The sequence below is a fragment of the Neopsephotus bourkii genome, unplaced genomic scaffold, assembly GCF_033783945.1.
Source record: "Neopsephotus bourkii isolate Nb327-2 ecotype Australia unplaced genomic scaffold, CSIRO-AGI_Nbou_v1 NB_1515, whole genome shotgun sequence".
Taxonomy (NCBI): domain Eukaryota; kingdom Metazoa; phylum Chordata; class Aves; order Psittaciformes; family Psittacidae; genus Neopsephotus; species Neopsephotus bourkii.
In genome coordinates, this window is record NW_026901991.1 from 2,450 (window position 1) to 72,763 (window position 70,314).

The 70,314-nt window shown below is 49.4% G+C and overlaps 3 protein-coding genes, 1 long non-coding RNA gene and 1 pseudogene across 5 annotated transcripts in view; 3 read left to right on the top strand and 2 right to left on the bottom strand.

Moving 5' to 3' along the window:
• Positions 1-6,857, top strand: part of LOC133221185 (uncharacterized) — a 7,779-nt gene extending 922 nt beyond the window's left edge. Inside the window, 4 exon segments of the mRNA XM_061369893.1 lie at positions 319-478; positions 1,031-1,609; positions 2,129-2,228; positions 6,667-6,857. Of these exon segments, the coding sequence (XP_061225877.1) occupies positions 320-478; positions 1,031-1,609; positions 2,129-2,228; positions 6,667-6,857 (1,029 nt within the window). The 5' untranslated portion in view covers position 319.
• A 6,823-nt stretch (positions 6,858-13,680) lies between these two features.
• LOC133221187 (CMP-N-acetylneuraminate-beta-galactosamide-alpha-2,3-sialyltransferase 2-like) lies at positions 13,681-18,873 on the top strand. The gene is given in 6 exon segments (XM_061369895.1): positions 13,681-14,929; positions 15,040-15,233; positions 15,611-15,790; positions 15,971-16,016; positions 16,173-16,292; positions 16,615-18,873. Coding segments are annotated over 6 exon segments (1,047 nt in total). The 5' UTR covers positions 13,681-14,596; the 3' UTR covers positions 16,789-18,873.
• A 4,181-nt stretch (positions 18,874-23,054) lies between these two features.
• On the bottom strand, positions 23,055-56,999 carry LOC133221188 (E3 ubiquitin-protein ligase ZNRF1-like). Of its 2 annotated transcripts, none has more exons than XM_061369897.1 (5): positions 56,366-56,999; positions 24,979-25,074; positions 24,353-24,458; positions 24,157-24,247; positions 23,055-23,522 (listed from the first exon to the last, which is right to left on the bottom strand). In XM_061369897.1, exons 1-4 carry the CDS (start codon positions 56,793-56,795, stop codon positions 24,190-24,192), a joined length of 690 nt encoding a protein of 229 aa, XP_061225881.1. In that variant the 5' UTR covers positions 56,796-56,999; the 3' UTR covers positions 23,055-23,522; positions 24,157-24,189. The 2 variants fall into 2 exon arrangements, with proteins under 2 accessions (XP_061225881.1, XP_061225880.1); XM_061369896.1 differs by having other exon boundaries at positions 23,055-23,770.
• Positions 57,000-64,028: 7,029 nt separating this feature from the next.
• Positions 64,029-64,147, bottom strand: LOC133221191 (5S ribosomal RNA; annotated as a pseudogene).
• Positions 64,148-66,037: 1,890 nt separating this feature from the next.
• On the top strand, positions 66,038-66,862 carry LOC133221186 (uncharacterized). The gene is made up of 2 exons (XR_009727923.1): positions 66,038-66,083; positions 66,524-66,862. It is a non-coding gene; the product is annotated as an uncharacterized LOC133221186 (long non-coding RNA).
• Positions 66,863-70,314: the final 3,452 nt, after the last annotated feature.

Consider the following 70,314-nt stretch of genomic DNA (forward strand, 5'->3'; position numbering starts at 1 on the left):
TGTGGTGCGAGTTTTGTCATGCTTAGTGTTTGTGAGAGTCTCTTGTCTCTGCTCAGTCAGCTGCAAGGTTTTGGGTGCAAACTGTTTGACACTCCGTCTGAGGGGGGTATGCGGTGGTGCTAGTCCTTAACGTAAAAAGCTTTGAGACTGGCTGGTTTCTCAGGAGCAATGATCAACGCTCCCAGTGGTCCAGCAGCTGTTTGTGGTGTTCATGAGAAGTCCCCTGCAAGTGGTTTCTCCTGGGACTGCTCCTTCCCTTCATGCTTCCACTGATGTCGTTCACCCTTCCTCTGGCTTTACAGTGACACGTCTTCACAGGATGGAGATAGAGCACCTGCAGAGGCTGCGTGAGGCCAACCAGGACCTTCTGCAAAGGCTCAGAATGAAGCAGGAAGAGATCAGAAAAAGGCTCCCCAGCAAGGCATCTCTTGATAAGAGAACAGCTCCTGAAAGCTCTGTCCCCTTGCCCACAAGAAGGGTATGTGTTGTGTCTGTGCTAGAAGGGCTGGGAAGCAAATGGACCTTGTCTGAAAGACAGCAGCTCTGCCTATGGAGTGATGCACTAAAGGAGACAGATGGACACAGAGGAGCTGGTAGAAAGTAGGATGTGGAACATGGAGACAGAAAAGTAGCTGTTTGTTGCTTATCCTGTGATCTCCACCATGTTCTTGCAAAGGGGTCAGAGATCAGTTCCTGCCCAAGGAATGTAGGTTTCTTAACCTAAGATAGGAATGAACTTTGTGGAACGTACACTTTTTGTATCTTCTAAGCATGAAGGCTGAAAGTTAGTGTTCCTCAAATTGGGAAGAGCTGCGTTTCTCTGGAAGTGGATCCCTTCCTTATCTTCTCCAGGCGCTTAAATAATGTCTCATGAATAATACATAGATTTGCTTTTTTCCCCACAGGAATATAAAGGGGTGAGCAGACTAGAAAGAGAGGTTGATTTTCTGTTTATTGGGTGAAGTGTCCTAGCAAAAGGTGTGTGTAATCTGAATGGTGCCATGTGGTGTGAGAGTCTCTCTCCTTACAGAAGACAAATCCAACCGATGCTGTGGAGCCTACATCTGACCCTGCAGTGTTGGTGTCTGTGGAACCTGGAGCTTACGCAGCCAGAGCAGCCCTCTGTTGAGCTCTTAAACACAGCAGCAGTGACAAGGGGGTACAGCAACAAGAAGAGAAGATGCAGGAAGCAGTAGGTTTGGATTCCAGCTTTCCTGGGAAAGAGAAGAATGTTGTGCCAGTGACTGCAGTCGTTACCTGTGGCAGAGAAACCTCTGAAGTGGAGAGGGGTGGCCATGCTCAAGGAAGTGCAGAGGAAGAATCCTTCCCTCTGGGACATGGAGAGAACAGAAGCCAGTCCACTCTGCTAGATGGCTTCCATGAGAAGGAGCAGCTTGAGGGTGCTCCGGCCTCTTCACTGAGCAGCAGCCAAGGTGAAGAGACCAGCAAGCAACATGTGGTTGTTAGAGAGCCCGTAGTTCATAAATCAGTCTTGCTGACATCTCAGTCCCAAGAGCCAAAGGTAAATGGGGTTTTTGCTTGTTGTCATCGATCAATAGAAGGATGGGGGAGAAAGGCTCAGAAGAACATTGCTTGCTCTGTTCTCCCCGTGCAATTTGGAAGTTGGGGTCAGAGCTGTTCCCAGCCTTAGCAGCTGGGGGCTTGTGGCAGTTTGTTCAGGCCCTACTTTCCTTAGCCCTTGAAATGAAGACTTCAGCACTTTGCTGTGAGACTCCTTGTCCTCTGTGTATGTGATTCACCTCTCAGGGAGAGCAGCCTGGTGTGCTGCTGCTGCCACATAGCTTGTTTGCATAGGTGTGGAGGGTAGGTTATTGCTGTGATCTTCCTCCAGGGCAACGGAGGTGGCCTGATTTTTGGGGATGTATGATGCAGGGAGCATTTTGTTTAAAGCCCTGGCCTATTCTGCCTTTCCCTGGGCAAGTCCCCTGCCTCCTCTTTCTGCTTTGTGACTGGAGAAAACAAAGGGCTGCTGAGCAAGTTACTGGTAGAGGCATAGATAGACTCCAGCCACAAACTCAGCCACAGCTGTCCCATTTGAACAGTTGTCTCCTAAGCTGTATCTTTGAATGTCTGCTAATTGCCTTATGGATTGTTTTCTTCCCAAAAGGAAGCTGGCTGCATCACTTGTGAGTCTGACCCTGAAGAATACACCATACCTGTGAGCACCTGGTCCGTGCGTCCTTTCCTGGGCTACGACTGGATTGCAGGTGAGTCCTAAACATGAAGTGAAGCTCCCATTATGTTGTAGTAATGTGACAACTTCAAACCCAGTTTACGGCCCCTTAAAGTTGAGGTGTGACAGAACTGCAGCCCTAGAGCCCACGTAGAAGGTCTCAGCAGAGGAGCTGCAGTTTTGTCAGATGCCATTCCTTGTCCAGTGCATCCCTGGAATGGTGATGCGGCAGTGGAATGGGAAGCCAGGCAGCAAACGTCAAATCTAAGTGAGGTCAGAGGGGATACCAAGTAGCAGTAACGAATGAACGCAATAAGGGACCCAAATCATGCAGTAAATCTCTGGCTTGACACGATGGCATGTCTTTCTTAGTATTCATTTTGGTGCTTCAGACCTTTGCTTTGTCTGTTTTGTGTGAGGTTTGCTTTGGAGCTTCTCTGTGTGTGGTAAATCCTTGACCTTTTCCCTTTCCTTGGCCCTCTCAGGACTCTTATGATCTGGTCGCAATTACAGAGACATGGTGGGACAGCTCACATGACTGGAATATAGTCATGGAGGGCTATGTCCTTTTCAGGAAAGACAGGCCAGCCAGGCGGGGTGGTGGGGTTGCTCTTTATGTGCGACAGAAGCTACAGTGCGTTGAGTTCTGTCCGGGGACAGATGATGAGCGAGTTCAGAGTCTGTGGGTGAGAATTAAGGGGCAGGCTGGCAGGGGCGATACTGTTGTGGGGGTCTGTTACAGGCCACCGGATCAGGGTGAGGAAGTTGACGAGGCCTTCTACAGGCAGCTGACAGCGGCCTCACGGTCACAGGCCGTGGTCGTCGTGGGGGATTTTAACTTCGCTGATGTTTGCTGGAAGGACTACTCGGCAACCCAGCCGCAGTCCAGGAGGTTCCTCCAGTGTATGGATGATAACTTCCTCATGCAAATGGTGGATGAGCCAACCAGGAGAAGTGCGCTGCTGGATCTCATCCTCACTAACAAGGAGGGTCTGGTTGAAGGAGTGAAGGTTGAGGGCTGCCTTGGTTGCAGCGACCACGAGATGGTAGAATTCAGGATCTTGTGTGGTAGGGTCAGTAGAATAGCAAGTAGAATTGCAACCCTGGACTTTAGCAGGGCAAACTTTGGCCTCTTCAAGCGATTGCTAGGGGAAATCCCGTGGGCTAGGCTGCTTGAAGGGAAAGGGGCCCAAGATAGTTGGTTGACGTTCAAGGACTGCTTTTTCCGAGCTCAAGATCGGAGCATCCCGACACGTAGGAAGTCGAGGAAGAGGGTCAGGAGACCTGCGTGGTTAAATAGGGAATTGCTCGGTATGCTCAAGTGGAAGAGGAGAGTTTACAGGTCATGGAAAGAAGGGCTGGCCACTTGGGAAGAATATAAGGCTGCTGCTAGAGGATGTAGGAAAGCTGCTAGGATGACTAAGGCCTCCTTGGAATTAAAGCTGGTGAGAGGGGTCAAGGACAGCAGAAAGAGCTTTTTCAAATACATGGCAGATAAAACTAACACCAGAGGTAATGTAGGCCCGCTGATGAACGGGATGGGTGCCCTGGTGACAGAAGATACAGAGATGGCAGAGTTACTGAATGCCTTCTTTGTCTCTGTCTACTCTGCTGGAGGCAGTCCTGAAGAGCCCTGTACCGCTGAGACCCCGGATGAAGATAGGTCAACGGAGCGGTCTGCCTTAGTTGATGAGGAATGGGTTAAGGAAATTTCTGGAGGGTCTGGTTGAAGGAGTGAAGGTTGAGGGCTGCCTTGGTTGCAGCGACCACGAGATGGTAGAATTCAGGATGTTGTGTGGTAGGGTCAGTAGAATAGCAAGTAGAATCGCAACCCTGGACTTTAGCAGGGCAAACTTTGGCCTCTTCAAGCAATTGCTAGGGGAAATCCCATGGGGTAGGCTGCTTGAAGGGAAAGGGGCCCAAGATAGTTGGTTGACGTTCAAGGACTGCTTTTTCCGAGCTCAAGATCGGAGCATCCCGACACGTAGGAAGTCAAGGAAGTGAGTCAGGAGACCTGCGTGGCTAAATAGGGAATTGCTCGGTATGCTCAAGTGGAAGAGGAGAGTTTACAGGTCATGGAAGGAAGGGCTGGCCACTTGGGAAGAATATAAGGCTGCTGCTAGAGGATGTAGGAAAGCTGCTAGGATGACTAAGGCCTCCTTGGAATTAAAGCTGGCGAGAGGGGTCAAGGACAGCAGAAAGAGCTTTTTCAAATACATGGCAGGTAAAACTAACACCAGAGGCAATGTAGGCCCGCTGATGAACGGGGCGGGTGCCCTGGTGACAGAAGATACAGAGATGGCAGAGTTACTGAATGCCTTCTTTGTCTCTGTCTACTCTGCCGGAGGCAGTCCTGAAGAGCCCTGTACCGCTGAGACCTCGGATGAGGATAGGTCAACAGAGCGGTCTGCCTTAGTCGATGAGGAATGGGTTAAAGACCAGTTGAGCAATCTGGACATCCATAAATCCATGGGTCCAGATGGGATGCACCCGCGGGTGCTGAGGGAACTGGCGGAGGTCATTGCTAGACCGCTCTCCATCATCTTTACCAAATCTTGGGAAACGGGAGAGGTGCCTGAGGACTGGAGGAAAGCAAATGTCACTCCCGTCTTCAAAAAGGGCAAGAAGGAGGACCCGGGTAACTATAGACCGGTTAGCCTCACCTCCATTCCTGGGAAAGTGATGGAACACCTTATCCTTGGGGCCATCTTAAGGCATATCAAGGATAAGAGGGTTATGAGGGGCAGTCAACATGGCTTCACCAAGGGGAAGTCGTGCTTGACCAATCTCGTAGCCTTTTATGAGGAAATAACACGGTGGATGGATGATGGCAGAGCGGTGGATGTGGTCTACCTTGACTTCAGCAAAGCGTTTGACACGGTCTCCCACAGCATCCTTGCGGCTAAATTGAGGAAGTGTGGTCTGGATGATCGGGTAGTGAGGTGGACTGTGAACTGGCTGAAGGAGAGAAGCCAGAGAGTTGTAGTCTATGGGCCGGAGTCTAGTTGGAGGCCTGTATCTAGTGGAGTGCCTCAAGGGTCGGTACTGGGACCAGTATTATTTAATATATTCATCAACGATTTAGATGAGGGAATTGAGTGTACTATCAGCAAGTTTGCTGATGACACTAAGCTGGGAGGGGTGGCTGACACGCCAGAAGGCTGTGCTGCCATCCAGAGACCTGGACAGGCTGGAGAGCTGGGAGGGGAATAACTTGATGAAATATAACAAGGGAAAGTGTAGAGTCCTGCATCTGGGCAGGAACAACCCCAGGTTCCAGTATAGATTGGGGAACGACCTGTTAGAGAGCAGTGTAGGGGAGAGGGACCTGGGGGTCCTGGTGGACGACAGGATGACCATGAGCCGACACTGTGCCCTTGTGGCCAAGAAGGCCAATGGCATCCTGGGGTGTATTAGAAGGGGGGTGGTTAGTAGGTCGAGAGAGGTTCTCCTTCCCCTCTACTCAGCCCTGGTGAGACCCCATCTGGAATATTGTGTCCAGTTCTGGGCCCCTCAGTTTAAGAAGGACAGGGACCTGCTGGAGAGAGTCCAGTGCAGGGCAACTAAGATGATGAAGGGAGTGGAGCATCTCCCTTATGAGGAGAGGCTGAGGGAGCTGGGTCTCTATAGTTTGGAGAAGAGGAGACTGAGGGGTGACCTTATTAGTGTATATAAATATATAAAGGGGGAGTGTCACGAGGATGGAGCCAGGCTCTTCTCAGTGGCAAACAATGAAAGGACAAGGGGCAATGGGTACAAACTGGAACACAAGAGGTTCCACTTAAACCTGAGAAGAAATTTCTTCTCAGTGAGGGTGACGGAACACTGGGACAGGCTGCCCAGGGAGGTTGTGGAATCTCCTTTGGAGACATTCAAAGCCCACCTGGACACGTTCCTGTGTAACCTCCTCTAGGTGTTCCTGCTCCGGCAGGGGGATTGGACTGGATGAGCTTTTGAGGTCCCTTCCAATCTCTAACATACTGTGATACTGTGAGGTCTCCCCGCAGCCTTCTCTTCTCCAGGCTGAACAGCCCCAACTTTCTCAGCCTGTCTCCATACAGGAGGTGCTCCAGTCCCTGATCATCCTCGTGGCCTCCTCTGGACTTGTTCCAACAGATCCATGTCCTTTTTATGTTGAGGACACCAGAATTGTACACAATACTCCAAGTGAGGTCTCACGAGAGCAGAATAAAGGGGCAGGATCACCTCCTTCGACCTGCTGGTCACGCTCCTTTTGATGCAGCCCAGGATACGGTTGCTTTCTGGGCTGCAAGCGCACACTGAAGCCGACTCATGTTCATTTTCTCATCAACCAGCACCCCCAAGTCCTTCTCCGCAGGGGAGATGCCAGGGACTTGCGATGCTCCAAGCTGTACACCGGGACAGACACCTAAGATGCCTGAGGGCCGGGTGGGCTGGCCTCCTACAAGTCCCACAAGCCCCGCCTGGCGGCCGGGGATTACATCTCCCAGGCTTGCGCGGTGCGGCACAGCCCGGCCCTGGCCGCTCCCGCACGACGCGGAGGGCGCGGCGCGGCGCGGAGGGCGACGACAGTAGCAGCAGCAGCAGCAGCAGCGGCGGAAGGGCCCGGGTGCGCGGCGGCGGGGTTGTGCCGGAGCCGTGCCGGAGCCGAGCCAGGTACCGCAGCAGAAAGCGGGCCTAGGGCGGGGAGATCGCGGGGTATGCCCTGGGAAAGGTTACCGGAAGCTGCTCCAGTACTGGGTGAGTACGCACTGGGATCAGGCCCGGGGAGGATGCGCTGATCCTGGATGTTGGTCCAGGCCCTACCGTGCTGGCTCCTGGCAGGATGCGCTGTCCACAGTCCCCGGTTGCTGCCCCTGGAGGATGCTCAGCCCTAGAAGAGGGTTTCGGGAGTGGGGGTGCTCCCCGGGGAGCTGCCGTCTCCAGCCGGAGTGCTTCGAGGGGCCCAAACACCAGGGGGACACCGGGGACAGAGCTAGGGTGTCCACAGAGGGGACCGGAGGGGTAGGAGAGAGCTGGCTGGGGGTGCCTCCAGTCCCCAGCAGTGCCAATGTGAACTCGAGGTCCCTCAGCAGGAGAGTGACACATAGCTGTATGACACACTTCGCCTGGGTAATGGCAGCCAGGATTTCACAAACACAGCACGAGGGGCTCTGGGGACAGGCTAGGAAACTCATTGAGCAGGGACATGTCTTACCAGCCTTCAACCAGACAGGGTTATGGGGTGTCTTCCTGGCCAAGGCATGGCTGTCAGGGTGCTGGAGTCCAGCTTTCAGGGCCTGGTGATGCAAGGGGTCCCCACACATGCTGGGGACTAGGGTGCTGCTGAGAAGGTGAGGTTCTGCTGGGGCTCCAGTTGTAAAGGTCATTGCAAAGCTCACAAATATTCCCTCAGAGTGAGGGTTCCCCATCCCAGCAGGAGTATTTTGGGGTCTGAGGATGTTGCTTGGGCGGTGGGAAGCTTGGAAGGCATAAAGGGTCATGTTACCTCCTGCAAACAAGGGAAAAACATAGCTGGATGAAACCAAATAACTAGACCTCTAAAACTTGCTGAGCTTCCCTTTGGGAAAACACATAGGTTCCATGCTTGCTGGCAGAAGCAGTTTTGCCCACTGTTATCTGAGGATCCCCTGTTTCCAGTACAGTAGCACTAGCCACATCCCAGCCATCCTGGGGTGGTGAGTTCCAATGGGAAGTTGCTCAGCGCTTTGGCCTTGGTTTGCCTTTTGGTTCCCCTTTTATTATTGCCAGATGTTGTGTCCACAGCAGTGATGCTTGAGGTGGGAAGAGGAAGCTACCACCCCCTGCAACCTGCCATGCACTGATTTGGAGAAAACTCATATCAGTAACCACCAGGTGATTCTGGAAAATCTTACTTTGTAATTTTCGTTCTCTCTATAGTTGCTAACAAACCCAAGGTTCTTGAGGTTATTTATTTACAACCCTATTCTCCAATCAACCCCATTCTTCAATCCACCCTATTCTTCAATCAACCCCACTCTTCAATTCACCCTTTTTCTTGTCCTATTGCAAATTCTCTTGCAACTGAGTTATTTTATTTTTATTTGAAGTTTCCTGAAGTATTCCCCTGTTTCTATTTGATGCTTAATTTTGTTTCTCTTCCATTTGTCAGAGTTCATCATGGTTTGTTTGCAACACCAAAAGGAGCATTGGACCGTTATGCATGTAATTACAACCATTCCTATTTTTACAAATACAGTAAAAGCCAACTGTCTCAACCAGGAGAGACTGGGGATCCATGATGTTAATTTTTCTCAAATTTCCTCAAATCCCCATGAGGTGTTGTCCTGTGCCACCTCATGAAATATTTTAACTTGTATCCACATTTCCTTTAGATCAGTCGTGATTCTTCCACTTTGATCTATATAGGAACAACAGCTATCATTGATTACATAACAAGCTTCTCCTTGGGATGCTAACAGTGTATCTAATGCCATTCTGTTTTGGAGCACTACTTTAGACAGGCTGGTTATTTCTTCTTGTAATGCTAGAATAGCATCAGCAGTTCGATTTCCCATTTCCTCAATTGCAGCCGAGATATTTACAATTGCTTTTTCTAAGTCACTAACACCTAGAGATGGAATACGCCATCTAACAAAGCTATGGAAAGCAGTGTTTTGTTTTGCTATGGGATCATATCCTCATTTGATTCTTTTAATAAGACTCCGAACCCAGTTTCCAGAGGGATGAATGTCAATTACTGTAAAGTTTGGAACCACTACTCCTACTGTGCATGCTCCTTTCCAGTTAGGAGGCAAAGCCTTATAGGCATTTTCTCCACATAACCAATATCACCCTTTCCCTTCAGGAATATTCCAATAACCAGTTAAATGTTTTTGAAGGTAAAGCTGCATGGACCAGCTGCAATATGTGTAATTTCCAACTGACATGTTGCCTTAATTAAGAGTTTTTTTAGTGGTTACACATTTAACTTCTGACATATTTGAGTCTTGTATCCTTAAAACCTGTAAATTTGTATGGTCCTTGGATCTCTCCATAATCTATTCCAATTTGTATTAAAGGGGATAGGGAGGCCAATTAAAGGAATATCCAGTCTTTCTCCTGATTTAGGTAGCTGAGTACAGATCCAACAATCACTCTTGTTTAAGACATGAGTAACATTTTGTATCAATCTCAGATACAGATTTTGATTCCATGCTTCTACACCTATTATTATACAAGTCCAAATTATGATTGACGTAGTCTCATATGTGTGGGTCCTGAAGACACAACGCGCCATACTTTTTCTCTGTTCTGATGTGTTTCTGGTTCTGGCGCCTTCTTGATTCTTGAATAATGTATCCAAGCAGGCTGTTCCTTTATCTTCACTGCTGTAAAGGTAGTCAGTAATACCTGGTATGGTCCATTCCACTTCTCTTCTAGGGGATCACCTGCAAAATTCTTAATAAAAACCCAGTCTCCTGGCTTAAAAGGATGAATAGGATAATCTAAACCTCTGGCCCTTGTCCCTAACACTCTGCCATTTATTTCTTCTAACTGTTTTCCCAAGTTTACCAAGAATTGTTGAAGGTATCCTTCTCTTACTTCTTGAAGGCTCTCTCCTTTAAATTAAGATTGATATGGCCTTCCATATAAAATCTTCAATGGGCTAATTCCCTCCTTTGACCGAGGTTTTGTTCTGATTCTCAATAAGGCCAATGGTAATGCTTGATACCAATACAACTTAGTCTCTTGACAAATCTTCCCAAGCTGTTGTTTAATTAAGTGATTCAGTTTTTCCACTTGCCCACTGGCCTGAGGCCTGTATGGAACATGGAATTGCCAATCTATTTCCAATTTCTTGCTGATTTCTTGTAATAATTTTGCACTGAAATGTGTACCCGGTCAGAGGACATAGTTGCTGGTACCCCCAAACGAGGTATTATTTCACTTAACAGCACCTTAATCACTTGTTTTGCATTATTTGTCCGGCAAGGAAATGCTTCTGGCCACCCTGAAAAAGTATCTGTCAATACCAGCAAATATCAATAACCTCCTTTTCTAGGTAATTCAGAAAAATCTATTTGCCACTGTTGTCCCAGATAATTCACTTTTCCAATTGTCCCTACCTGATTCCTGTTTTCAGTCTTAGGGTTATTTTTCAGACATAGTTGACATTGTTTTGTCACTAATTGCACTATGGTACAGAAATTGCTTCCTATGATCTGTTTGTTTAAATGTCTATACAAAGCATTACTTCCCCAGTCTGTTTTGTTATTTTCTTCTTGTATCAACTTCGATAATTGATTATAGAGAATCACTACTTGCCCATCAGGTATTTTTATCCAACCCTTTTAATTTTCCTGTCCTTCCAAGTCTTCAGGTAGTTTCATATCTTCTTTAGAGTACCTAGGTTTATTTTGCTCAATTACCAGTTTACTGTCAGGAATTAAGGACATCACCTCAACTCTTTCTGTTTCTGCTGCCCGTTTAGCCTCATGATCAGCCAAATTATTTCCGATCTCTTGATCAGTTACCTCTTGGATGTCCTTTACAATGTATGATAGCCCCTTCATTGGGTAACTGTACAGCTTCTAACAATCATAGAATTTCTGCTGCATGTTTAATTTGTCTTCCATGGGTATTTAAAAAGTCCTCATTCTTTCCAAATTGCTCCACGTGCATGAACTACACCAAAGGCATATTTGGAATCAGTCCATATGTTTTATCTGCTTGTCCTTTGCCAACTCCAAGGGTCTAGTCAGGGCTATTATTTCTGCCTTTTGTGCTGAGGTGTTAGAGGGTAAAGGTTTAGCTTCTGTTACCTTTGAAATTGTAGTTATGGCATCGTTTACCATCTTTAACAAAGCTGCTGCCACTGGTGAACCAGGAATCTGCACCCTCCAGAAGCTCCTCCTTCAGATCTGGTCAGCTCAAATACACTGTCTCTATAGTGGCCAAGACCATTTTAAGACCCTAAACCATCTTGTCCGTGAACTGCTCTTTGCTGATGATGCCGCCCTTGTTGCCCACACAGAAGCAGCTCTGCAGCGTTTAACAACTTGCTTTGCGGAGGCGGCTGAGGTTTTTGGGCTGGAAGTCAGCTTGAAGAAGACAGTAGTCCTCTACCAACCTGCACCGCAAGAAGATTATCGTCATCCCCATATTACCATCGGTGAGTCAGACCTTAAGACAGTTCAGCAGTTCAGCTATCTGGGAAGCATCATTTCCTTGGATGCCACAATCGACAAAGAGATAGACAGCAGAATAGCAAAGGCATATAGAGCCTTTGGAAAACTCCATAAAAGAGTCTGGTGTAATAAACACCTGAGGAAAAGTACAAAGATCAGTGTCTACAGAGCCATTGTATTGTCTACTCTTTTCTATGGGTCTGAATCATGGGTCATCTACCGTCATCACCTGCGACTCCTGGAACGCTTTCATCAGCGCTGCCTCCGTACAATTGTAAACATCCATTGGACTGACTATGTGTCTAATGTCACTGTCCTCGAACAGGCAGGGGTCACCAGCATCGAGGCCATATTGCTGAAATTGCAGCTGCGCTGGGCAGGGCACGTCTCTAGAATGAAGGATCACCGCCTCCCCAAGATCGTGTTTTATGGTGAACTTGCCACCGGTAGCCGCAAGAGAGGTGCCCCAAAGAAGAGATATAAGGACTCCCTGAAACAATACCTTAGCCTTGGCCATATTGACTACCATCAGTGGTCCACCTTGGCCTCCAATCGGGAGACTTGGAGGCACACCATACATAATGCCGCTGACTCCTTTGAGAGCTCACGAAGAACTAGTCTCGAGGAGAAAAGACAACGCAGGAAGAATCGCGCCCCACCTGTTCCACCCAAGGAGACCTTCTGCTGTGCTTTTTGTAGCCGGATTTGCCTATCCCACATTGGCCTTCTTAGTCATCAGCGCGCTTGTAGTAAGCGTGGGTAAAAGCCCTTCCCAAATCTTCATTTGCAAAGTCAAGCCATGATGATGATGATGATGGGGCTACAGAACTGATGGACAGGGGTAGAGCAGCTGATGTCCTCTACCTGGACTTGTGTAAAGCGTTCGATACTGTCCCACACGACATTCTTGTCTCTAAATTGGAGAGACATCAATTTGATGAATGGACCACTCGGTGGGTAAAGAGCTGGCTGGATGGCTGCACACAAAGAGTTGTGGTCAATGGCTCAATGTCCGGCTGGAGACCTGTAATGAGTGGTGTCCCTCAGGGATCAGTGTTGGGACCGGTCTTGTTCAACATCTTTGTTGCTGACATGGACAGTGGGATTGAGTGCGCCCTCAGCAAGTTTGCCGATGACACCAAGCTGTGTGGTTCGGTTGATCCGCTGGAGGGAAGGAATGCCATCCAGAGGGACCTTGACACGCTTGTGAGGTCCCTGGCTGATGCCAACCTCATGAAGTTGAACCATGCCAAGTGCAAGGTCCTACACCTGGGTCGGGGCAATCCCAGACACAGCTACAGGCTGGGCAGAGAAGAGATTCAGAGCAGCCTGCGGAGAAGGACTTGGGGGTGCTGGTCGATGAGAAAATGAACATGAGCCGGCTTCAGTGTGCGCTTGCAGCCCAGAAAGCAACCGTATCCTGGGCTGCATCAAAAGGAGCGTGACCAGCAGGTCGGAGGAGGTGATCCTGCCCCTTTATTCTGCTCTCGTGAGACCTCACTTGGAGTATTGTGTACAGTTCTGGTGTCCTCAACATAAAAAGGACATGGATCTGTTGGAACAAGTCCAGAGGAGGCCACGAGGATGCTCAGGGGCTGGAGCACCTCCTGTATGGAGACAGGCTGAGAAAGCTGGGGCTGTTCAGCCTGGAGAAGAGAAGGCTGTGTGGAGACCTCATAGCAGCCTTCCAGTATCTGAAGGGGGCCTATAGGGATGCTGGGGAGGCACTCTTCATTAGGGACTGTAGTGATAGGGCAAGGGGTAATGGGTTAAAACTGAAACGGGGGAAGTTTAGATGGGGTGTAAGGAGGGAATTCTTCCCTGTGAGGGTGGTGAGGCACTGGAATGGGTGCCCAGGGAGGTTGTGACTGCTCCATCCCTGGCAGTGTTCAAGGCCAGGTTGGACAGAGCCTTGGGTGCCCTGGTTTAGTGTGAGGTGTCCCTGCCCATGGCAGGGGGTTGGAACTTGATGATCTTAAGGTCCTTTCTAACCCGAACTATTCTAGGATTCTATCTTAAGGTCCTTTCCAACCCTATCTGTTCTATGATTCTATGATCTTCCATAGGATAGTTTTTAATAGGAAAGAGGCAGCCTGGTGCCTGATATTTCATAATTAGTGCTGCTGGCTTCTGCACTGGCTTAATTTGTGCCAGGGCTGAGCTATGGAGATTATGCTGCCATGGGAGGATCTTGCCCTGGCATCTTCCTCTCCTTTTTGGGGTGATGGACCCTACCCCATCTCAGCAGCTGTCTTAAAAGGGGATTTTCAGCTACTTGCGGGGTATTTTTGCCTGAGGAGGAGGGTTTGGCTTTGATCCCCCCAGATCCTCACCCCCCTCCCCAGGTGCAGATGCCAGCACCTCTACCCCAGCTATTTTTACCCGTCGGGCTCACAAGCCTTCAACAGTGACCTTCCCTGAGGGATTCTGCCACATGGAGGGGGGGCAACAGCCACCAGCTGTAGCCCTGGTGGGGCACCCATGGGGTTGTGACATGGCTGTTTCTTGTTGGTGGCAGCAGCCAGTGAAGAGGGTTTTGGAGGGGCTGCTTGTGTCTTGGTAGAGGAGGAGGATTGAGCCTGAGAAAGGAGCCACTTGTTCGGCTCCAGAGGCAAGTTCATGGTTCAGCCTTTATTTGGCAGAGAGGGCACAGCCTGGGAGCTCCCCCGGTGCTGTCAGTGTGGAGCATCACAGGTTGCTTTGCACCCTTTGGAGATGGGTTGGGTGGCATTTTGCAAAGCTCAACAGGGAATTAACAAACTGTTCAGCCCCTCAGCACCCTCCTGCTTGGTGCATCCTCCAGCTCTGTCATGTGCATCACCATCCCTTCCTTCCCACTCCAGGCCGGTCTTGTAGTGGCCATGTTCCTGAGTCAGTGGTGGAGGGCAGCATGCCAGCAGGTCAGCTAAACCCCAGGGACAACGAGCACTGTCACAGCTGAAAGCCAGCCAGGACCAGGACCTGGAGTCACCGCCAAGGCATGGTGCTGCAGCTGAGGCTGGTGTGCCAAGCGTACCAGACTCCATGCCCAGCAGCACATCCTTTCACTGCGGCCAGACCATGTGGATGGAAAGCTGCAGCCCGACAAGTAGGAGCCCAGCATGGTGGCTGTTAGGGGGTCCACATCTCCCCCCCATGTCACCACTGCAGTGAGCTGAAGCTCTGTGTCCTGCAGGGAGCCTCACTGGCCAGCTGACACCATCCTGCACCCTATGCCCCGTTCCTATGCCAGAGTGGGTGCCCTCCCTGGCTCAGCCATCTGCCAACCATGAAGTACTCATTGCGCTTCTGCTTCCTCTCAATTGCCTTCCTGCTCATCTTCATCATGTCCCTCCTTTTCACCTACCCCCACCACAGCACTACCTACCTGGACCCTGGTGGGCTGGGTGGCATCCACCAGGTGAAGCTGGTGCCTGGCTACACTGGCATGCAGCAGCTCAGCAAGGGGAGCCCATATCTCCAGGGCTGCACCTGCCACCGCTGCTCAGCCGACAAGGCTGGGGCTGCTGACTGGTTTGATGGGCGCTACGATGGCACCGTATCCCCAGTGTGGACCAAGGACAACATGGACCTGCCACCTGATGTCCAGAGGTGGTGGATGGTGAGCAAGGGGATGGGCCCCCTCATGGGTCTTCCACACCTCGGGCACAGGGGGGCACAGCTTTGTCCTCCACTGGCTGATGACACCCCACCCTCCTCCACCCCTTGCAGATGCTGCAGCCGTAGTTCAAGTCCCACAACACACACAAGGTCCTGAGCAAGCTCTTCCAGATCGTGCCAGGCGATGATCCCTACCGGTCCCGTGACCCACGTCACTGCCGCCGCTGTGCTGTGGTTGGCAACTCAGGCAACCTGCGAGGCTCTGGTTATGGGCCGGAGATTGACAGGCACGACTTCATCATGCGGTAAGGACAGGGGACCCACTCAGCCCCACAGCCAGCACGGAGGCACAGGGTGATGCTGGCAACACCAGGGGGTGTTGAGCTCCCATTGGTCACTGCAGAAGCATCTCCAAGTCTGGAGGTGCCAGGGGCTTGTCCCTGCTCCAGCTGCTCAGTCAAGAAGCCCATCATGGGTTCTGCTGGGTGCTGGAATGGGTCCAGCCCTGCCACCTCCCCTGGGCTGAACTGGGGGACCACCAGCTCATCCCAGCACCCTGAGCATCAGCAGGCTGGGAAACTGCCCCTTGGCAGCATTCAGCAGGTCACAGGGGACACCTGTGTCATCTGCAAGGGATGGGGTGTCTGGGAGGGGAGTGTCACCTTCCCCACTCTCTCCCCAGGATGAACCAGGCCCCTACAGTGGGTTTTGAGGGTGATGTGGGTGGTCGGACCACGCACCACTTCATGTACCCCGAGAGTGCCAAGAACCTGCCTGCCAATGTCAGCTTTGTGCTGGTGCCCTTCAAAACCCTGGACCTACTCTGGATTGCCAGTGCCCTCTCCACCGGCCAGATCAGGCTGTAAGTACACGGCTGGCATCAGCAGCACTGGACTGGTCACTCACCTACCACAGGGGCATATCCCCTGGGTTACTCCCTCAGTTCCTTCTTCCCAGAGCATCCCAATGGCTGGCAGCTGAGCCTGGGATTGGACGATATGGGACCCCCGGTTGCTCACCTGCCTCTCCACTTTCTTCCCAGCACATACGCACCTGTGAAGCCTTTTCTGGGGGTGGACAAAGAAAAGGTAAGGAAGGCTCACCCCTACTGCTGAGATAAGCACCTGTTTGGCCATGGCCCCTGTCACCCCATCACCTCCTGGAGTCTTGGTGCTACTTCTTGGGGTGCTAATGCTGAAAGGAGTGTGGATGGCTATAGCACTAACCCCAGTGTGTTCTCCCAGGTGCAGATCTACAACCCTGCCTTCTTCAAGTACATCCACGATCGCTGGACAGAACACCATGGGCACTACCCCTCTACTGGCATGCTGGTGCTCTTCTTTGCCCTCCATGTCTGTGATGAGGTGGGTGATAGCTCCTTGGGGTCCTCCTCTGGGCTGCTGGGTCCTGGCTGGCACAGGCTGTAGTTGCTGGGACCCTGAACCTTGTGGGGTTAAGGAGGAAGGTAGCTTCTTTGGGACCAACCACAGCAGTTTCACTTGCTCCAGTTGCCTGACAACTGGATGGGCAACCTGCCTGACAATGGTGATGGGCACCCTTGAGTAGTGCAAAGGCCAGAGGAATGTATGGTGTGAAATCCCAGCAGGGTAGCAGATGCTCAACCAAGGGGGGTCCCCAGCCTGTTGTGGGAGTAGGGCTGGCTTACCCCCCTCCTCACTGATGCAGGTGAACGTCTTCGGGTTTGGCGCCGACAGCCGGGGCAACTGGCACCACTACTGGGAAAACAACCGCTACGCCGGGGAGTTCAGGAAGACGGGAGTGCATGACGCCGACTTCGAGGCACACATCATTGACATGCTGGCCAAAACCAGCAAGATTGAGTTGTACCGGGGGAACTGAGCCTGCCCCAGTTCTTGGATCTCCCCAGGGCACCAGCTGGGCACCACAGCCCTGTGCCACCAAGGGAGCCAGCCCAGCCATGCTGGGTGCCTCCAGCAGCCAGTCAGGTTCAGAGCTAAAGGAGACTTTTTGTTTTTTTTAATTATTATTATTAAGAAACCTGGATAAAAAGGATTTGTAAACACAATCAGTGACTGATGGAAGCGGTGGCCAGCTCGCATCTCTTTACAGTCAAAGCAAATGCTGCTCTTTTTAAAACAAGAACCCTCTACCCCAACCACCAAAGCCGGGTGACTTTAGGGAACACGAGCATCACATCTGGGCTGAGGGAGACCTGGTGGCTGAGCAGCTTCGCCAGTGGAACCAGCTGCTTCTTTCTTCCTTTATTTTGATATGGGCTTTTTTACCCACCTGGGGCAGCTGCTGCCATCACTTCCCTGGGGAAGGCTCCTTCCCAATATAGAAGTACATCCTGGTGTAGCTTCATCACATAGACCCATCATGGGGAGCTGGTGGCCGTAGGAAGCTCACCATCACTGATGCTCTGCTGTGGGCTGGTGGCTGCTGGCATGGCCAGGCTGAGAGATGGAGAGGAATCCCAGCTTTGGGGCTGGGCATCCCTACTCCTCTACCCAGGGAGATGGAGAAGGGAAGTGCCTCCCCAGAAATGGAATCAAAACCACATTATTTGGGTCAAACAGGCAGATGGGCTGTTTTTTTGTTGTTGTTTTTTATTAGGAGATGCTGGAAAGACCAAGAGAAAGGAAACCATGGAAAAAGTCTCCCAGAGAGGGACCCTCAGCGTACATGGTCGGTGACAATGCTGGGTGCTTTGGCACAGTGGTGGCACAAGCACCAGGGTGCCAGGAATGGGACAGGGGCTGCAGGACCAGAGCCCTAGTTGCAATAGTTTGGGGAACAATCACCATGGGTTTTTTTTGGGCTTGGAGATATTTTTTTACCCTTTTGTATGGGGCTTTCCTGCAGCAGCCTCTTACCTGTTTCTCTGCTTTGGTTTGGTCATTTTTCAGGGTTTTCTTTTTTTTCTGAGGTTTCTTTCTGCAGTTGTGAAACACAAGGGTTTGGGTCACCTGGAGCAGGCACTGAGCATCCCCTGGGCTGGCGAAGTTCATCTTTTCTGTGCACAGGGCTTTAAACCTCTGAGTTTCATGGTGGGTTTTGGTGGAAGCAGTGCCACCCCAGCATGAGCTGCATGACTTGCAACTGCTGCGGCCAGCCTCAAACCCCACCCTGGGACACAGAGGCAGATTGCAGCAAGCCCAGGTCTCCACCTTCCTGGGTTGGTTTCCCCTTTTTTTTTAGTGGAAGAAAACTAAAACCCACAAAACCACAAGCAACAATGAATGCCTTGACCATCTCCTGTTGGCTGCACCAGGCTGTGCCCACTCCTGTACCAGCAGAGGGGACTTGGCTGATTTATCTAGCAGTCAGACCCACTTCCCTCCTCAAGCACGGCTGGCTCTCAGCTGGGAAGTGCTGCAGGGGGACACGGACACATCCAGGTCACCATTTGGCTGGAGAGGCCAAATCCAGCTTGATGAGTCTGACCAGGGCCAGGCAGGCCAATCACAGGGTGAGCAGAGGTGCTGGGTACCAAACCCACTGGCAGCACAGTGATGGTGTCTGGTGTGCCTGTGGCTCCTTGCTATCCTGACAGAATTTTGGGGGGGTGATTTCCTTCCCCTTCCCCCTTTTTAAACAGTTATTGTTATGTAAGCTGTCCCAATAGGACTTGAGTCTTCTGTTTTTCTGGCAGAGCAGCCACTAACCAGGTGCAGGAGGAGGATGGTGCACAGCCAGCAGGAAGCTGTCGTGATGAACACCACTATACTGTACATAGAGGAGATGTCAGGCAGAGGCTATGGGCAGGGAAGAAGGGCCAAGGCTTTGTCTTCATCACATGGTGCCTGATGGAGCACCCATCACCTCCCACCCCACCGGGAGCGTGAGAGACACCAGTGCTCTGAGCTAGGGCTGGGAGCAGGCAGTTGCCTTCACCTGTAGCTTCTGTGTACATGGAGATTTCTGCACACAACTGTCTTAAAACAACTTTAAAAAAAACACCCAAACAATAAAAAACCATGCATCAGAACTTCTCTGTGTTTTCCTTCTAGTAGCCCTGCCTGCTAACATAGAATCATAGAATCAACTAGGTTGGAAAAACCTTTAAGATCCGGGAGTCCTCAAAATCTGAAACACTGAAGTGGGTTTTCTTCCCTCTGTTGCTTTCCTTTCCAGACACTCCATCCTCTAAAGGCAAGAAGACAGAACAGCTTTGTGAGGACTGTCTCTAAAGGCAAGAAGACAGAACAGCTTTGTGAGGACTGTCACATTTACAGAGCACCCTGTGCTCTCTCCAGGCCACCACATTGCTTTGCTTTTACCAGGGTAATGGGCTAGAGGTGGACAGTGGGACTGAGGATGCACCAGCCCACAAACACCAACCAGAGCAGCTAGAAGCAACCTGCAATGACACCTCCAACAGATCCCTCAAGAGGAGGCAAGACACCAATTTAGAAATGTATTTTAGTTCAAGACACACTACATTTCAATCATAAAATGGTTTGGTTTGGATTGGAAGGCACCTTAAAGCTCATCCAGTTCCAGCCCCCTGTCATGGGCAGGGACACCTTCCACTTCAGGATGTGAGGGAAAGGGAGCAGGAGGGTCAGTGGGTCTGGGAGTATGTCCTGCTCTCCTCTCTTCTCCCTGCTAGGGCTGCTACTACTGGGCTGGACATCAGCCACCAGTTGTGATTTGCACCCATGCAGCAGAGCAGGAGCTGGCCTGGGTGCCCAGCAGCAGAGCCCCGACACCACTGCTCTGACCAGAGCCCACCATTAGGTGATGCCACGGCTTGCCTAGACCCTGCATCCATGTCTGATACAGCTCTCCTGACCCTCTCTGGATGCTAAAAAAGAGGTCCCAGCTCCTAGCTCCCACCACCAAAGGCTGGACCCTGTAACAGGCCCAGTGTCCCAGCAGGATCCCATCCAGATGACCAGGGGATTGGATCCTGAAGGACACATGAAGCTCCTGTGCAACAAATCACTCACTTTGGGAGTAGTTAAAATGCCTTTTTAATAACATACAAAACCAGCAACATTTAGGCCAACCAAAACATGAAATGAAATAAAGCATGAAATAAATGCAGTCTATATAACAGCGTGGTCTCAGTGGAGAGGAGTAAACTCACTCTGACTTGTGTGCTTGGAAACAACTGTTCACATCCTACATCATGGGGTTTAGCCATCAGAACAGCTTTGTCTCTCCCAAACCCCTTTGAATCCAAAACTGGCAGAGGTGAAGCCACGGCTCCTCTCAAATGCAACCACCTGGTGCAAAGTTTCTACATCCCCAGATCTCAAAGGAGTAAAAAAGCATTGCCAAGCTGCTAGAGATGATCTGTGGGTGTCTGCCTGCCACAATACTGCAAAAGGAGAGGGAGATGGCTGAAGTGGATGGGGAACCACACTACTGAAGTTGTTCCTTGCTCTGTCCCACCTCAGCTATATCCACTGCACAACATTCGCAAGTGTAAGGCACTAGGAAAGTGTTTTCACAGGTTCAAACTTCAGTTCTTAAAATTTCAGCAGCAGCACACTTCAGAAGTCCTCCGAGCCCCTTAAAATCTCTGGAGATTGATGAAAGCATGAAGGGGCTTTGGACACGTATTGGTGCACCTGATAACCAGAAGTAAGAGTGGAGAAGGGAAGTACTGGTGCAGATGGCAGTCTCCTCTCAGGAGACCTGCCCTAGGTGCCTGTCCAAGAACAGGGAGCCCTTCTCCCACAGAGTTCAGGGGTCCTGCAACACAGCTGTGTATGCAAGAGCCATCACTCATACACAGGTAGGACAGAGCAGAAAGGGACAGAAAAGACTTTGTCTCAGGAGCAGCAGCAAGGAGTTGATGAGGACCAAAAAGGGGTTTCCCTGACCCATGCTGAAGATGCTGGAAGTGTCAACATCATCTAGCTGCCTGCCACTAGTCTGGAACCAGCTGCAGTCACAGTGCATGTGTGCTCCTTCCCCCAAATGTGACTCAGGTCGCTTCTCTAGTGGCGTAGCTTGTCATACCTGCAAAGCAGTGCTTTGTTGTTGCAGAATGGCTCCAAGAGCAAGGCCAGGGATCCTTGGAGGCCTTGTGCAAGCAAAGCAAAGTGTAGGCCTCACATGTACCTGACTGTCCTGGGTTCAGCAGCAGCAGTCATTTTTTGTCCTTCTTGGTAGCTGGTGCAGTGCTGTGTTTTGGCTTTCAGCTGGGAACAGAGCTGATAAAAATGATGTTTTGGTTTGGCCAAGGACTTTGTGAGTCTCATGCTCTGCCAGGGAGGAGGGAAGCCGGGAGGAAGCAGAGACAGGACACCTGACCCAAACTGACCAAAGAGGTATTCCATACCACAGCACATCATGCCCAGGGGGGAACGGAGAGGGACCCGGAAGGGCTAGGGGACTGCAGGGTTGGAGGAGGTATCGGTTGGTGCTTGGTCGGGCTGGGGGGGCAAGTTATCGGTCACCTGGTGATGGGGTGTTGTATTCTCTTCCCTTGTTATTTCCTTTATCATTACTATTATTGGTGGCAGCAGCAGTGATTTGTGTTATACCTTAGTTACTAAACTGTTCTTAACCCGTGGGAGTTGCATTCTTTTCGATTCTCCTCTCCATCCCTCCAGGAGTAGGGGGAGGACAAGAAGGGGGGAGTGAGTGAAAGCTGTCTGGTTGGGGTTAAATCACGACACTCCTTTTAGACAGAGTTCCTGGATGAGGTGATGGTGAGTGCCTGCAGCTATTTCAACAGCATGAAGCTGCCGGTGGTCCCCATGCTGTTCCTGGAGCTCCACAGCTCCTGGCACAGCCTGGCCAAGCAGCAGAAGATGGGTAGGCACAGCACCAGTGTGGGATGAGGCTGGGGTGGCCCTGGTGACAGAGTGCCTAGGGCTGGGTTCCATAGTGGGCACAGGTGCTCAGGGACAAGGGATGGGGAGCCAGGAGTGTTCCAGCATGAAGGAAAGTGCTGGAGGGCCACAGCATGGCTCTGGGGTGAGTGATGGTGTCCACTATCTGGGATGGGGAACCAGGTGTTTCCTGAAGCAAAGGATTCATGCCCAGGGCCAGGGATTGGGGAACCTTGGTGTCACCAGGGTGAGGGTGCCCAGAGGCTACGACTGGTTACTGGGGGGTGTCCCATGGATGTGGATGAGTGTTGGCAGTCGGGGGAGACCTGCACCAGGGAGCACAGCATGGGGCTGGGTGAGTGTTGCTGCTTGGAGGAGTTGGGGCAAGAAGGGCTGGATACCCTGCACAGCATCAAGGATGCACTGGACCCCCACAACCTCATAAGCCCCAGCAAGGTACTCTTGAGGGTGGCACCAGCACCAGGCTGGCACCCCTTGTGTTCCCCCAAATCCCCCATCCCCACCCCTGTGGGTCAGAGACCCTCAATAAACTCCTTTGCACCTGCAGCCTCCATGCACTGTGATGTCTTTTGGGGGGGCAGGACACCCCAACCCATCCCCAGGGTTTCCCTGCCCCAAGCAGTGCATACCCTCAGGGTGGGGGAATTGGTGGGGTCCCACTTTAGCCCCTTCCCCAGAAATGTGGGGTTGAGAGCTTTCCAAGCTGTGTTGGCCATCCCCATGCCAAGGTAGCTATGAAGAAAGGGGCACCAGCACCTGCTGCTTCACCAAGAAAGCCACTGAAATAAAATAACAGTGACTATTTTATTGAACATTGTTTTAATACCATATCAAAATACCTTGACTACTGAAGGAAGCCCCCCTCCCCCCCCCCCCCAAGCTCTGAACTCTTTGAAGGTTTTGGGTTTTTTCCCCTAGTTTTTAATATATAAATTCAGAAAGGTTTCCCACAGGGGCACAGCCACCAGCAGGGTAGGCCTCACCAGCAAAAACATACCCACCATGCCTGGGGATGGGCTGGGGGATCACTGTCAGGAACTGACTCCATCTTGGCACCTCTGGCAAAGCCACTGCCATGGCCAGGGTGGCCAGGGAGAGGCCATTTGGGACCTTCCCCATCCCCTCCTCAAAAGGGTTCGACTTCAAGGAGATGGCATGGAAGTTTTGGCAAGGAAGGAGTTTTGGCAAGAGGAGCCCAGCAAGGGGTGGCAGACGGGCAGTGGGAGGCTGTGGCTCTCCAGTCTCTGAGTGGTTATAGCTGAGTTAAAGAGTGACCAGTCTGTAAACATCACTGGGGCCGGAAAGAAGCTTCAGTTGTGGTTGGTGGGCTTTTTCTTTTTTTTGCCATTTTTTTTCTTTTTTTTTTTTGTTACTCATTGTAAACACTTGATAGACAGACCCCTGTGGCTCAGCAGAGGGAAGCAGTGTCCCCGTTCCCAGCATGGGGCAGAGTCCCCCATCTCCAGCTGCTGGGCCTGGGGTGGAGATCTCCAAAGGGGAGACAAGAAAGAGGAGAAAATTTCTGTTGAGTCAGTGCAAAACCACTGAGCAGAGCCCATGGGCAGGTCCAGGTGGGAGTTGCTGATGAGGAGTGCCACATGTTCTGTTTGGCCAGCTGTTTTCTCCCAACAGTTCCCCCTTTTGTTTTGGGGTGAAAAGCCAAACATCATGGCAGGGCTTTGGCCGAAGGTGTCCTTGGGGCCTCCTTGGCAGGAAAAGCTCTCCTGGTGACCAGCAACTGTGGAGGGGAGAGTGGGTCACTCCAGTGGTCTCACACTTGTCTTCTCCTGGATGGTTCTTTATTTTAAATTGTTTAAATAATAATAATAATAAAACAGAAAAAGGGCAAAAATACAATAAAATCCAACAAACCAAATTAAAATATAATTATAATAATAAACAATTTAAAAAAATCACTGTTGTCCCAAGTGGGTTCAAGTTTCTGAGTTTTATTTCTGTCTTCTCGAGGAATTAAAGTTAGCCCAAAACTCCAGGAGGGGCAGGGGGGATGGGGAGAGGAGGTACAGCAGGTATAACAAGGTGCCCTGAAAAGGCAGAGATGATCCCAGGTGAGGAGCAGGACAAGAGGTAACAGCCTCAAGCTGTACTAGGGGAGGTTTAGATTGGATATTAGGAACAATTTCTTCACTAAGATGGTGCTGAGGCATTGAAACAGGCTGCCCAGGGCAGTGGTGGAATCACCGCCCCTGGAAGTGTTAAAAAAACACATAGATGAAGCCTGCAGTGATATGGTTTATCAGTGGTCTTGGCAGTCCTGGGGTAATGGTTCAACTTGATGATCTTAAAGTTATTTTCCAACCTAGTTAATTCTATGATTCTAGGAGCCACAGCCAGCCCATTCCACCCTCCCAGCCCAGGATTTAAACCCAGCACAGGAAAATCTCATTTGCCCAGCCCACTGCAGGCTCACCTTAGAGAGAAATCAGCAAGCATGCCCAGTAGGTCAATTGGAAGGATGCTCCGGGCAAGATCTGTTCACTTCAAACCATGAGTCTATACAGCTACAGAGAGGAAAGCATGTCACCACCATGCTGCTGAGCCTCAGGATGTCCCCGGCTGTCCCCCTGCCACCCATCTGGCTGTATCCCCTGGTCCCTGTGCAGTACGTTTTGTGATAGATGCAGAGGCAGGGCAGCCTGGCTATCATATCCCCCTGCAGCAGCTCCTCCAGGCAGATCACACACTCACCAGAGTCCTTGGTCAGCACATCATCTGGGAGGAGAAGGCAACGGTGAGATGTGGTCCACTGTGGAGGTATTCCCATTCCTGGGATGGAGGGAAGCCCACGGTCACCTCTGTGGAGGCAGCTGGGATGGGGCTGGCTTCCAAAAAGGCACCACTGAGTAGGGCGTGAGCATCAAGAGGATGGGAGATGCAGGAGCAGTGCTAAGCCCAGTAAGCTTCACTGCTAGTGAGGGGAGGAAAGCAATGACCCTTCTGAGGGGCAACCCAGGAGGACACATGTCCCCTACCCCAGGCAGGACACCCAGACAGGACAGATCCCTCTGGCACAGCACACTGCAACACAGGGAGGGGGCTGTCCCCCAGAGGGTCCCAAAGGTGTAAGCGGCAGGGCTGTGCAAGGACTGTGAGCTGCACCATCCCACTGGAGCACAGCCCTTCAGCAAGCCCATCCAAACCGCCTGCTCATGCAGCCTGCAGCGTCTCCAGCCTGCCTGGAGCCATCCCAAGCCAGCAGGACACTGTGTCCCTTGCAGAACCTGGCTCTTACCATTGTAGGAGAGGGGAGGTTTGCTCAGACACATGATAAAGTGCATTTCCATCTCATCAGAAGCCACTAGTTTGGAGCAAATGGGGCACTTGAAACCTGGAGGGAGAGCGGAAAGAGCCCTTAGTGAGGGAAACAGAAGAGTCTATCCCACATCCCAGCAACAGGCAGCTCCTCACCTGCTGCCTGCATGGTGGCACAGACCCCCTGCAGTGCCCACTGGGCACCTGCTCATCCTGTGCTGGCTGCCAGCAGTGCCAGCATGGGGGAGAGCCACCTGAGAGGGGATAGCTGCCTGAGCCAGTGTGTGGGTCATCCCCATGCCTGCTGCGCAGAGGGCACGGGGAGCATGACAAGGCAAGAGCACACGTGGTCACCAGCTGCTGCCAGGCCTTAAAGGGCAAGCAGCAGCCAGGGGCACACAGCACCTGAAGCTGGTAAGGGCAGGGGCACATCTCTGTGCCTGGATGGTGATGTCTCTGCTGCCACAGCAAGCCAGGAAAGCTGCAAGGAAGGAGAGTTTGCTGTAGGCCTGCAGCAGAGGACTGGCAGGCCACAGCCATGAGCCCACATTGCTGCTTTCTCCACCTTTTGGCAGGAGAGAGGTGGGTGCTTAGCCCTCCAATGCCAGCCACCAGCTCCAGGAGCAGGGGACCCTGCAGGCTGGTGTCCCAGCTTGATCTTGGCACTGCCTGGCAACTCAGATTCTTGGATGAAGCTGGCCAGATCTGCTCTGCATCCTTACTTGGGCATGAGGATGGAGCCCATCTGGTGTCAGGGTATCCCACCAGTGGCACCACAAGCTCAAGCCATACAAACTGCCATGGCATCATCCTCAGCACCACCAAGCCAGGCTGCCCCAAACCCAGGCTTACTAAACCCCAAACTCTTAGGGAGCAAAACCCCACCCAGACCTGCAGGTCACCCACCCAGGACTCTTGTCCCACTGTGGCTAACTCAAGGCCACACAGTTTATCACTTCCCAGTGCAGTGGGGTCAAGCTGCCACAGCTAAACACATGCATGCCACCATGGGTTTGCACCAGAATATCTATCAACTCCCTGCCTGCAGAGAGGGTAACTTAAGGACCTGACTTCTAAAAGCAGATCACATTTGACTGCAGTGCTGCTTAAGAGCTTTCTTCATATATATGCAAAGGCTACTCAGGAAAGGAATGTACACAAATTATCTAAGGATGAATCAGGTTCTTGTTTACTACCACATGGACATGACAAGTGCATATTTTTTGCTTCTTGGAAAGGAGAGTGTGGGTGGCTTTAAGGGTAGGTAGGTCAGACCTCTGCCATGCAAACAGCCAAGATAATCTGTATTTATCATTGCTTCTAATGAGAGAGCAGTTACTTCCCAGCTCCTAGGACAGGGATGCCAACTCCTGCCCCTCTGGAGGGTAGTTATTCCCAGGGAGGGAACAGCAAGGATGAGCATCATGGATAGCAGGGGACTGGCTCTAAAGGGACCTGCTAAAACAGGGAGACCCTCTGGTAGGGTGTCACTGCAGGGACACATCCCTGCTACAGGGTTTCTGATGTAAGTCCAGCCTTGTTTGCACCAAGGCCTAGATGAAAGGGCAACACCAGCAGCTGGAGCCTCATAGGCAGCAACCCCAACCTGCCTTCTCTCCAGCCTAATTTTACTCCTGACTGATTTATACCTTGTGGCAGCAGTGCCCATTAGCTGAAATAGTCAGGTGTTATTTTTCTTTCTCCCAAGTGTTTATCCACCTGGTGTATTTATAGAGCAGGCTCAGATAGCCTCCCAGCCTGCCTCCTGCAAGACCCAATTAGCCTCCCCTTGTGAGACACCTTTCCTGTCACTCAGCTCCCCTGGCAGCCTGCCTGTCTACAGCTGAATCCATCCTGGTTGAAGGAGGATGGTCTCCCAGCACCAGGGAAGCTCTGGGGACTGGTTTCCAGGGGCAAGCCCCTGGCACAGAGTGGCTGCAAAGGGCTCCCTTTGGGAAAGGTGTTCCAGCTGCCAGCTTGGTGTCAGGATAAGGCACTTGCAGAGGTGAGGTACCATCCCCCATGCACCACAAGGGAAGACCTCATTATCTCTGTGTGTGTCCCTCCCCTTTTCTGTGCCAACGTGTTATTTTAAATAGCTGCACCAGATCTACCAGCTTCAGCATCATTCAAGGGGATCCAGTGAGATGTGCAACCAGGGCAAAGGATGAGACCACCCAGCCCAGGGCATGAAGCAGCAGGAGCCAGGGAAAGTGCAGGGCCCTTTACAGGTTCTGGTGAGCTCTGTTGCCATGTCTCCAGGCCTCTTTGCTAGCTGGGGTAGCTTTAAGCACAGTTATAAATGGCTGGCATGAACACCTATCACGCTCCTCAGCGCTCCCAGAGCAGCTGGCAGGGGAATAGGGACCCCCAGTGCCACCACGCCCCTGTGACAAGGATGTGGGGACATTGTGCAGATGGAGGGGCCCAGGCTCAAACCCCAGCACATGTGTGATCTGCTCCAGGCACAGATGCCAACTGCTGCATGGGTCTAGGGGCTGAGCCAAGTGCACACACTTCCCTGGCTCTCCATTTCACAGGACAGAGCAGTGGGGTGAAAATACAATTCCATAAATTCCTGGGTCCAAGTAGGAGTGAGGAGCCAGCATGGAAAGGCCCCTGGGGCAGGGGGCACCCTGCACTCCAGCTGTCAGCACAAATTCTTGGCATTGCAAAAGTAACTGCCTGCATCCCCCTCCATGGCAGGCACTGGAGCCTGGGAAAGGGGAGGCAGGGAAGGGGGTTTAGCTCCTTCACCCCTTCTCTGGGTGACTTTGGGGGAATGTTGTGGATGGAAAACCCAGTGAGGCGAGGGGACACCCAACAATGGAGCCCAGCACCACAGAGCATCCCTCTGTGGCTCAGGCAGGCGCTGGGGCCCAGAGCTGGTCCTGCAGATGAAAGGGCTACTCCCCCCATGGCCAGCCCTCCTCCAGGCTATGTGATTTTCCACATTCCCCAAAATCCCTGTTAATTTATCCTGCCTAAGATCCCAGTCCAAGCAATGAAGGAGATTACATTTTGACAGCTGCTCATAGAAAATTCCGCTCTCTCCCTCATCTTCAAGCCCTTCTCACCCTCCTCCCACAGGCATGGGAAAAAAAAAAAAAAGACGAAGGGCCCAGCTACTTCTCCTCACCTGGGCCTCCCACATCCATGGGGAGGCTTAGGGATGCTCCAGGGAAAGGCCATGGATCCTTCCTCCTTCCCAAGGTACCCTGGGCAGCTGATGACGCTCCTGCCTGCAGCATGTTAAACGTGAAGCTGGCAATGTCACCACATGTCACAGAGATGTGCAGGCAGGCACCAGCACTCACCAGGAGCGAGTCAGGAAGAAGAGGGGAAACAGGCTGGCCCAGAAAGGCAGGTTCAGATCCAGACCTGGACTCATATCCTGCACAAGACTTTGAGAAAGCCAAGAGCTTCCCAGGGCTTTGAGAGACAGGTTAGCAGGTAATGTCATCTCTCTGACGGCTTGGTCTAGAAGCTGAGAGCAAGCAGCACTGGTGCTCTCCAAGGGCTACTACCCTCTGAATACTTTTAGGAAGGTTACATAGTTAATTTTAGAGAGCTGGGTGAAGCAGAGCTGGGAACCTCTGAAAACCTCCAGCAGGTCCTATGCAAGTTGAAAAAGCCCTGCAGTTAATTCTCACAGTGGCAAAAGCACTGTCACACAGGCTGCCAGAGCTTTGGTGGTGGTGGTAGGGTCAAGACACCTTTCCAACCCACCTGTAAACATTTCAAACACAGCTGGGACAGGAAATTCCCATCACTTGTGTCTACAAGTAATGCCCACAACAACCTGTGAATATTAGAGAAGCCACTAAGCACTACAACATGGTCAAACACACTACATCCTGCAAGTTGAAGTGGCTGCTCCCCTTGGGGATGGGCAGGATGGTATCCATGGGAACTGCAAACACATCCCTGACCACAGGAAAAGGTACATGACATGTCCACATTTAATCACCAAACCCTCTGCTAGCTTGGTGTGCCTCCAGCAATGGGAAGAAAATGCTGGTGAGGGATGATGTACCCTGAAGGCAGGGGGAAGCAGCAACCCAGGCACAACCAACCCACCACATACAGAGTAGCACTCACCAAAGTCATAGCCAGTTGCCCAGGACTGCACTACCACAGTGGGATAAACCAGAAGTCCTGCATATAGCAGCATCCCCAGAATATGCCTACCTCAGCACGGGTCCCTCCCTCCATGCCACCACCCCATGGGACAACCTGATCAACAGGGGACTCAGGGATAAGCCCCAGGCTGCCTGATGTCCACTTCAGCTGCACAGCACATTTTCATGCGTCCAGAGGGCATCCTGGGCCCCTGGCCAAGGGAGCTAGCTTACACCAGGTCAGGATGTGCCTGAGCACAAGAACACAGGGAATATTTGGTCCAAGCATGCAGGTAGAGTCTTGGTGTCTCCTCCTTCCTGAGCAAACCCAGAGCATCCCAACTTCTTCTGCAGCTTCCCTGACCTCACCAGCTGAACTGGCATCAGGTGGAAGCTGGAAGAGACAGATCACCTTTAAAATAATATGCTAGTGATCGAAAAGGGCAGAAAGACTGAAAGACCCCAACTATGGGTCCAGTTGGTCAATCTGAAGCAGAGAAGTATGTGGGGTTGGGTGAAGTGAAGGGATTCTGAGTCCTCCCCTTCCTTTACCCCTCATGAGCTCCAGCACAACCCCAAGACGGATCATGGAAGAGTTGTCTTCCTCACCAGCCAAGTGAAGGAAACCTGTAGAGCCAAGATATTCAGACCTGACATTTCCTGGAAAATAAATTCACTCCGCATTTTTCTAAAGTGACCCCAGCTGAAGCACAGAGTACATTTTTCATATCGGGGCCAATCTGGACTGGTCAAAGGGCCACTGCATGAACTGTCAGTTGTTTAATTTGTTCAAAGGCTTGTTGTTGCTAAGGGCCCCATTTGAAATCATTCTTCTACTGGGTCACATGAGAGTGAAGGCTTACAATCGAACTGTAATTTGGGGTGTGAATTCTCCAGAACCCCACTGCACCCAAGAAAGCTTGTGTTTCTTCCTTATTAGTTGGTGGAGACATTGCTGTTATCTTGTTGATCACATCTGTGGGGATCTATCTACGTCCATCTTGCCATTTTATTCCCAGAAACTGAATCTCCTGTGCAGGTCCCTTGACCTTACTTCATTTTATGGTAAAGCCGGCTTTCAGCAGGATTTGGATTATTTTCCTCCCTTTCTCTAAGGCTTCTGCTGTATCGCCCCACACAATAATGTCATCAATGTATTGCAGGTGTTCTGGGGCTTGCCCCTGTTCCAGTGCGGTCTGGATCAGTCCATGGCAGATGGTAGGGCTATGTTTCCAGCCCTGGGGCAGTCGGTTCCAAGTGAACTGGACACCCCTCCAAGTAAAAGCAAACTGTGGCCTGCACTCTGTTGCCAAAGGAATTGAGAAAAACGCATTGGCAATATCAATCGTGGCATACCACTTGGCTGCCTTTGACTCCAGTTCATACTGAAGTTCTAGCACGTCTGGTACGGCAGCACTCAAGGGTGGTGTGACTTCATTCAGTCCACAATAGTCTATTGTTAGTCTCCACTCTCCGTTAGACTTTCGCACTGGCCATATGGGGCTATTAAAGGGCGAGCGGGTCCTGCTGATCACTCCCTGACTCTCCAGTCTACGGATCAGCTGATGGATAGGAATAAGGGAGTCTCGGTTGGTGTGATATTGCCGCCGGTGCACTGTTGTGGTCGCAATTGGCACTTGTTGTTCTTCGACTTTCAGCAGCCCCACAACAGAAGGATCCTCTGAGAGACCAGGCAAGGTGGACAGCTGCTCAATTTCTTCAGTCTCCAAAGCAGCAATACCAAAAGCCCATCGGTACCCTTTTGGGTCTTTGAAGTACCCTCTCTTGAGGTAGTCTATGCCAAGGATGCATGGAGCCTCTGGGCCAGTCACAATAGGGTGCTTTTGCCATTCTCTCCCAGTCAGGCTGATTTCAGCCTCCAGTACAGTCAACTCTTGGGATCCTCCTTTCACTCCAGAAATATAGATGGGTTCCACCCCTTGACAGCTTGATGGCATCAGGGTACACTGTGCAAAGGTATCTACTAGAGCCTTATACTTCTGTGGGACTGATGTGCCAGGCCATCTGATCCACACAGTCCAGTAAATCCAACTGTCCCCTACCTCCACCTGGCCGGAGGCAGGGCCCCTCTAATAGTCATCACAGGATTGGGCGCTTAAGTCATGTTGAAAGGGATTATTCTTCTTTATCACAGGAGGTGGAGTAAAATCAGCTCTTCCACTCCACCTGGGAAACTGCTCACCAGAGACTGAAGCCACAGCTTTCATGGAATGATCATCACAATCAGTAGGCAGGTCTCAAAGTTATTCAAAGGCCATTCAAAATTTTAAAAACTCTCAAATGATGCTGGAAATACTCTGGTAGGGGATCTGGGGGTGTAAGGGAATTTCTCCTTCATACATTGACCACCCGAGGAGGAAACAAAATATGTGTAATTGCTAAACACTTCCATTATATACCTCCCTAAGCGTAGAGGTGATGACCACACTGGGAGGGCAAGTCAGTCCAGTCTCCTGATCAGTGAGTCTATTGTATTACATGTCATTACCATAAAGTACAGTGAAACAAGAACTTTAGACTAGCCCCCACCAGCCAATAAACACTAACACAGCAAATACTGGCTGTAAGTAAGGTACAACATACAGAAACTCCAAGATCAAGAGCAACAAATTTGAGAACCGATAAATCAGCATAGTGACAAGCGACTATTAATCTGAAACAATGAATGCTTATCACAAATATGATTAGACACACTCTGGTCAGATCTTTCATTACCTCAACACTTTGGGCCCCACGTTTGGTGCCACAAAGAACTGTCGTGGTTTAAACCCAGCCAGTAACTAAGAGCCACACAGCCGCTGGCTCACTCCCCCCCCTTCTCCTCCCCCTGCTCCCAGAGGTATTCGGAGGAGAACTGAAAGAATGCAACGCCCATGGGTTGAGATAAGAACAGTTTAGTAACTAAGGTATAACACAAATCACTACTGCTGCCACCAATAATAGTAATGATAAGGGAAATAACAAAGGAAGAGAATACAACTGGTCACCACCCACCAACCAATACCCAGCCCGACCCCAGCAGTGATCTAGTCCTTCCAGGTAACTGTCCCCAGATTATATATTGGCATGACGTGCTGTAGTATGGAATACCTCTTTGGCTAGTCGCTGGTGGCCTGAAGACATCTGGTTGATGGGCTATTAAAGTATTACACAGCAGGCAACAACATACAATTAAGTTCATTGGCTGTTTTCCCCTAAAATTAAATCCCCTTGAGGTACACATCGGATTTCCCCATCATCCCGCATTACCCACCAAGTGTATCCAGGTCCCTGAGCAAAAGCAATCCCATGAGTGGGTTTGCCTTTACTTGAAGCAGGAATAACCCAGACTGTCTTCCCTAGCAAATTCTTCATATGCACCACAGGAACTTTGTCCCCCTCTACAATATGTAGAAGTTCTGATTGGGCTGGGCCAGCTCTGTTGGCAGATCCTCTGGTGTTGACCAACCAGGTGGCCTTTGGTAAGTGTGTATCCCAATGCTTGAAAGTTCCCCCACCCATTGCTCAGTGTAGTTTTTAACAGCCCATTGTACCTTTCGATTTTCCCAGAGGCTGGTGCATGGTAGGGGATGTGATATACCCACTCAATGCCATGCTCTTTGGCCCAAGTGTCTATAAGGTTATTCCGGAAATGAGTCCCGTTGTCTGACTCAATTCTCTCTGGGGTGCCGTGTCGCCACAAAATGTGTTTCTCAAGGCCCAGGATAGTGTTCCGGGCAGTGGCGTGGGGCACAGCGTACGTTTCCAGCCATCCGGTGGTTGCTTCCACCATGGTAAGCACATGGCGCTTACCTTGGCGGGTTGGTGGCAGTGTGATATAGTCAATCTGCCAGGCCTCCCCATATTTATACTTCAGCCATCGTCCTCCATACCAAAGAGGTTTTAACCGTTTGGCTTGTTTAATGGCAGCACGTTTCACACTCATGAATAACCTGGGCAATAGTGCCCATTGTTAAGTCCACCCCTCGATCACGGGCCCATCTCTATGTTGCATCTCTGCCCTGATGGCCTGAAGTGTCATGGGCCCACCGGGCCAAAAATAATTCACCCTCACCTTCAGCAGCTTCTGCAACTTGTTGTTCGGGACTCCATACAGCTGCCTTCCATCTCCAACACTTCCAAAGCACTGGAGGGGCCCACTGACCTAGATACTTGCCCTTACTGTCCCATACACCCTGCCACTCATGACTGTCCAGCCTTGGGGAAAATCTCTTGGTCCTCCCATATCGTCATCTAACCCCAGGCAAGGCCCAAACCTGACTCTGCTTAACTCTCTGGACCAGAATAAATGGTCATGGGCAAAACACACTCTGTATGTGTGCCAACTCGGTGATCCCCATCACAATCAGCAAACAGGTCTCAAGGGTATTTTAAGGCCATTCAAAACCTTCAAAACTCTCAAATGATGCTGTAAATGGTCTGGGGGTGGTGGGGGACTGGGAGGGTAAGGGAATGCCTCCTTCACAGGTTTAACACCCAAGAAGGAGAAAGAATATGTGTAATTGCTAAGCACTTCTATTATATACCTCCCAAAGTATAAAGGTGGTGACCACACTGGGAACATAAGCCAGATCAGTTTCATGATCAATGATTCTATTGTATTACAAGTCATTGCCATAAAGTACTATGAGATAAGAACCTTAGCCCAAGCCCCCCCACCAGATAAACACTAACACAGCAAATACCAGATGGAAGTAAGGTACGATATACTGAAACTGTGAGATCAGGAACAACAACTTTGAGAGCCAATAAATCAGCATTGTGAGGAGTGTCTGTTAATCTGAAACAGTGAATGCTTATCACAAATACGATTAGACGCTGTCATCAGATCTGTCATTATCTCAACCCTTTGTGCCCCATGCTGGGCACCAAAAAGAACTGTCATGGTTTAAGTGCAGTCAGTAACCCACACAGCCCACTCGCTCACTCCCTCCCTTTTTCTCCCCCTGTCTCCTGGAGGGATGGAGAGAAGAATCAGAAAGAAAGCAACTCCCACGGGTTGAGATAAGAACAGTTTAGTAACTAAGGTATAACACAAATCACTGCTGCTGCCACCAATAATAGTAATGATAAAGGAAATAACAAGGGAAGAGAATACAACACCACCTGTTGATACCCGGCCTGACTGAGCAGTGATCTAGCCCTTCCGGTTAACTGCCCCCAGTTCTACATCCTGGGCATGACGTGCTGTGGTATGGAATACCTCTTTGGTCAGTTTGGGTCAGGTGTCCTGTCTCTGCTTCCTCTTCTCCCTGGCAGAGCACGAGACTCAGAAAGTCCTTGGTCAAATTAAACATTTGAGCAGCAACTAAAACCATCAGTGTTATCAGTCTGTTCCCAGCTGAAAGTCAAAACCACAGCACTGCACCAGCTACTAAGAAGGAGAAAAATGACTGCTACTGCTGAACCCAAGACAGTATCATCTTCTGAGATCATCACCCACCATGGAAGTGATGCTCTATCTGCCTCTGAGAAATGCAGCTAGCTGGTGATGTTTTCTTGCAATGGGGCCATGTAAGAAACTCAGAACTAGGGATATTGTTTATTAAGACTTATGTTAAGCTCGATGTAAAAGTTAGGCAATAAAAGATATGAAATTGCTTCTGCAAACAACCACCAGACATAGCCTGCACAAGATGAGATAACCGCAATCGCTTACACCGACTGGGAGCGACCGAGCACCACCGCCCACAGAGTCGAGGGGGAGCTCTCGGTCTGTCGATCCTGTCCGTGTCTGGGCCGGACCAGATATCGCTTCTGCAGAACATAAAAAATGCTGTGTAATGCTTCTGCAAGCATAAAAAGATGTATAAAAGGGGGCTGTTTGAACTGCTCAGCGCGGCAGTTGGCGGAGCGCAGACTCCCCTGTCGTCCAGCGCTGTTTTGCTCATATTCTACTTGCTATAATTAATAAAATTTTAATTGGATTATGATCCGTTGTGGTCTCAATTTATAACAATTTCTGGTGCCGTGACTCGGATCAGGAACGGTGGGCTTTGGTCCTCCGGGGAGGCGCCCCGCGACATTTCGCGGCCCCGCGACCAACAGCTTACCCCAACCTTACCGACGAACCTAAATTCTAGAATAATGAGCAAAGAAGAAACCGGTAAAATCCCATAAAAATTCTGTGCACGGGAGTCCGGACGAAGACGCAGGACGCGTAAGTATATTGCGAATTTGCTCGCGGGTTTGCCGTTCGGGCGGGATTGGGTTTCCTGGAATATAACGAGTGAGAGGTTCGATATACTGAACCAAGCGAGTGTGGACTCTTAAGTACTGCGTTTCCCATCTCCCGCGAGGGACTGGGCCAGGAACAAGAGGAGTGAGTGAGTGTGTGTTTGTGGATATTCCAGAAGATGGGGGCGAAGGGCAGCAAGCCTTCGACTCCCATGGGAAGGGTACCCACTGTACCTAAGAATACCCCTCTGGCATATATCTTAGACAATTGGAGATATTTCCCTGGAACCCTAGGGAAAGATAAACAGAAAATGATAGAATATTGTACTAAGATATGGGGAGGGAAGAAGATTTCTAAAAATGTCTTTTGGCCAGTCTATGGGTCAGAAGAAGATTGGGTAAGACAGCAATTAAACCTCTGGGTTAATAATAAAAAACCCCTTAACCCGGAGGAGAGTCAGTATGCGGAAGTGTGGCTAGAAAGACCAGGAGCTAGACTTTATCCGCTGAATGAAATAAAGACTAAACAAAAGAAAAAGAAGGAAGAGTTAGACGAAACCCTTCTGATCCCGCCTCCTTACATTCCTCCTCCTGTTCCCGCAGCCCCTCCAGAGGTCCCCAGAGCGCCCACTCCCCCACCAGAGTCGGAACAGGGGTCTCCCCCTCCTCCTAGACGCATAACTAGAAGTCAAAAAGGGGCAGCTCAGATGTACCCCCTAAGGGAAATGCCTATGGGGGGACCTCAACCTGTGATCGGATATATTTCCGTACCCTTAAACTCGGCTGACCTACGGGACTTTAAAAAAACAGAGATGGGAAACTTAATTGAAGACCCACTCGGAGTGGCAGAAAGATTAGATCAATTTTTGGGACCAAACCTTTATACTTGGGATGAGATGCAATCTATCCTTGGTCAATTATTTACTACCGAGGAAAGAGATATGATTAGACGAGCAGGAATGAGGCTGTGGGATGCTCAACATGCCCAGGGACCTCAAGCAGATATTAAATGGCCACTCCAAAGACCTAATTGGGATAACCAGGATCCGGTGCATAGAACTCATATGCAGGACCTGAGAACTATAGTAATTCAGGGAATTAGAGAAGCAGTACCCCGTGGCCAAAATATCAATAAAGCATTTAATGAAATGCAAAGGAAAGACGAAAGCCCTACTGAGTGGTTGGAACGACTGAGGAAAGCCCTTCAACTGTACTCTGGGGTAAATCCAGACGACCCTTTAGGGCAAGCGCTCCTCAAAACTCAGTTTGTGGCAAAATCATGGGAAGATATCAGAAAGAAAATTGAAAAGTTAGAAGACTGGCAGAATAGAGGGTTGGATGAATTATTGAGGGAAGCTCAGAAAGTCTACGTAAGGCGGGAAGAAGAGAGCAGCAAGCGACAAGTAAAAATGATGGTAGCAGCGGTCAGAGAGGATCGCAAAGGGCGAACTGGTAAGCACAGATTTGTTAGGACGGAACAAGGAAACGTAGTAGTAGAAAAGGAACAGAGATATTGTTTTTACTGTGGAAAGAAGGGACATATAAAGAAGAACTGCAGAGAAAGGATCAGGGATGAGGAAATATTGAAAACGGAATAGGAAAGTCAGGGGCTCTATATCTTGGGGAACAGGAGTCATCATGAGCCCTTGATAAAACTAAAAATAGGTCCCCATAAACAAGAGTTCACCTTTTTAGTAGACACTGGGGCTGAGAAATCAACCATTAAGCAACTACCTGAAGGATGTAAAATTTCCCCTGAAAAAGTACAAGTAATTGGGGCAAAAGGAGAACCCTTTAAAGTAAGTAAAATCAAAAATGTGGAATTCGAAACTGAAAATAAATTTGGAATGGGTGAACTCTTGCTCGTCCCTGAAGCAGAATTTAATCTGTTAGGACGAGATTTAATTGTTGAATTGCAATTAGAAATTATAGTGAAAAATCAAGAAATAACAGTGTCTGCTTATCCTTTGACCGTGGATGATCAAAAACAAATTAACCCCGATGTCTGGTACTCTCCGAACACAATTAGTAGACTAGAAATTCCACCGATTAAAATCCAAATTTCCGAACCCCACATACCTGTGAGGGTAAGGCAATATCCCATATCCCTAGAAGGACGGAGAGGATTAAAGCCAGAAATTGATCGATTGTTAGCACAAGGAATCTTAGAGCCTTGTATGTCACCCTTTAACACCCCCATTTTGCCTGTAAAGAAACCAAATGGGAAATATCGGCTTGTACATGATTTGAGAGAAATAAACAAGAGAACTATCACCCGATTCCCTGTAGTAGCAAATCCATACACATTGTTAAGCAAGCTAGGACCCCATAACTCATGGTATAGTGTGGTTGATTTGAAGGATGCCTTTTGGGCCTGTCCACTGGCAGAAGAATGCCGTGATTATTTTGCCTTTGAATGGGAAGACATAGAGACAGGCCGTAGACAGCAATTGAGATGGACCGTGCTTCCCCAAGGGTTCACTGAATCCCCTAATCTGTTTGGACAGGCCCTGGAAGAACTCTTAATAGAATATCAGGTACAGACGGGGAATGTGCTGTTACAGTATGTAGATGATCTGCTCATAGCGGGGAACAATAAGGAGAATGTAAGAAAAGAAACCATTCAACTCCTAAACTTTCTTGCACAAAAGGGACTACGGGTATCACAAGAAAAGTTACAATTTGTGGAGGAAAAAGTGAAATATCTGGGACATTATCTGTTTAACGGCCAGAAGATATTAGACCCAGAACGTATTAAAGGAATTCTGGAATTACCTATGCCTGTCACTAAGAGGCAAATTCGGCAGGCATTAGGGCTATTTGGATATTGTAGGCAATGGATAGAGAACTACAGCTTTAAAGTTAAATTCTTATATGAACAACTGTCTAAAGACAAGATACCCAAGTGGACCCCTCAGGATCAAGAGCAGTTTGCCAGTCTAAAAGGAGAGCTAAGTCAAGCACCGGTTTTAAGCCTACCAGATTTAAAGCGGCCATTCCATTTATTTGTTAACATACATGAAGGAACAGCATTCGGAGTATTAACTCAGGAATGGGCCGGACAAAAGAAACCAGTGGCATACCTATCAAAGCTGTTAGACCCTGTGAGCAGGGGTTGGCCGAGTTGTTTACAAATCATTGTAGCTGCTGCCTTGTTACTTGAGGAAACGAATCGCATTACCTTTAATGGAGAAGTTATCTTATATGCGCCCCATAACATCAGGGGAGTGTTACAACAAAAAGCAGAAAAATGGCTTACAGATAGCCGGTTATTAAAGTATGAGGGAATACTTATAGAATCCCCTAAGCTATCTTTGAAAACTATTGGAGCGGTTAACCCCGCTGAGTTTTTGTACCCAGGAGAAGGTAATGAACTATTGCACAATTGTTTTCAAACAATTGAACAACAAACACGCATTAGGCCAGATTTAGAAGAAGAAGAACTACAATGTGGAGAAGTATTATTTATAGATGGGTCATCACGAATAGTGGAAGGTAAACGATTGTCCGGATATGCCATCATTAAATTGGAAGAAGGAGAATTTAAGACAATAGAATCAGGCCCCCTGAGTGCCAGCTGGTCGGCTCAAGCCTGTGAGCTGTATGCATTGTGGAAAGCATTAGTGTCACTGAAGGGAAAAGATGGAACGATATATACAGACTCACGTTATGCGTTCGGAGTAGTACACACTTTTGGAAAAATATGGGAGGAAAGAGGATTTGTTAACTCACAGGGAAAAGAACTGATACACCCGGAATTAATTCGGCGAGTTCTGGGGGCATTGAAAATGCCAAATAAAATAGCAGTAGTACATATAAAGGGACACCAGCGAGGTACAAGTTATCAAGTTAGGGGAAATAATGCAGCGGATACAGAAGCAAAACGAGTGGCAGGCAATTATAGTATGATTTTGACTATGCAACAAGTACCTGTTAGTAAGAATTTGAGTTTTGAGTCTACAGAAGAGGAAAAACTAGAACAAATGGGAGCTAAGAAACAAGATGGGAAATACATATTGCCAGATGGGAGAGAAGTCTTGCCGAAGGGCATAGCACTTGAAATATTTAAAAAAATACACAGTAAAACACACTGGGGAACTCAAGCGTTAGTTGATCATTTCAATCAACAGTTTGCCTGTATAGGCGTATATAATATAGCAAAGACAGTCACGACAGCCTGCGAGACCTGTCAAAAGGTTAATCGAAACAACATGAGACAAAGATCTCTTGGAGGACGTTCCCCAGCGTACAGACCTTTCTCACACATACAAGTAGATTTTGCTGAACTACCTAAGGTAGGGCGTTACAGATACTTATTAGTAATGGTGGATCATTTAACACATTACGTTGAGGCTTTTCCTACCTCCAGGGCAACCGCTAACCAAGTCACTAAAGTTCTACTTGAACACATTATACCTCGATATGGAGTACCTGAAGTAATCGACTCGGACAGAGGAACACATTTTGTGTCAAAAATTGTTAGAGATCTGACGAAAAGCTTGGGTATTAAGTGGGAATACCATACACCATGGCATCCGCAAAGTTCGGGAAAAGTTGAAAGGATGAATGGAGAAATTAAAACTATTTTGACTAAATTAATGATAGAAACCAAATTGTCATGGATTAAGTGCCTTACCCATGGCACTATTAATTCTCAGAACCAGACCCCGAGCAGATGTAGGAATATCAGCGTTTGAAATGGTGTATGGAATGTCTTATAGAATTGAAAGTCCACAAACAAATGTTTTAATTCGAGACCGTGTGATTAACGAATATGTTTCACAATTAGCAGAACATCGTAACAAGCTTTGGGAACATGGACTGATTGTGCAACGACCCCCGTTGGACTTAAAAATTCACAATGTTAAACCGGGGGATTGGATATTGATCAAAGTGTGGAAGGAAGAAACCCTAAAACCCAATTGGGAGGGACCTTATCTTGTTTTGCTTACAACAGAAACAGCTGTCCGAACTGCTGAGCGTGGATGGACTCATGCCAGTCGCATTAAAGGCCCAGTGACGAGACCCCACTGGAAAGTAATCAGTACTCCAGGTGACACCAAGATAACCCTGAAAAGATAACGTAATGATAGAGACTTTATTTGATTCTTTTGCTGCATTACCTTTTGGTATAAAGTGTGTATTGCTGTTTATATTTGCAATAATTATTTCTCTTTTTATCTATTATATATGGAAGCATACAAAGTGTGCTGAAGGAAATTGCTAAACATATGCAACCACACAATAGTGAATATAGAAAATATGCTGATGTAAATAATATATGTACTCTAGATATACGAATTAGATGTAATAATTTGAACTGCAATTGTTATCCATTTGCTTGTTTTAGATGTAAAGTATGCCAGGAGAAATGGTGGATACACTGTAAACTCGGATATCCTCCGACAGGGGTTTGTACATGGTGTTGGAAAATACAAAGAACTTTTACTAAGCGGACATTAAAACAATTGGAGGTTAGACAAGAAATTATTTGGGAATCCCATGAGTGGTGGGAAATTTTTGCCAAGGGAATAAATCCTCAATGTTATTGTTACCACTCTAACGAACCAGTCCCCTTTGTAACTGAGATTTTGGCTATCAAGTACAGAAGGGAAGTATTAACCATGCCTTGCTTTGCCCCATTAGTTAAAGCTGCAAAATGGGAAGCCTATGTGAATAGGCAGAAAGCCAGAAGCAGCTGTCCTCCTGAAGAATTCCCTTGCTGCCGAGAAGATGGTACACCCCGTGGCTCGAAGCAACCGAGTCGACGGGCGAGGCAGAAGAGGAACAAACTGTGGAGAAAAGAACCAGAACAATGGGACGCAGAAGCAGCAATGGCTGAACTTCCCCAGGACTGGTAAAAATATACTTAAATTGGCAAAATTGACAGACACCCTTTTTCCTGGTATACCGTTAGTCTTGCTATTGATAATAACTCAGGCAAAAGGGGGAAACCCACATGAACCATTTAAGTGGGAACTAATATCTTGGGAAGGAACGAGAACAATAGCCACTTTTCACAGACCAGGGCCACCTCAATTTATAGTGAAACTTTGTAATTTAGTACCAATACCTTGTGAAAAAGGACCTCCATTTTATATATGCCCGGCTTTTGGAAAGCCTTACTGTAATTATCCCGGGCACTATTATTGTGGTTATTGGGGATGTGAGACAATAGCCTCGGGCTGGAAAGTAAAGAATCCTGATAAATATATAAAAGCAACCTGGACTCCTAACGATTGTGTACCTGAACAAACAGGTGTAGATCTTACAGGTCTGCGTGACGTGGATTATGTAGCTTCACATGACAGGGAAATCTGTACCTACATCAAATTTCAAGTATTGCATCCCCTAGACGACACGTGGTTAGTAGGACGAACATGGGGAATACGTGTCTATGCAGGAATTCCTAAAGATTGGGGAGGGCACTTTCTCATAAGAAAAGTTAAAATACCACATGATCCACTCCCTGTTGGGCCAAATAAGGTATTAAATCCACCCACTGTCCCTAAGAAAAAGATTGTCCCCACAAGTGTTACAACCACTCGTCCAAACTCCAAGATTGTCCCCACAAGTGTTACAACCACTCGTCCAAACTCCCTATCAGAAACAGATAGAACAACTGATGACAAGGTAACGGAGTCCTCTTTAATTAGGGATTCAGGAGTGTCAGAATCCAAAGACCCTTTATGGGATTTAATGCAAGCCTCTTATCGTATCCTTAATGAAAGCAAACCAAATTTAACTAAGGAATGCTGGTTATGTTACAATGTTAGACCACCATATTTTGAGGCGATCGGAATACCAGGTAAAATTCAATGGTCTAGTGGTTCAAACCCACGAGAATGCTCATGGGATGACCAGAAGAACCATACGCAAGGAATTACTCTTCAACTAATAACAGGTCAAGGAAAATGTATAGGTACAGTGCCCAAAAGATATCAGCCTTTGTGCAACCAAACAGTAACAATCACTACAGAAACTATAAAGAGACATAAGAATAGAAATGACAAATGGGCTATCCCGACACCGGGAGCTAAATGGGTTTGTTCAGACATCGGAGTAACACCTTGCCTATCCCTAAACGTGTTTGATCAATCTCAGTTTTGTGTACAGGTAATTATTATTCCTCGTATAATCTATCACACCTCTGAGGAAGTGTTACCCTATTTTGAATACAAAGATCTGAGCAGACAAAAACGGGAGCCAATTACCGTAGTAACCTTAGCTACACTGTTAATAGCGGGCGGAGTTGGAGCAGGCACAGGCATAGCCTCCCTAGTAAAAGGTCAAGAATTACAAAATTTACAAACGGCTGTAGATGAGGATTTAATAAGAATAGAACAATCTATCAAGGACTTAGCTGCTTCAGTGAAGTCTTTATCTGAAGTAGTACTGCAAAATAGAAGAGGGTTGGATTTATTATTCTTAAAGGAAGGAGGATTATGTGTAGCTCTCAAAGAAGAATGTTGTGTTTTTATTGACCATACGGGAGTAGTCCAAGACACCATGTCTGAACTTCAGAAGAGATTAGAACAACGGAAAAGAGATCGTGAGGCGGGTAGATCATGGTATGAGAATTGGTTTAATATTTCACCTTGGTTAACCACTCTACTGTCTGCTTTAGCAGGACCGCTTATTATATTGATTCTGGGACTTGTATTTGGGCCTTGTATATTAAGCTATATTTTACGCTTTGTTAGAGAACGATTTGACGTAGCGAAACTGCTTATTTTAACTATGGGAACTGAAACAAAATATGAAAAGGTACCTACCAATGAAAATGAAGACTATGATGAGGATGAGAATTGTGGATGTGTAACTCATAAATGTATCTGTAACAAAGAAACATCTTGTGAATGTTGGCAACCATGTAATCAATGTTTAAATGAAAGTAGTGTGGGGACCCAACAATGCCTCCAACCATGCGAGCACTGTTTAAAGGAAGATAGTGTGTAATAAACAATAGGATAAAAAGAAAAAGGGGGGAATTGTAAGAAACTCAGAACTAGGGATATTGTTTATTAAGACTTATGTTAAGCTCGATGTAAAAGTTAGGCAATAAAAGATATGAAATTGCTTCTGCAAACAACCACCAGACATAGCCTGCACAAGATGAGATAACCGCAATCGCTTACACCATGGGGCAGCGACCGAGCACCACCGCCCACAGAGTCGAGGGGGAGCTCTCGGTCTGTCGATCCTGTCCGTGTCTGGGCCGGACCAGATATCGCTTCTGCAGAACATAAAAAATGCTGTGTAATGCTTCTGCAAGCATAAAAGATGTATAAAAGGGGGCTGTTTGAACTGCTCAGGGCGGCAGTTGGCGGAGCGCAGACTCCCCTGTCGTCCAGCGCTGTTTTGCTCATATTCTACTTGCTATAATTAATAAAATTTTAATTGGATTATGATCCGTTGTGGTCTCAATTTATAACAGGCCAGGAGGCAGCCCACAGTCACACCAAGAACCTGTCACACCAAGGACTATGCTAGGTCTGTCAACAAAGCGCTTGCATTGAGTGCCTGGAGGCCAGGGCACCTGGGAGAATCATTCCCAAACCCACCTCCCCTTGCAGAAGAAAACAGCATCAGCTGCATGGGCAGATGCAGGAGCCAAAGCCGAACACGGTTCTGTGGCCCAGGGCACTGGGTGAATGCAGTGACAGTGCTGGGCTATTGAGCAGCACAAGAGTTGACACAAGCAGGGACACACAGGCAGGAAGGAGTAAAGCACTTAAGCAGCATCATTTGCCAGCTCTGAAAAAGGCCCCTATGAGCATCCTTTCTCCCAATTCAAGGCTGCAGGGAGGCGGGAGAGCATAAAGGATGGCTCCAGGGTGGAAACAAACATCCTGCCTTCCTGGGGATGGAAGGGAGGCAGGGCTGGGGAATGCCAGTGAGCCAGCCCCAGATGATCAGGCAGGCAGCAGGCACGTGGCTGGGATGGGACATCCCTGAATGGCAGAGCTTGGAAAGAAGCTAAATGGGCCTTGGCAATGGTCCATCCCCGTCCCACCCTACCATTTCCTTGCTGATGGAGTCAGTCCACCTTGCTGAGCCAGGAGAAAATAAATGTTTGTAATGTGAAGTAGCACTCCAAAAAGAAGCTGCTTCTGTGCAAGGCAAGGTTTTGCAGTGTCTAAGAAAAGCTGTCCCAGACTTGCAGTGGCTCCTGGCAAAGCCCCTGTGCTGCAGGTGTTTGCCACCAGGGTAGCCACACACTAGCTAAGGGAAGCAGGGACATGCCATGGATGATGAAGCTGGCCAAGGCCAGCACCACCCTAACACTTGAGGCTTTGGAGATGTCTCTGCCCCCTCCCATCCAACTCAAGCCACACAAAGGAGATGCAGCAGCAAAGAAAAGGCATCAGTGCTCCAGCTGGGATGCAGGGCTGGAGGGATGCAGGACACAAGTAGAGGGGCTGGGTGGCATCACGTTGCAGCAGTCCAGGGTTGCCTTGCTTCAAGCCAGGAGGCAGAGATATTTTACTATATTGTATTTTTTTTAGGCAGCTGGTTTCTTATGGGCATGGGGGGAGGGGGGGGGTGAAGGACAGGAAGAAGGAGAACAGATTGCAATACTGGGGCTGAGGAAAGCCAGAGAGTTGGGAAGGGGCAGGAGACACAAGTGAGGGAACCCCACGGGGACATCTGCTCCAGAGCACCCAAAGCCATTGAGCCTCAGCAGATGGACACACCAAAGCCTTACAAGACACCTCCAGTGTGGCCTGTAGTGTGAACAGCTGAACCCAGGACAGGTACCTATGCTACAGGTAGGGACCATCTCCCTCCTATAGCCCAGTCTATACTGCAGAATCAGTTCCTCCAGACCTGGATGAGAAAGGCAACCTCACCCTGCCTGCCAGTCCTACTTTACTGCAGAAATACAGCCCTGGTTGCTGGGAACAGGCTTCATAAGGAATTGTAGCCCAAAGCTAATTTTAGCATCCCAGAGAAAAGCAATTTTAAGCAGAGGGATGCCAGGCAACAGCCCAGCAAAGGCATTAACACTTTAGACTTCTGACATGGGGATGCAGGGCTTGAATTTACTGAGTTTCTACCTCATTCAGGGCTCCTGCTAGTCACAAAACCAGGCTGAGGCCATCTCATAGCACCCAAGAGCAGCAAGGATGTCCTTGCACTAATTCCCTACCTCTCAAGGGAGGCTCCGGGTTTCAAATTCACTGCCTAAAGAGGAGAGGAATCCTGTAGGCACCTGGGAATTTCCAAAGGGTTTGCCTATGCACCTGCTTCTTCCCTCCTGACTACTGCACAAAGGAGGAAGCCCAACCACAAGCCCTGCTGCAAGTAGCAGCAGCAGCATCTGCAAGATGCACAGAGCCAACAGGGCAATGGGGGTGGGGGGAGTGAGGGGTGTCCTGGGAGTCTAAATGAAGGATCCCAGGGGATCTTCCAGCAGCAAAGTGGGATGTGGAGACTTGGAAAGCAGAGCTGAAGGGGAGAGTTGGAATGCTTTGGCTGGGAGGGAGCAGCGAGGAAATGTCACATGGGGACCAGGTGTGAGTCAATCCTAAGCCATGTTGGGAGGCATCCACAGAGTCCCTGCTGTCGACTCCAGCTGCTGCCAAGCTGCCAGAGGAACTCCTGCTTTCCAGAAGGCTCAAGTGCAAAAGCCTGACCTAAGCTACTCCCAAACACAACGAGATCTGAGGATGTGGGGTGACACAGCAGCTTCCTAGCTCTCTCCCTCCTGAACCCTGGGTTTTTTCAAAGCAAAACACTCATGCCTTGATGCTGCCAAGGCTCCATCGTGCCTCAGCTTCAGCTGATCTTGCTGGGGAGGATGAAGGGACACTCTGGAGAGACATGATGACATACCCTGGCTTTGTGATGCTGGCAGAGGGAGCAGAGCACAGCACTGATCTCACCCATGTACCCCCTCCTGCCAGGAAACAATCCCATCCTCCTCCTGAGACACCTCCTCCCTGGGCAGCATGACTCCCAGCCCCTGGGATGTGTGGGAAACACAAGGCACTGCTTTTCAGGGTAGAGAAAGGGCAATTTTTAAGTAGCAGGCAGCAGAGACAAAATGCACAGAGCTACAGCCACAGGCAGCACATGGCTGGGAAACACCTGTGGCCAGTTAACAGTGTTTTTTTTCTGCAGAAAGACATCATTGGGAAAAAGCCCTAGGTGGGAGCACACTGCAGAGCAAACCCTAACCTCAGCTGCCCAGGCATGGTAGGAAGAGATGCATAGCAAAGAGCATCTCCCTGCTCCACAGGAGGGTCTGGAATTGCTAAGGGATTCCCAGTGAATGCTCCCAGATACCAGGACAGCAGGGAGGGGAAAGGTGGGGTGCAGACTTGCAGGATGATCACACACCTCTGCTGTGCATGGTACAGGAGGGGTGGGATGCTCAACAGCACCAAACTGCCCAGCCAGCCAGCATGAGCTCCCCTTCTCCAGCCATAGATGTACATCCATGCCAGATCCTGCTAGCAAGGCAAGATGGGCTGCACACCATGCCACAGGCAGGAACTGTCTGGCTGTCCCATCTCCTCTGCTCCTGCTTCCCCCCTTCACTTCAACACATGCCACCCTCAAACACGGGAAGGGCTGAGCTGTCCCATAGCCAGCGGCTGTTGGGAGCAGGAAGGAAACAGTGGGGCTGCAGATGACAAAAATCCCAGCTGTGGGATTTCAAGCCCTCTCTTCTCCAGGAGAAAAAAACCCCACCAATGCAACACCCAAGGGAGCACAGTGTACCCCCACTTCCAAAGCTGGGCAGGGCCTTGGGAAGCAGAGTGCCCCATGAAATACCCAGAACCAGCCACAAGGGTGCTGTCTGCTTCATATAGTAAGCAAAAAGAAGTCAAAGGTGTCTACAACCACCCTTGGAAGGGTAAGATCAAGGCAAACAGCAGACTTCAAGGGCTATGAAATCAACATTGCAATAAATAAGCAGATGGATAACAGCTCAAAGCAGCAAGATCTGGGTAGGGATAACCTGGAAGGCCAAGGCAGCTCAGGCAGGGTGCTCAGCCTCATCCCATCCTGCTCAAGAGCTTAACAGATGTCAGGCTGCAAAACTGACCTCAGTCCACACTGACTCGACCTCCCTGCGGACAGTAATTTGAGCCATCAACTCTCCCCCTTCATTTTCCCCAGCCATGGATGTATAGACCTTGGATGGATGGATGGATGGATTGAAAGATGAATCCAATTTCCCTGCAGCACTGCTGATGAAATACAGCTCCATCACTATGTAGGGAAAGCTCCCAAATGGATTACTGCAATTACCCTGGCTGCAAGAGGAACTGTGGGTTTTCCCTCACTGGTCACAAAGACTTCTCAAAAAATTCCAATCCCCCAAACACCCACCACACCAAGCTGCAATGCAAAGAGTAGTGCCCCCAACACTACCGCTGAGCTGCTGAGCCACAATCAGAGAAACCTCGGAGAAATTCAAGGGGAGAATGAAGCCAGCTGCCTTTTGAGGAAGCAACAGGCAGAGAGGCAAAGAGGATGTGAAAACTCCTTAAAACCAGCAGCCCCCAAAAATAAAATGCTGGGCAGGGATGCAGGACAGGGGAAGCATCACTCAGTTCTCCTGCCTGCCTGCTGCTTTCCTTCTCTTGTATTTCAGGCAACTGGCCTCTAAAAATACCCACTGTTGTCACTCAGTCCTACCTGCTAAGGCCAGGAAACAGGTCTGAGCAGCTTCCAGAGCAATTCTTCACCTGTGCTACTGTGCTTCCCTCACCAGAACCCATCCCAGCCCCATTTTTGTGCCTGGTAGGTAACAGTCTCTCAGGAGCCATGGCTATAACTCGACCCAGCCTCACCAGGAATATACAGCACTGGGGAATTTCTGTTAAAAGTAGCAAAAGGGTAAGTATTTCTGCTGCATCTCTCTGCTCCTCTACAAAGCACCACCAGACTGTTGCACAAGGTGCACAGTCTTATTTCTGCACTGCTGATGGGAGGCCCACAGCTGAATGAGTGTGCATGAGTGCAGAGAGCCAAGAACTTCCCCAACCTGCTGTTAACACCAGCTGGAGCAGCTCAGCTCTGTGGGGAAGGAGGGGAGAGGAGTCAGGTCCACCTCAGAGGTCCACTACAGCCTCCCCAACAGCAAAGCATCATCCCTGCTTGCACTCCCCTCCTCTGCTCACATCCTGGCAGGGCAGGAAACCCACCAACAGCTGGACTCTGCCCATGGGAAATACTGTGCAGCTGCAGGAGAAGAGGCCCCAGGCCAGCAGCTTCCTGCAGCTGCACCTCCTGATGGCCTCCCACCAGAAAGCCCCAAGGCAAAGAGTTTGGCCAATGCAGCACCTGCAAGATAAAAGAAGAGCATTCCCAGGTGGGGAGACCCAAACCTCAAGTGGGTTCACCTGCATTTGAAACCTGCCTGGTGGGACTGGTGTAGGTGAGACATCTAAGGCCCAACTTTAACTACTCCTGCTCTATCTGCAAGAAAAAATTGGTCTACCTCCACAGCAGAAGCTGATGTCCTGATGTACTGGATCAGGAGGGCAAAATGCTCTGCATCAGGGCCTGCTCCTTTACATCATCACTTGTATAAATCTTGGAATCCCAGACTGGATTGGGTTGGAAGGGACCCTAAAGCTCCTCCAGCTCCAACCCCTGCCACGGGCAGGGACCCCTTCCACTGGAGCAGCTTGCTCCAAGCCCCTGTGTCCAACCTGGCCTTGAGCACTGCCAGGGATGGGGCAGCCACAGCTTCTCTGGGCACCCTGTGCCAGCGCCTCAGCACCCTCACAGGGAAGAGCTTCCTTCCGACATTACATTCTTGACATCCTTGTCTCTAAATTGGAGAGACATCAATTTGATGAATGGACCACTCGGTGGGTAAAGAGCTGGCTGGAGGGACGCGCACAAAGAGTTGTGGTCAATGGCTCAATGTCCGGCTGGAGACCTGTAATGAGTGGTGTCCCTCAGGGATCAGTGTTGGGACCGGTCTTGTTTAACATCTTCGTCGCTGACATGGACAGTGGGATTGAGTGCGCGCTCAGCAAGTTTGCCGATGACACCAAGCTGTGTGGTTCGGTTGATATGCTGGAGGGAAGGAATGCCATCCAGAGGGACCTTGACACGCTTGTGAGGTCCCTGGCTGATGCCATCCTCATGAAGTTGAACCATGCCAAGTGCAAGGTCCTACACCTGGGTCAGAGCAATCCCAGACACAGCTACAGGCTGGGCAGAGAAGAGATTCAGAGCAGCCCTGTGGAGAAGGACTTGGGGGTGCTGGTCGATGAGAAAATGAACATGAGCCGGGTTCAGTGTGCGCTTGCAGCCCAGAAAGCAGCCGTATCCTGGGCTGCATCAAAAGGAGCGTGACCAGCAGGTCGGAGGAGGTGATCCTGCCCCTTTACTCTGCTCTCGTGAGACCTCACTTGGAACATTGTGTGCAGTTCTGGTGTCCTCAACATAAAAAGGACATGGAACTGTTGGAACAAGTCCAGAGGAGGGCCACGAGGATGATCAGGGACTGGAGCACCTCCCGTATGGAGATCGGATGAGAAAGTTGGGGCTGTTGAGCCTGGAGAAGAGAAGGCTGCGTGGAGACCTCAGAGCAGCTTCCAGTATCTGAAGGGGGCCTATAGGGATGCTGGGGAGGGACTCTTCATTAGGGACTGCAGTGATAGGGCAAGGGGTAATGGATTCAAACTGAAACAGGGGAAGTTTAGATTGGATCTAAGGAGGAAATTCTTCCCTGTGAGGGCGGTGAGGCACTGGAATGGGTGCCCAATGAAGTTGTGAATGCTCCATCCCTGGCAGTGTTCAAGGCCAGGTTGGACAGAGCTTTGGGTGAGATGGTTTAGTGTGAGGTGTCCCTGCCCATGGCAGGGGGTTGGAACTGGATGATCTTGAGGTCCTTTCTAACCCTAACCATTCTAGGATTCTATGATTCTATATCCAACCTGAATCTCCCACTTAAGTTTGAATGCATTGTCCCTTGCCCTATCACTGATTTCAATTTTCAAAGGAACCAGGAGAAAGCCACATACACACAAGTATTCAGCACATCTGGTGTACCAGCAGCAGAGGCAATGAGACATGCCTCATGGTTGCCCACTGGCTGGCTGGGGTGCCACAGAACCGGTCCCTACAGAGGGAATTCATTCAAAGATCTCTTTGTTGCTTGTCTGATTTGTCATACAGAGATTACATGGGAGGAAAAAAAGGCTTTTTTTTTCTCCTCCCTCCAGAGTGTTTTTTTTTTTTTCCTCCCTCCCTGTGTTTCTCTTGAAATTAATTTTCAGCCTTCAGCAGCATTTTCCTGTAACTCTCCACAGCTCCCTTGGCCCAGCGCCAGCCTGGGTACCACTCCTCCACCAAAGACGTCTACAGCTGATTGACAAACCAGCAAATGAGAGGGAGTACAGGAGCCCTGAGAGCACATTAATAAACAAGAGAAGCTTTTACAGTTATTCCAGTCACCGGAACAAACAGCAAAACAAACCAGCATGGGACAAACTTACATCATGGGCTGGGAAGACAATCCTGCCTGGGAAGTGGGTCAGCCCAGGGAGCATGAGAGCATCTCTGGAACACAGGTGCGTGGAGGGGGAAGAGGGCACCCAGCTCCCCTATGGTGATTTAAGCACAGGCTTAAGAGAGGAGCATGCCCAGCCAAGCTGTTATCATGAACAGCAATTAGTGCCTGACTCCTGGGCAAGGCAGAGATTTCAGACAGCACTGGAGTCAAGGCAGCACAGCTCTCACTGCAGAGACCAGAGATAACCACTGTCAGCTCCTCACATGCAATGCCAATGTTGACACACTTAAACATCATCAGGCTGCAGGCCTGATATGCCTTCCAGTCTCCCATCTGCTGGTATTCAGTACTTTGTTCTTCCAAGGTAGCTGCTACCTCTTCCCCTGGGTGTATGCTGCCCTGCAGCTGGCTCAGAGAAGGCTGAAGCAGAAGAGCAACCCTTCCAGACCCAAGGAGTCCAACAGCTGAATATCACCAGCCTGAGGAGTCATCACAGCCACTTCCAAATGATGCTCAAAACAGGCTAGGAAAATCCTGCACCACTTCCAAATGATCCCTCACAAGCAGCTGAGAAAGTTGGGGCTGTTCAGCCTGGAGAAGAGAAGGCTGCGTGGAGACCTCATAGCAGCTTCCAGTGTCTGAAGGGGGCCTACAAGGATGCTGGAGAGGGGCTCTTCATCAGGGACTATAGTGATAGGACAAGGGGTGATGGATTCAGACTTGAACGGGAGATTTAGGTTAGATATAAGGAAGAAATTCTTTACAGTGAAAGTGTTGAGGCCCTGGCACAGGCTGCCCAGGGAAGTTGTGTCTGCTCCATCCCTGGCAGTGTTCAAGGCCATGTTGGACAGGACTTGGAGCAGCCTGGTCTAGTGGAAGGTGGCCCTGCCTGTGGCAGGGAGTTGGAACTAGATAACCTTAAGATACTTTCCAACCCTAACCATTCTATGATCCACAGGCCTGGCAATGCTGTGGATGCCCAACCCAGCTGCCAGGCAGTCACTAGCACCAAACCCACAAAAAAAACAGCTTGAGGACAGCCTCCTTCAGAAATTTCCACTGGCAAAACTAGATTCATAATGGCAAGTTCCTGCAGACCTTGGGGTGCCCTTCCCCTGGCCTAGCACCCATAAGGGGGGAGGAAAGAACATACAATTTCTACATGTTGAAAAGTTGGTGTCAGGAAAGTCAGGGCTGAAAGTGGACTCAGTGACTAGCCAGCTAGAATTAAGGCTTGTGGTTCTGGCGGAGACTGCAATGGCAGGACTAGCCCAGGAGTGAGGATTGCCAAGTGAGAAAAGGCTCGGGACTGAAGCTAGCAGAGAACAACAAGGGTTCACCACAGACATGCCTCTCCCCAGCCAGGCAGAAACCAGGGCTGCCCAGTGCAGGTATTTACACAGACTTTCAGCTCATCCTCCAACAAGTGATCCCTATTTCACATCCCTTACCCCAGAACCAGATTAAAGAGCACTTCTAGCTTGTTTCACTCTCTAAAGCTGCCTGGAGAAGGACCCAACCCAACAGACTGGATGCCATCTCTGCACCAGCCACCCTTCGATCTTCCCCAGGCAGGGTCCTCTTGCTCCAGGAAAGGTGCTGCTGAGAAAGTAGCAGCTCCTTTGGCAAAGGAGGCCTCCTGACCTTGCTGCTGCCAGCATCCAGGACAAACAGCTTGTTTTGTCAGTGCATGGAAAGCTTGCAACATTCTTGACAGCACAGCACATAAGGATGAGCTAGGCATTTCCCTGGGCTAGCCAGCATATGAGGTGACATGGATTTATTAGAGCTTCAAACACTTGAGGGCTTTGGGTGATGAGGGGGAATTCCAGATAAACCTTAAGCTATTTACAGCTTCTGCAAACTCCCTGAGATCCTCTGATGAAGATGAGTAGCATGAGTGATACAAAGAGAACCATACAAAGCTGGAGGCATGCAGCATTAAACCACATCTCCTTTTAATCCCTTCTTCCTGATAGCCTTGGCTTTGCTGAGAAATCCTAATGGTCATGAAGCTACAGAGATGGGGTCAAGCACTACAAGCTAACTCCAAAGTTGCAAAAGCTGTTTTGTCATCTTCCACCTGCATAAGCAGGAAGCAGATCTCAAACCCTGGACAGAAAGGGAAATCCCAGAGCAGCTTCAGGTGGTGCTGGAGCAGTTACATTGCTTGCATGGATCCAGACACGCCTTGGAAAATCCCCATCAGGAAGCAGGGTCTACTTACCCAAGGATGTGCTGTTGCCTTAGAGAGAGGGACAAGCTTCACCACAAAGCTCAGAGCCCCCTCACCCACCCCATTTGAAAGACATTTAGACTTTGCCATTCCTAGGAGCAGCAGCTTTCCTTCCCTCACCCTGGAAGGGCAAAGGCCATCAGTACACAACTGCTCCTGCTGTCCCTGCACCCCAGCAGCTGTGGCAGAGCCTGGAGGATTCAGGAGCGGGCTCTTCTTGCTGACTGTCATGACACACAACTCCCTACAGTGATGCTGCAGCACATGCTGGCCCTGGGGACCACTTCACAACCTCCCCCTGCACAGTCTTCCCATCACTTTTCTCTCCCTCTCTGGGCATGCCTGGCTCTTCTGCAAGCCTTCAACTGCAGAGGGGGGAAAGGAGTCAAGACCAGCCAAAGAAAAGATCTCAAGCCCACCCCATCTCACTCCTCAGGGTCCCTGCTGATAGGCCCAGTATCGCAGATAAAGGGAGCAGCAAGGTGCCAAGCCTATCTGCATGATCCTGTTATCACAGACATGCTGCTGCAACAGCAGCATTTTATCACTGCTGTTAAGCCAGGGCTCCTTGCTGTCCCACTGGGGTCCCCACAGAGCCTAAGCTGCACTTTGAGGCTCCTGGCTCTATCCCCAAACCCAAGTACTCCTGGAAGAGCAAGCCTATGTGCACAACCTTCCCCACTGGCACTGTCCAAGTCTCCAGTCTGTGCAGAGGCAGGAGGAAAGGGGCAGGCAGGGCAAGGATCCACTCTCTAGACCTGTTAGTCACAGAGTTTGGGGGGTTCCTCTACTAAGGCAGTATAGTAATTCAGGCAGACCCCAGGGATCCCCAGGCACACATCCTGCTGAGTGGGTTCAGTGTGTTGGTGACGCCCCTCATTCCCACCATTGAGTCATATTTCAAAAGGAGCAGGGACAGTCAGGCACAGCAACGTCAAAACTCCTCTCCATTTACTGGAGCACTGATGCTTCAGCACTTTCCAGTGGCTAATGGAGTGGCTCAGCACCATGAAAGGAGCAGGTTGATAAGGGGGAAGAAGAAAGTAACTCCTGCCTGCCCTGCTATAGGTTAACCAGCTGCTATGGTTTTCAGGATGGTTTTTAAACATCCTCTGCTCCTTTTACTATTAGTTAGCAATGAGGAAGAACCACCACCAAGAGAGGCTTCAGCACGGACTGAACTGCTCTCACTGCTGCTTCAGCACAGGTCAAATATTCTCAGAGGGCCTCAAAAGAGGCAGCAGAGAAACTCAGCTCCTGCAGCACTTCCCACAGCTCGTGCTGCAGTCTTCCAAGGCACTGGCTTTAACTTAGCAGCACTGCACTAACTCGAGCTGTCAGAAAAAGCTTACTCCATTTTGCAGCTGGTTTATTTTTATGAGCAGGTCTTTGCCTCTCAGCACTGCAGCTTGAGAACTATCATTTAATGTAACTGACACTCTCAAAAGGACTACCATCTGCCAGAAAGGACAGCAAGAACCTGGCTTATCCAGATCAATAGGAAGAGGGCCCAGGGTGTTCTACCATTGAGGATGTAATGCAAGACATGGAGCTTTCATCTAACTAAGAAGAGCAGCCTCTGGAGATTGGGTAATGGGGAAAAAATCCCAAGATAAAAGGAGGAAAATGGGCCCCCACATGCCTCATTTTGCACTTTGTTCTTGTCCACTGGTCCAGTTTCAACTGATGAAGCATTGTCCCAAGGGGTATTACGAAATTCTCAGATCATGTCATAGAATCCTAGAATAGTTCGGGTTGGAAAGGACCTTAAGATCATCAAGTTCCAACCCCTGCCATGGGCAGGGACACCTCACACAAAACCATGGCACCCAAGGCCTCATCCAACCTGGCCTTGAACACTGCCAGGGATGGAGCATTCACAACCTCCCTGGGCACCCATTCCAGTGCCTCAGCACCCTCACAGGAAAGAATTTCCTCCTTAGATCCAATCTAAACTTCCCCTGTTTCAGTTTGAACCCATTACCCCTTGGCCTATCACTACAGTCCCTAATGAAGAGTCCCTCCCCAGCATCCCTATAGGCCCCCTTCAGATACTGGAAGGATGCTATGAGGTCTCCCCACAGCCTTCTCTTCTCCCAACTTTCTCAGCCTGGCCCCATACAGGAGCTGCTCCAGCCCCTGATCATCCTCGTGGCCTCCTCTGGACTTGTTCCAACAGTTCCATGTCCTTTTTATGTTGAGGGCACCAGAACTGTACACAATGTTCCAAGTGAGGTCTCACGAGAGCAGAGCAGAGGGGCGGGATCACCTCCTTGGACCTGCTGGTCACGCTCCTTTTGATGCAGTCCAGGATACAGTTGGCTTTCTGGGCTGCAAGCGCACACTGAAGCCGGCTCATGTTCATTTTCTCATCGACCAGCACCCCGAAGTCCTTCTCCTTGGGCTGCCCTGAATCTCTTCTCTTATGTCATGCAAAGAGAACTTACAGTGTTTGCAAAGGGAATGGGTGGGAGAAAAATCCCAGACTATTCCAGGAAACACAAGGAGACATCCCTGAAATGACTTCCCTTGTAGCAAGGAGGGAAAGGGAGGACCTCCCATCTTGCTCCCTGTACCCAACCAAAACTAGGTCAGTGACACAGCCCTACTCACAGCCAGAGCTCCTTCTCCAGAGACCAGGACCCACAGAAGGGTCCAGCCTGAAGAGTGAAGATGGGGACAACCTTACAACTCCCTTGACCTGGCATGTTTCCTGCAAGCTCCCCAGCCCCACTAAAGAGGCAGGCAGTTCCTCCTCTGCTTCCTCCACAGCACCGCCAGCTGGCTTCAATGAGAAAACACGCTTCGGCCTCACTCTAGCCCTTTATCAGATGAAAATAAAGGGGGGGGTGGGAAATCCCACACCTCACTTTCAAAGGCTTCGTCTGCCACTTACCCAGCCTCTAAGGTGTGGGAACCACTACACCTGACTGGCACTCCCCAAACACCTTCAGAAGCAGCATGAGGAGCTCAGCCTGGTCTTCAAAGCCCAGTGCTCAAGCTACAGCACCCTCAGACCACTTTCCCCCAGGGCAAAGCAGGGAGGATGTGTGTAGGATATCCACTGCTTCACATCCCAGAGTCAAGCCACCTCCCTTCCACAAAGCTTCCTCTGTCGACCTTGGCACAGACACCATCCCCAGCACCAGGGAGGGGACGAAGGTCTTTCCTTCAGGCTTAGCACAAGGAGTGTTGACCAGCCGGCCAAAACAGAGCAACCCCCCTCCCATCCTGGTCCCAGGCGAACTGTGCCCACTGCCACACCCGGGCACCCACTGAAGGAAAGGAAGCCGTAGGGACGCTCCGGGGAGCCAGCACTCACCGCTGTGCGAGCTGAACCACCGCAGTGCGATGTGGAGGGGCAGCGCGTCGGGTAGCGAGGCCCTGGCGCCCAGGTACAGCATCCCGTCTCTATGGTCACCACCTCCCGTTTCCTGGTAAGCGTTGCCATGAGCGTAAGTAGAGTTGGAGACCAGACCGCCGCCGCCGCCCGGAGCCCACTCGGCTTCCCCTGCCGCAGCCGCGTACAACCCGAAGGGGATGGCGCCGGCCGCCGTGGGCTCCATGCCCATACCAGCCACCGAGTTGACTGAGCGGCTGCGTAGCCCCATGGCGGCGCCGCCACCGGCCGCCCGGTAATGGCCGAAGGCGGACGCCCCCCCTCCTCCTGGCGGCGGCACGGCACTGTCATCTGTCGACACCCCTGCGAAGGGGCCTCGCGAACGGGCCGCCGTGCTCTGCTTACCCCCCATACGGGTACCACAGGGCCGGAGGAAGGCGAGCGACAGCCCCCAGTGAGTAACGGTGCCGCACCGCCCCCGGGAAACGAGAAAGGGCGGAAGGAAGCAGGGGAGGCACGGGCAACTACTGGTGAAAACCCATCCCCGCCCCAAACATCCTCCCCACGCCGAGCCCGCAGGGGCGAGGGTGCTCCGAGGCGGCGGCCGCCGTTGCCGCCGCCGCCGTCGCCGTCACTCCCGGCAAGGATCGCCGAGGGCTCCAGGGCCCCGTAGATGAAGGGGAAACCGAGACGGTGAGGGAAATGAGATGTGTGTGGACGCCAGCCAGGTCGCTCCACCCGCCTCGCTCCTGCCCGGGGCGCGGCCAAGCAGCCGGGGGAGAATCAGCTGCTGCCCATGTGGCAGCGCGGGCGCAAGACCCCGCTCCGCTAGGTACGGCCTCACTGCTAACCGCCAACAGCCACCTTGATACTCGGCGCCGCACCGGAGACAATAGAGACCAGTAATACGCATGCTCCTGCCTCCTCCCCCGGCCTGCCGCCTTTAACCCCTACGCTGCTGCCAGCCACTGCAGGCTGGGTCTGTGCTCGTCGCTGCGGCCACGTGGGTCAGAGACACCTCGCCCCGGGTGGGCGTTGGCCCGCGGAGCACAGCCCTCGACCGCGCTCACCCCACGGGCCTGAGGCGGGGCCGTAACCACGTGAAAATTGCTGCAACTAGGCGCTCCGAGTAAGTCGGGCCGCACTAGAGCCACCCACACCATAAGATCCCACCAAGTGAACCGGGACTGGGGATGTCTGTGGTGTGAACGCAATAGGACTACATTTCCTGTCATCCCCCGCGCGGCGCACAGTTGTACGCAGGAGCACTGCCGCTAGCCTGGCCTGTACTGGGGCGACCCAAGATGGTGGCGTGCTGGAACAGCGAGAATGTGGTGGTGAAATTTTGAGATGCCCAGGTTGGGGGAGCTGTTGTAGCTGGGGGTTACTGCCCTGCCCTCGCCCCTGCCCTTTGGGGCCTTTCGCCAGATGTAGTGAAGCACGAAATCAGACTGTTATAAAAATTCCATCTTGGCCAAGATCTGATCTAATTAATTTTTTTATTACAATTGATTAATATGGAGAGGCAATAAGCAAGCAGAGCTGGGTGCGCCGGGGAGTCTCCGCTCCACCCAAGACGCACACTGAGATTTCTGGGGTACAGTCTCTTATACTCCTCGATCTTGGGTTTCAGCCAATCCTGTCGTCTCCTTCACCCGAATATCGACGTGGTTCTTTTTCATTGTTCTCCTCCTGTTGCTGGGGTCTTATCTTCGGGTGAAGAAACTTCTTAAAAAGTCATTGAATTCCTTGGCAATACATTAACAGGGGATGTCTGTCACAAGCTTAACCACCATCTTAGCCCCCCTAAATTCCATTGCTTATATAGGTACTTATTCAATACACAAGGTTCACCTCATCCTGTAACAGAAGGTATCTCTTGATTACCTAACCCCCTCAAGGCATTCAAGCAGTTAAACAAAGTACTCCTGTAATTAGCAAAGCGTTTGAGACATTCTAGAGGTTAAACAAAGTACCCCTTAAAGTAACAAAGCATTTGATTAGGAAGGATTATTCCTTTGTTCCTTCTTCTGTTTTGTTATAAATTGAGACCACAATGGATCATAATCCAATTAAAATTTTATTAATTATAGCAAGTAGAATATGAGCAAAAACAGCGCTGGACGACAGGGGAGTCTGCGCTCCGCCACCTGCCGTGAAGAGCAGTTCAAACAGCCCCTTTTTATACATCTTTACTTCCGTGTTCATGAAGTAGTGGAGGTACTCTGCGCATGCTTCACATAGTTGACCTTTTACTCATATGTCCTTTTATGGAGTTGTTATCTCACTTTCTTCCATTTCCTGGAGCATCTTGCAGTTATCTTCAGTTTGCACAATCGGTATCTGGTTTAGTTGTGTAAGCGATTGCGGTTATCTTATCTTGCGTAAGCTGTGTCCGGTGGCTGTTTGCATAAGCGATTTCATATCGTTTGTTGCCTAACCTTTACATTGGGCTTAACATAAACCTTAATAAACAATACCCTAGTCTATAGTTTATCACAATCCCCCCTTTTTCTTTTTATCCTATTATTGTTTATTAGACGCTGCTTTCATTCTCGGCACTGTAAGCAAACCTTTTTCCACAATCCCAACATTTACCATAACACTCACAAGGCAATACCTCACAATTACAATAGGCATAGCTTTCACGTGGCATAACGCATTCACAATAATCTTCATCCTCATTAATAGATACACTCTTATATTTTGCCCCAGACCTCGTAGTTAAAATAAGCAGTTTAGCTATGTCAAACCGTTCTCTAATAAAGTGTAAAATATAGCGCAATATACAAGGCCCAAATATAAGTCCCAGAATCAACATAATAAGCGGTCCTGCTAAAGCAGACAACAAAGTGGTTAGCCAAGGTGAAATATTAAACCAGTTTTCATACCATGACCTGCCCGCCTCACGATCTTTCTTACGTTGATCTAACCTTTTCCGGAGTTGTAATATTTTGAGTGGCATGTGTTTCCTGTAAGTTATATATTTTCCATACCATAGGTTCATGAGGGTTTCCATTTGCTTGGGTTATTATCAATAACAAAACTAACGGTATACCAGGAAAAGGGTGTCTGTCAATTTTGCCAATTTAAGTATATTTTTACCAGTCCTGGGGAAGTTCGGCCATTGCTGCCTTTGCGTCCCATTGTTCTGGGTCGTTTCTCCACATTTTGTTCCTCCTCTGCCTCGCCCGTCGACTCGGTTGCTTCGAGCCACGGGGTGTACCATCTTCTCGGCAGCAAGGGAATTCTTCAGGAGAACAGCTGTTTCGGGCTTTCTGCCTGTTTACATAGGCTTCCCACTTTGCAGCTTTAACTAATGGGGCAAAGAAAGACACGGTTAGTACTTCCCTTCTACACTTTATAACCAAAATTTCAGCTACAAAGGGGACTGGTTCGTTGGAGTGGTAACAATAATATTGAGGGTTTTATTCCTTTGGCAAAAATTTCCCACCACTCATGGGATTCCCGAATAATTTCTTGTTTAGACTCTAATTGTTTTAATTTCCACTCAGTGAGAGTTCTTTGGATTTTCCAACACTGTGTGCAAACTCCTATTGGAGGATAGCCACATTCACAGTGTGTCCACCATTTATCCTGGCACACCTTACACCTGAAACAAGCAAATGGATAACAATTGCAGTTCAATTTATTACACCTAATTCGTATATCTAGAGTGCATATATTATTTACATCAGCATATCTTCTATATTCAATATTGTGTGGTTGCATAAGTTTAGCAATTTCCTTCAACACACTTTGTACGATTCCATATATAATAGAAAAAAAGAGAAATAATTATAGCAAATATAAACAGCAATACACACTTTATACCAAAAGGTAATGCAGCAAAAAATCAAATAAAGTCTCTATCATTACATTATCTTTTCAGGGTTATCTTGGTGTCACCTGGAGTACTGATTACTTTCCAGTGGGATCTCGTCACTGGGCCTTTAATGCGACTGGCATGAGTCCATCCACGCTCAGCAGTTCGGACAGCTGTTTCTGTTGTAAGCAAAACAAGATAAGGTCCCTCCCAATTGGGTTTTAGGGTTTCTTCCTTCCACACTTTAATCAATATCCAATCCCAGGTTTAACATTGTGAATTTTTAAGTCCAACACGGGTCGTTGCACAATCAGTCCATGCTCCCAAAGCTTGTTACGATGTTCTGCTTCAAAAACCATTAAAAGCAATCAAAGATTTCCCTCCAATTATTAGAGTAGAAAGACTTGACCATTCCCAGAGTGAAAAAAAATAAATAATCTTATTATCACAGACTACAGCCTTTCAAGATAAAATACAGAAATTAAAATGTAAATAAAACTTTAATTTTTTTTTTTTAAATACAAATTATCAACTTCGTATTAAATTATCAAAAAGCAAAAGTAAGGTTATTAATTTTCAAACCATATCTGAATGAGTAAAATTGGAGATGAGGAAGTATCTTCGCCAGTTTGGAATCCAGCATCCATACGACACACAAGCCATACTAAAAGCAATTATTACATTTTACTTTTTTTAAGAGTAGATATCAATTGGAATAGAAATGCTAGATTACCCAGATAAAATTTAATCATACAAAAAAATGAAATTATTTATCTTCATCAAAACATTTAATTTAGAAAAACTATTTCCTATTCATAGGCCAAATTATTTATATACAATATAGTGTATATATTACATAATTAAGTTCCAGGTTGTTTTTTTTGTTTGTTTGTTTGTTTTTCATAGGCTTCAACAGAATGCTTAAATATTCTGGATTTACCCCAGAGTACAAGGGCTTTCCTCAGTTGTTCCAGCCACTCAGTAGGGCTTTCATCTTTCTTTTGCATTCCATTAAATGCTTTATTGATATTCTGGCCACGGGGTACTGCTTCTCTAATTCCCTCAATTACTATAGTTCTCAGGTCCTGCATATGAGTTCTATGCACCGGATCCTGATTATCCCAATTAGGTCTTTGGAGTGGCCATTTAATATCTGCTTGAGGTCCCTGGTCATGTTGAGCATCCCACAGTCTCATTCCTGCTCATCTAATCATATCTCTTTCCTCGGTAGTAAATAATTGACCAAGGATAGATTGCATCTCATCCCAAGTATAAAGGTTTGGTCCCAAAAATTGATCTAGTCTTTCTGCTACTCCAAGTGGGTCCTCAATTAAGTTTCCCATCTTGGTTCTTTTAAAATCTCGTAGGTCAGCCGAGTTTAAGGGTACGGAAATATATCCAATCACAGGTTGAGGTCCCCCCATGGGTATTTCCCTTAGGGGGTACATCTGAGCTGCCCCTTTTTGACTTCTAGTTACGCGTCTAGGAGGAGGGGGAGACCCTTGTTCCGATCCTGGTGGGTGAGTGGGCGCTCTGGGGACCTCTGGAGGGGTTGCAGGAACAGGAGGAGGAATGTAAGGAGAGGGGGTTAGAAGGGTTTCGTCTAACTCTTCCTTCTTTTTCTTTTGTTTAGTTTTTTTTTATTTCATTCAGCGGATAAAGTCTAGTTCCCAGTCTTTCTAGCCACACTTCCGGATATTGACTCTCCTCCGGGTTAAGGAGGTTTGTTTTTTTTTTTATTATTAACCCAGAGGTTTAATTGCTGTCTTACCCAATCTTCTTCTGACCCATAAACTGGCCAAAAGACATTTTTAGAAATCTTCTTCCCTCCCCATATCTTAGTACAATATTCTATCATTTTCTGCTAATTGTCTAAGATATATGCCAGAGGGGTATTCTTAGAAATCTTCTTCCCTCCCCATATCTTAGTACAATATTCTCCAATTGTCTAAGATATATGCCAGAGGGGTATTCTTAGGTACAGTGGGTACCCTTCCCATGGGAGTCGAAGGCTTGCTGCCCTTCGTCCCCATCTTCTGGAATATCTACAAACATCCACTCACTCGCTCCCCTTGTTCCTGGCCCAGTCCCTCGCGGGAGATGGGAAACGCAGTACTTAAGGGTCCACACTCGCTTGGTTCAGTATATCGAACCTCTCATTCGTTATATTCCAGGAAACCCAATCCCGCCTGAACGGCAAACCCGCGAACAACTTCGCAATATACTTACGCGTCCTGCGTCTTCGCCCAGACTCCCGTGCACAGAATTTTTATGGGATTTTACCGGTTTTTCCTTTGCTCATTATTCTAGAATTTAGGTTCGTCGGCAAGGTTGGGGTAAGCTGTTGGTCACGGGGCAGCGGAATGTCGCGGGGCGCCTCCCCGGAGGACCAAAGCCCACCGTTCCTAATCCGAGTCACGGCACCAGAAATTGTTATGAATTGAGACCACAACGGATCATAATCCAATTAAAATTTTATTAATTATAGCAAGTAGAATATGAGCAAAAACAGCGCTGGACGACAGGGGAGTCTGCGCTCCGCCAACTGCCGTGAAGAGCAGTTCAAACTGCCCCTTTTTATACATCTTTACTTCCGTGTTCATGAAGTAGTGGAGGTACTCTGCTCATGCTTCACATAGTTGACCTTTTACTCATATGTCCTTTTATGGAGTTGTTATCTCACTTTCTTCCATTTCCTGGAGCATCTTGCAGTTATCTTCAGTTTGCACAATCGGTATCTGGTTTAGTTGTGTAAGCGATTGCGGTTATCTTATCTTGCGTAAGCTGTGTCTGGTGGCTGTTTGCATAAGCGATTTCATATCATTTGTTGCCTAACCTTTACATTGGGCTTAACATAAACCTTAATAAACAATACCCTAGTCTATAGTTTATCACATCTCTTTCATCATTGTATTGACAGGAACATCTATCTTAATCTGATCATTCCTATACATTCTACACATGATACAATGATTTCAAGGATTTTCGATTCCACCCAAAGTACAATGATGGCAAGAACTCCTAAGTTGCTGACATGAATCATTCCTACGTGAAACTGCTGTGGCCTATTGTGTACAGGGGTGGTTGTACAAGGGGGTTAGACAAAATGTACAGGGGGGTACTGCTTAAGTCATAGCTGGCTTGACAAGCTCAGCAGATGCCTTATCAGGCAGTACTAAGATAAAGCTTCCTAACAAAGGGAATAGCTCATTAAACCAGCTAGACATGGACCAGACCCATCCAGCTCCTAAAGAGCATGCGTGAGGACCAGAGGTAAAAAGTTCAAGCCTGAGGAAGACTCGTTTACTTCATCTGAAGACCCCTGCCCAAGACCAGCAGGAGGCACTGCGCATGCGTGGAGAGCCTTTTAGCTCATTATAATACGAAGCGGGGATAGAATATGAATATGTATAGGCGTATTGTGCGACCTAATACATATGTATGACTTTACAAGATAAATGTAAAAGGAAAACGGCACTGAGGCACGCATGCCTTTTGGAGGACCAATCCCCCGTGCGTCTTCAGCTGAATAAAGCATACCTACTTTACAACTTTAACCAAGTTGTGGAGTCTGTTCCGCTATCAGACACTATTGCCCAGGTTATTCAAGAGTGTGAACACTGCACACAGCCTCTCCTGCTCTGAAAGACTATTACAAGAGATGGAGCCTAACATCATGGACCAGATGGACTCAGCAGCTTTATAGGGACTGGCTCATGCACTGTGATGAGAGTTGCACTTAGATCAGAGTGATGGTATATTGAAAATGTGGGATCTGAGCATGACGTGAATGGTATGGAATAAGGGGTGGATAAAAATAGCCTACAGCACCTGGGATTCCCAGGAGGTCTCCCATACAAGCACTAACCGAGCCCGACCCTGCTTAGCTTCTGAGATCAGACGAGATCGAGCGTTTTCAGGGTGGTGTGGCCGTAGTCCCTTGAGTGCTGCCGTACCAGACATGCTAGAACTTCAGTATGAACTGGAGTCAAAGGTAGCCAAGTGGTATGCCCAGCTAGCTCAGCCCCGCGATGGAAAAGAACTGTCGTGGTTTAACCAATGCCAGACAGCTTGTCCACTCACTCCCCCCCACCCTTCTTGCCCTCCCCCTACTCTCGGAGGGACGGAGAGGAGAATCAAAAAGAATGCAACTCCCACGGGTTGAGATAAGAACAGTTTAGTAACTAAGGTATAACACAAATCACTACTGCTGCCACCAATAATAGTAATGATAAAGGAAATAACAAGGGAAGAGAATACAACACCCCATCACCAGGTGACTGATAACTCGCCCCCCCCAGCCCAACCAAGCACCGACCGATACCTCCTCCAACCCTGCAGTCCACTCTAGCCCCCTTCCGGGTCCCTCTCCCAGTTACATCCTGGGCATGACGTGCTGTGGTATGGAATACCTCTTTGGTCAGTTTGGGTCAGGTGTCCTGTCTCTGCTTCCTCCCGGCTTCCCCTCCTCCCTGGCAGAGCATGAGGCCCACAAAGTCCTTGTCCAAACCAAAACATCATTGTTTTTCAGCTCTGTTCCCAGATGAAAGTCAAAACACAGCACTGCACCAGCTACCAAGAAGGAGAAAAATGACTGCTGCTGCTAAACCCAGGACAGTGTGGCTGGTAAAGAGCTCGTGGGAGGAGCAGGAGGAGGGTCAGCGGTGCCGTTTCTACATTGGTTGCTTGTGCCGGACTTGCCAGGGTTATCTTCTGCCCATGGCTTCTTTGCAGGAACCTCTTTTTAAGAGGTGTCTGGTCTGTGAGGGGTAGTGGGCTCAGCGGGAGCCCTTGTGCTGTTCGTTAGTGCCTCAGGGGTTTCAGTGTCACTTTTTGTTTGCTGTGCTGGCGTTAAAAAGCGTATTGTAGCTCCTTGGATTCCTGGCATTAAATGAAGTCTCTAGGATTTCTGCCCAGGAGTGAGGTGTCCAGAAAAGGACTGTCCTTGTACGCTGCTGTCAGCCTTCACTTCAGAGAAGTGTCTGGTGGTGGTGTATTTCAATGGGAATGTAACTCAAAGGCAACTTAAATCAACCACCTTAGTCCTTGTTGCTGATATGCCTGGGGGATGATTCTCCTCAGGTTGTCAACAGCATGTTCTGCTGTGCTTTACCTATTTGAAATACTCTGTCACCAGAAATGTCTTCCGTAGTACCTCCATAGAACAAGAACCTTACGCCCTGACCCTTGGGGCAGCTTCAAGACGACAGCTAGATGTCAGTAGCTGCAGTGGTAGCAGTGTGTGAGTGTGAAAGGTCACCTGAGCCTCCACATTTATTCCGTGTGTCCCAGCTTGGTGTGGGTAGGGGTGCATGAAGTCAGAATGTTGTAGGTGGTGTAACTGGCCAGGCAGTGTCTCTAAAGCAACAAGAAATGAGCCCTTCTAGAGGCATGCCTACGGATGTCAAGGTGGGGGGCTGTCGCCTTTTCCTTCCTCGGGCTGAGCACAGAGAGCTAAGAGGTGTTCTCATCAGGGGGAGGGAAGCCCATCAAGAGCCATCATCAGCCTCCAGGCTTGTGGTCCTTGATGTGCTTAGGACAGTTTTACTGGGGTGGTGTTAGTCCTTTGGCTCCCAGGTTTTCCCTTTAAGGTTTGCTCTCTGCTTGATTTGCCGTTACAGTGTTTGGTAAACGTTCTCCATTCAGAGCCCTCAGACTCTGTACTGCGTGTTCCTTTCTCTGAAACCCCATCAACAGCTTTTTTTCCCTAAACTCTGCAGTTCATCCAAAGATGGTGTTGCCTTTCTTTGCAGGCCAACCTCAGGCATTTGTAGGAGGTGACCGATGACTCTGCGGCTCTTTGTTCTCAAGACAGGCAGAGAACTGTCTCAAGACAGTTCTCTGCCAACATGCATATTTACTCTTCTGTGTCAGGTAAGAGCAAGTGGGAAAGGGTGTTGAGAATACCGTCCCTCTCTTGTTCCTGATCTTGTGGTTGCTGTTCTCCAGCGGTTTTACTTTCTCCCTTAGGTTTGTCTAGTTGAGTTCTGTCTGGTTTACAGTTCCCCAGCTTCTTTCTTCTCCATCCTTGCTTGGCACAAAATTCTTGCACTTGTATAAATTGCTAGCTGTCTGCTCTCTGAGACTGGCTACCTGTGGAAAGAGGTGAAAGGGAGGCCCAAGAGAGTATCAAGGGGAGTTACTCCTCTGAAAGTGCCAGAGCTGTCTGGAAGACCATGCTCTATTTCCAGCACCTAGTGCTGGTGCAGTCTTCTGTGTCATATCAAGTGCTGCCATAAAAAGAGAGGATGGGCCTGAGGCCATGAGGAAGCTGCAAGAACAACCCTGAACTAAGATCAGTGTCCTTTCTCCAGGTGCCAGGAGCAGGCCAGAGCAGATGCTGAATGCCAACAGACAAAGAGCGTTTCCGTGGCAGAGCTGGATCAAGGTCAGAATAGTCTGTTTCCTGGAGGCATCGCGGGACTGCAGAATCAAGAAGGTGAAGAAAATATGCAGAGGGTCCAAGGGAAGAGAAACCCCCAGGGCTCTGCAGGGACACCCCCTCCATGTAGGGGCCGGAAGAGAGGTCACCGTGACACTTCCTTCCTAGTAGTGCTCTAGAGGAGTTTGGCAAATGGAAAAATTGGTTGGTCACCCAATGCTTTCCTGATTTAGACTTGACTGGTTTAAAGAATGAGTGATTCTCCCCAACACCTGTGGCACCAATGACTGTTACTGTTTCTTGACTGAAAAGACTGACTCTAGTATATTGAGCACAGAATAGGAGGCTCCAGTATCAACTAAAAATTCTACCTGTTTTTTTCCCAGCTGTACTGTAACCAGAGGCTCTGTGGGGAGGAAGTCTCCAGTCCCCTTCGTGCTGTTTCTGTATTCATGAGAAGAGTCTGGGAAGAGATTTTGGCCCTAAGGTGATGGCAATTTCTCTTCCAATGACCCTTCTGCTGACAGTGTGCACGTTGTCCCGGCCCTACCCTTCCAGTTCCCCTCTTCCTGGGTCCTTGACCCATGCCTCCACTGCTTGTGCCATTTCAGGGAGTCTGCACTAAAGTGTTGGTAGTTCAGTTATGATAAGTCTTCCAAGCAATAGTAGAGGGACCGCACCATCGTCAAGGAGCTGATGGGTCGTGTTGTCCCCTTGGGCTGGGGGATGGCAGAAGGGCCAGGCTGTGCTGTAGGAGCCGGCCCGGGTGGTGGCTGCTGGGCTCTGGGGATGCAAAACCTTCCATTCCTCCTGGGATAGGGATTGTGGTAGCCCCGGTGCCAGCTCGGGGTGCGGGTGCAGAGACCTGAGCAAAACTTTGTGCTTCCAGGTTCATCCACCCCTGTCTCCTCGATGCTGACAAGATCCAGGACCCAGGGAACTCGCAAGCGGCTAAAGGCATGGATCCATCATTCCCATAATAAGTAACGGCCAGTGCTGCTGGCCCCCCACCTGTGGGGCTCTGGTCCAGAGCAGCCCCGAGGCAGGACCGGGGTGATGGGGTCAGGCCCCTTCTATGCTGCCAGCAAGAAACCGTGCTGGGTGGCAGTGCCTGGGGTGACATGGGGTGAACAAAGCTCTTCCTACTGGAAGAGTTCCACCCCTGAGGATGGATGAACGTCTCTGCATCTCTGCAGCCTTTCCTCCCTGGCTTTATTTAGCCGTGTTTCCTAAGGTGCAAACATTTGCTCCAGCCCTGGCAGTCCCTCTGCTCCCTTCTCTTCCCCTCTCTGCTGGTGCCCCTCCCCATGTTTGGGTGCTCTGGAGCCCGCTGGGGCGTCCAGAGCCGACAGGGATCCTCCCCAGATCCAAATTGTTTGCCCGCAGGGTCCCCACCACCCCAGGAGGGCTTTGCTGCCGGCTCCTTTACTCTCTGAGCCGTGGGAGTGTGTGTGGGGGAGTCTAAATTACAGAAACCCCACAAATATTTAAATGCTCTTTAATGGAAGAATGCTTTGGTTTTCTAGCTGAGCTGTTACAGCAGCTCCTTGCTTCTAAATGGTGATGCACGTGGATGTGACTGAACCTGCCCTGTTTGGCTTTTGTTCTTCCCCAAGGAGGAGGACAGCTCCGACGCCAAGTGGCCTTTTGGGCCATCAGCAGCAAAACATTGGCGGCTGTGAAGATCCATTGGCGATTTTATTGTTCTATGTTTGTTTTTCACGTGTTCTGATATTCTTGTTCTACTGTTGTTAAACTGCACTTGTTTTGTTGTTCTATGGTTATTTATATTTATTGGGTTTTGTTATACTTTGTTCTACCCCTGTTGTTGTAACAATTAAACTGACGTTTTTACCGTGATTTTACTATCATTTTCCTATTTTTTAACTGTCAATATGTAATCCCCACCCCTCACCGCACCCCCTATCCCCTCTTTATGTCCCCACTTCAAATAAACAGTCTATGTTCACATCTGCCTTCCCTGTGTTTGATTCCTGGGCCAGGGCAGAGGATGCAGCTTTCCAGCCCTCTCTGCTTGTGGGTACTGGCCTCCCCTCTTCAGACACAGCTGTGTTATTATTCCGGTGGCTGTCACATGGGCACACTGGGGTTTGTATTGAGTAGCTGTTTGCCATGGGCAGTCTCCAGCCCAGCCCAGGGCCAGGCATCAGGGAGCCCCTGGGGATGCTCTGGGGGCACCTTCGAGATCAGACAACAGTGAACAGCCAGGGCCAGGTTTGTGCTAACTGCTGCACTCCCAGCCTCTCCTGTGTGCTCAGCTCGGTGCTAACATGACCCATCTGTGAAGGAGAGCCCAGGCACTAAGTCCTGGGGAAAAAAAAAAGACATCTCCAGGGCCGTGAGAGCCTTCTGCCGCCTTCACCTTCTTGTGAGGCCTGAGCCTGGGGCAGCTGCTGTTGTACACCAAAGAGGGGGTGCGTGTGTCCTGTGGGCTAGCCCTGTGCCAAACTGGGGGCAGAGCATGGCAAAGGCTCTGGTATTTCCCAGAGCACCTGGTTGGGAAAGAGGGAAGCGCTCTGGTCAGCAGAAATAGGAGGAGAAATAGGTTTGAGAAGGTGGGATGCAAACATCCTACCCTACAGCCCCCCCTTCACACACACTTCATCCTTCCTGAGGGTGCTTCAGCACAGGGCCTTCCCTTGGAACCATTTCGCATAGTTTGGGGGCAGCAGAGCCAGTGCATCTCCATGGAGAGCTGGAATCACACATTCTGCCTAGCTGAAACCAGACATTTTTCCATTTTGGGTTTGTAGAGGGAAATGGGGAGAGAACGTTTCCCCATAGTGAGAGGGCTGAAGTAACCACCTCAAACATCAGCCCAGACCCAGGTATGTGCAGGCCTTCCAGCTTGCTCAGCACTGCCTTGGAGCATCTGGTTGGTTTCCTCCACTGCTTCGAGCATTTGCAATTTCAGTGCAGGACTGCAAAACCATGCAGGAAAGGACAGCAGAGAGACAGAAACTCTGCTCTGGGTCATCCCTACAGTAATACTAAAAGCATGGTGCCTCTGGGGCTGTTTGGATTCTGCTCTATGGCCAAGTAGCTGCTTACCCACAACCACCAAACACTTTGGTCACGGAGGCGAATTTCACGATCACAATTGTGCTATATTAAAACTGCTTTACAGAAGTGCCTTGCTGGAAAGCACTTAACCCACATGGTTCTTTCTGCTCCCCCATTCCTCATCTTGTGATGTGAGAAATGAAAGTGAGCTCATAGATCCCGCTGCCAGGCCTCGGTTAGTTCAGTGACACCAACCTGCAATGCACTGCTTGGTGTTTCCACCAGCTGTGCCATGCTTCCTAGGTGTCAGGAAGCTTCCTTTCAGAGCCAAAGCTCAAGGAGGAGCAATGACCCATCTGATAACCAAGCTGAGCTGATGGAGTTTGAGACCTGATTCATGTTTTGTCTTCCAAGTGCAGGACCTGAGTTTGAGAGATGGAGCCCTGCCGGTGGCTGTCACATGGGCACACTGAGATCAGATGACAGTGAACAGCCAGGGCCAGGTTGGCTGCCCCATCACCAAGTGCCACCATAGGGGTGAAAACTGGGTACGATACGGCAGCCAAACTTTTAAACCTCACCTCTAAACCTAACCCAAACCAGTAATCCTAAACCTAACTCTACACCTAACCCTAAAATTCAACCTAAATGAAAACCTAATCCCTCAGTCTAACCTTAACCCAAACCCCTAAACATATC

Bases quoted from the DNA above. Each gene is read 5' to 3' on its own strand.
- LOC133221188 (XM_061369897.1), bottom strand. From the start codon at position 56,795: ATGGGGGGTAAGCAGAGCACGGCGGCCCGTTCGCGAGGCCCCTTCGCA. The intron at 25,075-56,365 runs GTGAGTGCTGGC...CTCTCCCTCCAG, and splicing joins GTGGTTCAGCTCGCACAGCG to GTTTCAAGTGCCCCATTTGC. The intron at 24,248-24,352 runs GTACTGCACAGG...TCCTCTCTGTAG, and splicing joins CTCTGCATCTATCACAAAAC to CTGTATAGACTCATGGTTTG.